This window comes from Ictalurus furcatus, chromosome 6 (genome assembly GCF_023375685.1).
Source record: "Ictalurus furcatus strain D&B chromosome 6, Billie_1.0, whole genome shotgun sequence".
Classification (NCBI taxonomy): domain Eukaryota; kingdom Metazoa; phylum Chordata; class Actinopteri; order Siluriformes; family Ictaluridae; genus Ictalurus; species Ictalurus furcatus.
The window spans coordinates 26,230,733-26,302,821 of record NC_071260.1 but is presented as its reverse complement, the minus strand read 5'-3'; the positions used below and the strand labels follow the sequence as shown (position 1 = coordinate 26,302,821).

At 38.1% G+C, this 72,089-nt stretch overlaps 4 protein-coding genes and 3 long non-coding RNA genes across 12 annotated transcripts in view; 4 read left to right on the top strand and 3 right to left on the bottom strand.

The window, feature by feature from the left end:
- The window catches only part of LOC128609046 (cartilage intermediate layer protein 1-like), an 11,185-nt gene extending 7,350 nt beyond the window's left edge, over nt 1-3,835 (bottom strand). The window contains exons 1-6 of one of the 2 annotated variants that reach the window (XM_053627365.1): nt 3,557-3,835; nt 3,428-3,467; nt 3,062-3,095; nt 2,940-2,963; nt 2,612-2,783; nt 911-1,945 (exon numbers count right to left, since the gene is read on the bottom strand). In XM_053627365.1, coding sequence (XP_053483340.1) covers nt 1,819-1,945; nt 2,612-2,783; nt 2,940-2,963; nt 3,062-3,095; nt 3,428-3,439 — 369 coding nt within the window. In that variant the 5' untranslated portion in view covers nt 3,440-3,467; nt 3,557-3,835 and the 3' untranslated portion in view covers nt 911-1,818. Of the gene's footprint in view, nt 1-910; nt 1,946-2,611; nt 2,784-2,939; nt 2,964-3,061; nt 3,096-3,427; nt 3,468-3,556 lie in introns of those variants that run through there. The other variant, XM_053627364.1, reaches the window with a different exon arrangement.
- A 13,326-nt stretch (nt 3,836-17,161) lies between these two features.
- On the top strand, nt 17,162-17,821 carry LOC128609050 (uncharacterized). Its single transcript, XR_008386157.1, has 2 exons — nt 17,162-17,317; nt 17,536-17,821. It is a non-coding gene; the product is annotated as an uncharacterized LOC128609050 (long non-coding RNA).
- A 4,074-nt stretch (nt 17,822-21,895) lies between these two features.
- LOC128608390 (uncharacterized) lies at nt 21,896-36,973 on the bottom strand. Its single transcript, XM_053626053.1, has 10 exons — nt 36,918-36,973; nt 36,789-36,828; nt 36,430-36,463; nt 36,287-36,322; nt 35,959-36,130; nt 34,926-35,048; nt 24,510-24,591; nt 24,381-24,420; nt 23,561-23,735; nt 21,896-22,685 (listed from the first exon to the last, which is right to left on the bottom strand). Exons 2-10 carry the CDS (start codon nt 36,798-36,800, stop codon nt 22,559-22,561), a joined length of 801 nt encoding a protein of 266 aa, XP_053482028.1. The 5' UTR covers nt 36,801-36,828; nt 36,918-36,973; the 3' UTR covers nt 21,896-22,558.
- LOC128609048 (uncharacterized) lies at nt 23,889-24,635 on the bottom strand. The gene is made up of 4 exons (XR_008386155.1): nt 24,510-24,635; nt 24,381-24,420; nt 24,023-24,056; nt 23,889-23,912 (listed from the first exon to the last, which is right to left on the bottom strand). It is a non-coding gene; the product is annotated as an uncharacterized LOC128609048 (long non-coding RNA).
- LOC128609049 (uncharacterized) lies at nt 29,584-30,227 on the top strand. The gene is made up of 2 exons (XR_008386156.1): nt 29,584-29,723; nt 29,942-30,227. It is a non-coding gene; the product is annotated as an uncharacterized LOC128609049 (long non-coding RNA).
- A 20,437-nt stretch (nt 36,974-57,410) lies between the features above and the next one.
- On the top strand, nt 57,411-66,265 carry gjc4b (gap junction protein gamma 4b). 4 transcript variants are annotated; one of them, XM_053627363.1, is made up of 4 exons: nt 57,411-57,758; nt 61,055-61,211; nt 61,587-62,781; nt 63,349-66,265. In XM_053627363.1, the coding sequence occupies exons 3-4, from the start codon at nt 61,620-61,622 to the stop codon at nt 63,360-63,362; spliced, it is 1,176 nt and encodes a 391-aa protein (XP_053483338.1). In that variant the 5' UTR covers nt 57,411-57,758; nt 61,055-61,211; nt 61,587-61,619; the 3' UTR covers nt 63,363-66,265. The 4 variants fall into 4 exon arrangements, with proteins under 4 accessions (XP_053483338.1, XP_053483336.1, XP_053483335.1 ...); XM_053627361.1 differs by lacking the exon at nt 61,055-61,211; XM_053627360.1 differs by lacking the exon at nt 61,055-61,211 and having other exon boundaries at nt 57,412-57,772.
- A 179-nt stretch (nt 66,266-66,444) lies between these two features.
- The window catches only part of LOC128609044 (lactase/phlorizin hydrolase), an 11,814-nt gene continuing 6,169 nt past the window's right edge, over nt 66,445-72,089 (top strand). The window contains exons 1-7 of one of the 2 annotated variants that reach the window (XM_053627359.1): nt 66,445-69,282; nt 69,823-69,890; nt 69,977-70,060; nt 70,420-70,513; nt 70,842-70,920; nt 71,053-71,743; nt 71,833-72,089. The exon at nt 71,833-72,089 is cut by the window's right edge and continues 389 nt beyond it. In XM_053627359.1, coding sequence (XP_053483334.1) covers nt 68,646-69,282; nt 69,823-69,890; nt 69,977-70,060; nt 70,420-70,513; nt 70,842-70,920; nt 71,053-71,743; nt 71,833-72,089 — 1,910 coding nt within the window. In that variant the 5' untranslated portion in view covers nt 66,445-68,645. Of the gene's footprint in view, nt 69,283-69,678; nt 69,891-69,976; nt 70,061-70,419; nt 70,514-70,841; nt 70,921-71,052; nt 71,744-71,832 lie in introns of those variants that run through there. The other variant, XM_053627358.1, reaches the window with a different exon arrangement.

Sequence of the window (72,089 nt, the reverse complement as noted above, 5' to 3'; positions counted from 1 at the left end):
AAGAACATTGTGGAAAAGTTCATTTTTTTCGGTAATTTAATTCAAAAAGTGGAACTTTCATGTTCTAGATTCATTACAGATAAAGATAAATATTTCAAGCCTTGTTTTTGTTTTAATCTTGATGATTATGGCTTACAGCTCATGGAAATCAAAAATTCAGTATCTCAAAATATTAGAGTAAAAAATGTGTCATGCAGAAATGTTGTCCTGAGAAGAGCTCTAAACAGCTAATTAACTCAAAACAGCTGCAAAGATTTCCTGAGCCTTTCAAGTCCAGTGTGAAGTTTCCACAGTCAGTGATGATTTGGGGCGCCATGTCATGTACTGGTGTTGTTCCACTGTGTTTTCTCAAGTCGAGAGTCAATGCAGCATCTACCAGGAGATTTTAGAGCACTTCATGCTTCCATCTGCTGACGAGCTTTATGGAGATGCTGATTTCCTTTTCCAGCAGGACAAAACTACTAGTGACTGGTTTACTGACCATGGTATTACTGTGCTTGATTGGACAGCCGACTCGCCTGACCTGAATCCCATAGAGAATCTATGAGAGACACCAGACCCAACAATACAGACGAGCTGAAGGCCGCTATCAAAGCAACCTGGTCTTCCCGAACACATCAGCAGTGCCACAGGCTGATTGCCTCCATGCCACGCCACACTGATGCAGAAATTCCTGCAAAAGGTTTAAAGCCCCGACAAAGTACTGAATCCATAAACCGGTCGACATTTCTGTATTATAAATTCTTTATTCTAATATTTTTAGATATTGGATTTTTGATTTCCATGTGCTGTAAGCCATAATCATTGCGATTAAAACAAAAAAGGCTTGAACTATTTCACTTTATGTGTAATGAATCTAGAATAGTGGTGCATGGCTAAAGAAAAATATTATCACTTTAACCATTTGCACATACAGTTGATGTAAACAGTCTAGAGACCAAAGAAACTACAAACTGCAGAATCACACTGACTATGACTATGACTACGGGGTTGTCCACTAATCGTAGGGTTGGCGGTTCGATTCCCGGCCCACATGACTCCACATAGTCCAAGTGACCTTGGGCAAGACACTGAACCCAAGTTGCTGCCGATGGCAAGTTAGCGCCTTGCATGGCAGCTCTGCTACCATTGGTGTGTGAGTGTGTGTGTGAATGGGTGAATGAGACACAGTGTAAAGCACTTTGGATAAAAGCGCTATATAAGTGCAGACCATTTACTATGATGCTGATACTGAACCTCCTTTCAACACACCTAGTACTGTTTGATTTTAAGGTATATAATGTGGACGAGTAACGATTTATAATCCCAATATCTGTTCACACAGAATAGGATGTGTTCCCTTTCAAAGTATGTTTCTCTCATTATTTTAACTTCTAGTTGTCTCAGGGAGTTGTCTTGCCACTGTTGAAGCAAGATATAATAACATATAAAAACATAATCTGCCCTGCCACTCACACACACACAATACTTATCAAAACCAGAATTTAAAAAAACAAACACTGACACTTCCATTAATAAAACTATAGTTTTGCAAAGTAACTGACTAGATAACGTATGATTTAAATCCCATATGTTTGCATTCTTTAATTCGTAATGAGAACAGCATACAAAGAACATGCTACAGTCAATAACCTAATCACCAAATGTCTAAGAATACAAGTGAAAAAGTTAATCATCTCAAAAACAAGATATACTCAGTGACATTTTAGACATTTTAAAAAGAAAAAAGAAAAACAGCCTTTTAAATTGTTTAATAAAATGGCTGAAGAAACAAGCATGCATGTGTGCAGTATCTAAGTAAAAGTTCTAGGCTGGGATCTACTCCACTTCAGGCTTGAATGGGGGCCAAGGGCATGGGCATCCAAAACGCACCTTATAGTCCAAACAGCATTCATCATTCTTTTGTTGAGAACTGACACAGGCAAATCCAGAAACTGTATCATACCTGATGGAGACAGAGAAAGATGGGGAAAGGCCAAACTAATGAATCAAATAAATCACTTTTCAAAATATTTTAATATGAAAATTTTATGATTTAGAAGGTGTTTAATTGGTTTTTTTGTTTGTTTTTTTTTATAACAGCAACTTTTATAATAGTTCCAGCTCCAAGGTCCTAATACATTATTATTTGTATGGTGTACGGACTTGTATGGACTTGTATGGTGGACGCTCTACATGAACAGATTTTTTTTTTTTAATTGTTGGTATGGAGAGATTTTCTGTGAGGGAGACTTTATATAGCAGAGTCTGCAGTGTCATCGTTTGTTACAGTCAGGGGTAAATCTCTAACTTTAGATTTTCTAACAGGAAAGTCTTCAATACAGAGGGCTTAACAGCTGTATCTCAATTATGTCACAAGAAGGGTTTTTTTTTGTTGTTGTCTTTTTTTGACATAAAGAGGCAGAAGAGACACTGACAGTTTATTGCTATTGTAAGTGACAGCAGGAATTAACTAATATATATATATATATATATATATATATATATATATATATATATATATATATATATATATATATATATAATCTAGTATCCAGCATGTCTGTTGTGTTTTATTTCTTAATTTATTCACATTGGTGAAGATCTACTGCACAATGCATTCTAGACTTACACTTGAAACACTTGTCCAATGCTTTCTGCAGGAACACCAGTGAGTGTTGCAGCCTGAATGGTCAGAGGTTTGGAACAGATCATTCTTGGATACTCTGCTCTCAAGTCTCGCAAGGTTTCATTATCGCCATTCCCACTGGGATTGTCCCGGTCAAACCACTGAGTGTAACAAACTGCAACAAGAGGAAGTCAATAAAAAGAAAGCCTTCAAGTCTTTTTCAGGTAATAGTCACATGCATCATATTCCATATATGCAGTATGTGAAAGCGCTTTACTCCCTGCATATATGTAACAGACATTGTGATGTCATGCCATCTTGTAAAACTTACGCTTTTTTTCCAGATCTTGGGCTCCTTGAGAAATAAAAATAGAAAAGTAGATAAAATAAAAAACTAAATATCATTTCAGGTTCAGTTGATGAGACTAATTACGTACTCTTCATCTTGCTTACCAGTATGTGTAGCAATCAAAATCACACCAAAGATCTATGACAAAATCCAATGACATTATTCAGTTAGTAAAGTGAGTAAACACACCATTAGAACATTACATTTTAGGACCAGTAATATACAGTACTGTGCAAAAGCACATGTAAAGAAATGCTGGAAAGATGTCGTCAAATATATTGAAATTAAACATTTCTACATAAAAAAAAATCTACTATAAAGAGCAGTGAACAGTAATAAACTAAATAAAGTGGATATTTGGTGTAACAGACCTTTGCTTTTTTTTTTTAATAAAAAAATGCATCAGTAGTCTCAGGTATATATAAAAGACAAACAATGTGTTAATGTGGAAGTGAAAAAAAGAGACTTACCAAAAGCTTCATGTTGCCTGTAAGTTAGAATCGAAAGCTCCTGGGAAAACACATACACAAACAAATGTACAGTGCAATTTAAGAGGGCTCGTTGGAGTCACTACATTAAAAAATGGTATTTGTGCTTACCAATGCTGTAAATACACTGGAAAGTTTGCAGTCTGTCTTATGTCTGTAGAATAACAAGTCTACTGAGGCTTCTCTTATATACCTGTGAAGGGACAAACGGCTCCACATTCACCACACCCACCACATTCACATGGAATATTTCAGTATGTCAGTAACAACACGAACCCTTTTTACTTGGTCTAAATTAGTACAAACAGTACCATTAAAGGTACCATTAATTTAGGAATAAGACTTATAACCCATTCATCTGTTCCTTTTTCACTCCCAGAAATGTTCACAAAATAAATAAACAATTAAATGAAATACTGGTGACATTTATTGAATTCATAAAAACATTTAACAGATATAAGAATTGGAGTTGATTTATCTTCTTACCAATCTCCCAGCCATCTGGAAAGACAAGAGTCCCACTCCCTTCCATTTGAAAAGCAAAAAGAGTGTTGGTTAGTTATTAAAATTGGTTAGCTACAAAATATGGAAAAGTGTCTTCAACTGTGGAAATGTGTTACAAAATCCCAAATTGTGTAATTTTGGAAAAGAGACCTCCACTGACCTAAAGAATGAAATGGTGCTGTAGCATCACCAGGAAAATCTAGCTAACTTGCGAACATTTATTCCCACAACCTAATTAAGTCAACCAACATTACAGAGATAGTGGAAAGCATTACAACCTAAACCTCAACCTCTCTTTTTGTCACATTAACCTTGTGAAGAACTTTTGACCTCAACATTACTGAGCTAGCTAAGTTCTGTTAGCTACTGACTATCTGCACCTGTTAACCAGCACTAACATTCACCCAATACATGAAGAAACACGGCTCTAAGCGATCCTCCTAATGCTAATTACTACAGCTTGCCTTGTCCAAAACGCTTGCTAAATGTAGGTAATGTTAACCCACTCTAACCCACCAGTGTAAAGCACTTTGGAACCACTAAGGTTAAAAAAGCGTTATATAAGTGCAGACCATAAGACCACTATCTAACATTACCGCGAGCTGTATGCTAAAGTAATGTTATCAGCTCAGGTGAGTATCTATGTTAGCATCACTCATCCCTACTGTGATTGGTGACAGCATCCAGCTAGCTAACCCTAGCTCGGAGCCTCAGATAAGATGCAGACCCAGAGAATTATACAGTAATAGTCCATATTTCACAGCCAACCTAAACACATGACACTAGTAGCGTAACTCCAACACGGAGGAAGCAGTATATGATATTCACTATTGAAGCCATCATGATGGGTAAAGTTAATTATCACTCGCTGAGTTACTGTTTTACAGTGAATACATTTTCGAGAGCTCCCTGCCTAAATATCACAAACTCGGCCAGGCACTTTCAGCAGCGTTAACGCTAAATATTGATGAATGCCAACTTACAATAAGTACTGAACTCGTCAACATTTTTTTCCATTAAATATATTTCCAATGAGGCTATGTACATGAAATTTTCACCAGACATCTGTATTAGCTCAAGAAATCCACACATATAAAGAAATCCAAACATTAAAGTCCATAAATGAAGTTATGTGCAATAAAGAGGAATGACACAGGAAAAAAGTATTGAACTGAAATTTATTTAATACTTAATGAGAAGCCTTTGTTTGTAATGACAGCTTCAAGAGTCTTCCTGTATGAAGAAATTAATGGGCTGCAGTATTCAGGTGTGATTTTGGCCGTTCTTCTACACATATTGTCTTTGAATCTTGTTCAAATTGATTCAAGTCATGTGATTGACTGGGCCATTCCAGTGCCTTGATTGTTTTTCTCTGAAACCAATTGAGAGTTTCCTTTGCTGTATGCTTTGGATCGTTGTCCTGCTGGAAGGTCCCTCCACGTCTCATCTTCATCATCCTGATGGATGGCAGCAGATTCTTCTTATGAATCTCCCAGTAAAGGGCTCCATTCATTGTTACTTCAATTATATGAAGTCTGCCAGGACCATGCACTGAAAAACAGCCACACACCATGATGCTTCCACCTCCAAACTTCACTGTTGGCATAATGTTTTTAGGGTGATGTGCAGTGCCATTTCTTCTCCAAACATGGTGTGTAGTATGACAGCCAAAAAGTTCAATTTTGCTCTAGTCTGACCAGACTACACTCCCAGTATTTCATAGGCTTGCCAAACGAGTTGTAGCAAACTTTAAACAAGCTTCAACATGCCTTTTCTTTAGTAATGGAGTCTTAAGGGGTGAGCATGAGTAGTGGAGTGCATTGCCTATTGTTTTCTCTGTGACGATGGCACCTGCCACCTTCAAGTGTTTCTGGAGCTCTTTCTGAGTGTTCCTTGGCTCTTGGGCTACTCTTCTGACTATTCTTCTGACTCCCTGGTCAGAAATCTTGCGAGGAGCTCCTGTGCGTGGCCGATTGATGATGGAGTGATGTTGCTTCCACTTGCGGATAATGGCCCCAATGGTGCTTACTGTAAGATTCAGAAGTTTTGAAATATGTCTGTATCCGATTCCATCAATATGTTTCACAACAATTAGGTTGTGAAGGTCTTGGGAGAGCTTTTTGCATTTTACCCATCATGAGATGTTTCATGTGTGACATCTTGGTAATGAAAAGCCTTTTTATAGACCATCAATTTACTAACCCAGCTGATATTAATTTGCACAGATGGGGGTATAATTACTTATGGACCACTCATACGTCTATTTCCCAAAGACAACCTCTGGATATGATGCTGAGCACGTGCACTCAACTTCTTTGGTCGACCATGGTGAGGCCTGTTCTGAGTGGAACCTGCCCTGTTAAACCGCTGTATGGTCTTGGCCACCGTGCTGCAGGTCAGTGTCAGGGTCTTTTCAATCTTCTTATAGCCTAGGCCATCTTTATGTAGAGCAACACTTCTTTTTTTCAGATCCTCAGAGAGTTCTTTGCCATGAGGTGCCATGTTGAACTTCCAGTGACCAGTATGACACCGGGGAGGGAAAATGGCTAATTGGGCCCAATTTGGACATTTTCACTCAGGGGTGTACTCACTTTTGTTGCCAGTGGTTTAGACATTAATGGCTGTGTGTTGAGTTAGCAAATTTACACTATTACACAAGCTGTACACTCACTACTTTACATTGTAGCAAAGTGTCATTTCTTCAGTTTTGTCACATGAAAAGATATAATCAAATATTTACAAAAATGTGAGGGGTATACTCACTTTTGTGAGATATTGTATATGAAACGCAGAGCATGACATAATTCTGTGTACCGATAAGAAGCAATCTGAGGCAGTTCAAACAGGCTTTGTTTTAGGATCTTGGAAGATGTTTAGACGAACCTTGAACAGAAGAAGATGTTTGTGTCTCTCTAAGCAGATAAACATTCTGTACTGATCTCAGTGACATGACATGGCCTTCTTAGTGTTATCCTCACATGAGAATGAAACAGAACAAGAACAAACTTATTAAAAAGTAAAAATGAGTACTTTCCCTCACATTTCCCCCATTTTATAATTACAAAATATGATAACTAAAATTAACAGAGAAATTACAATGCTGTGAATACATCAGAACTTCAGAATCCTTTCACGGTTCAACTGAATTCAACATGATACGTACATAATGAAGGTGCTAAGGCTGTTTTTGCAGATATAAAGTATCCTGTAGTCAAGCAAGTTTATTTAGGGTGAAATGAGAATCGTCATGGTCAAAGGAATATTTACAATAGGTGTGAAATGGATGTCAATGGGTCGTCATCGTCAGTGTCGCTGTGAGAATCTGATACCCAGTCAGGTTTAGGATACAAGTCAGGTTGGTCATCATAGGCATAGTAATCAGTCTTCGTCAACTTCAGCGTTTGGTCATTAGTAATTTCACCAAGCGTGAGAGACTGCTCCGAACGAGAGAAACAATACAAGGCAAAATGAGCAAGACAAGAAGAATTACTGCATAATTACAAATTATAAATTTTAATTAATAGAATAGGGCGCACGTTCGCCTCACACCTCCAGAGTCCGGGGTTCGAGTCCCACTGGGGCCATGTGTGTGCGGAGTTTGCATGTTCTCCCCGTGCTGCGGGGGTTTCCTCCGGGTACTCCGGTTTCCTCACCCAGTCCAAAGACATGCATGGTAGGCTGATTGGCGTGTCCAAAGTGTCCGTAGTGTATGAATGGGTGTGTGAGTGTGTATGTGATTGTGCCCTGCGATGGACTGGCACCCTGTCCAGGGTGTAACCCGCCTTGTGCCCGATGCTGCCTGGGATAGGCTCCAGGTTCCCCGTGACCCTGAAAAGGAATAAGCGGTAGAAGATGGATGGATGGATGGATGGATTAATAGAATAATCATTATGTGTCTGCGTGACGAGGGGAAGTGTGACGTTGTGTGGGTAGCCCTGTTGGCAATGATTCTTATGACAAAAGGCGATACAGAACGTTTTACAGAGGCGGCCAATATCTTGGCATACGGGCTTTTAAATACTAATTGTCGTCCAATCTGCAGCAATAGTCTACTAGAGAACTTTGCGGGCTTATGTGGGGCCTATAGAAATCACGTCGCTTTAGGCACTTAGTCCCGTCACCACGATCAGCTAAATACCAAGTTTGTGTAAAAGTGTGTGCGTCATGCACTCTTTCTGCTTTCTGCTGCATCTTGTTTTAGGCTTTGTTTTAGGATCTTGGAAGATGTTTAGACGGACCTTGAACAGAAGAACATGTTTGTGTCTCTGTAAGCAGATAAACATTCTGTACTGATCTCAGTGACATGACATGGCCTTCTTAGGCGTTATCTTCACATGAGAATGAAACAGAACAAGAACAAACTTATTACCAAGTAAAAATGAGTAATTTCCCTCACAACTACTAATGTGAGAGGTGAGTTTACTGATTTAAAGTTATGTTTCTTTCTCTTTTTAGGTATCATGAAAAAATGAAGGCGATTTTCAGGTTGTCTTACTTTTCATAAATTACAGTAGGTTATTAAACTCCTAGTCTATGATTTTTTTTTCTAATTAGATATTTTTGTATTATTAAGTATTGAAATGCAAAAATCCTCCAGCTGTTCTTGTATTTGGTCTGTTTTAGGTGAGGCTTTGAGGTGTTATGGATGTGTTGGAAAAGGCTGTTCAGGTAGACAAGAGAAATGTGGCTCTCTTTTGCAATGAACCCATCCTAGGATGCATGGGCACTCTGCTAATTCAGTTGTGGGAATAAAAACACCACTTTTTTATTTATAACAATTTTATTTGTCTTCACATGCACAGCTGTTCAACGAAACCTCAGTACCTCAGCCCAGGATGGTCCTATCTCCTTGAAACAAAAACTGATCTCTAGAGCACATTAGAAGGTACATGGACGTATACAAACATTTTGCACATTCTTGTTCCTTAGACTTAGAACGTAAGTCCAAATCTAATGTTCAAGATTGCTCACAGTTCCACATTTAGGGTCAATTTATACTGGGAAGGGTTCGAGTCTCATGCTTAATTTTTTTAGGAGGTACCTAGGTTAAGTATAGTGTGTATGCAGAACATTTCATGTTTGAGACTTCTCTTATTTATTTTTTTATGTGGGTGAAAAAGTGCAATTTTAAAAAAAATCCCTGATTTTCGGGTTAAATATCTCTGGTGGGGGATCAGATACACACCTGAAATTTTCACAGAAATAAGTACTCTTTAGTAGCATTCTGCTCTAAAAATTGTGAGTTTGAGATTGGAGGTAAACTCTGCAGGACCAGCCTGATCTACCATTTTGGTACAGGTGTACAGTTGGTATACATGAATGTATTTTATCCAAATATGTAATTACAGTGTTCAGTTGGGTGTTTTACAAATGAACAGATGATGATTTTACATGATTTTACAAATGAACTGTGATGATGTTTCTCCTCTGATAAAAGCGGTAAGTGACTAAAGCCTAGAAGATACGTACTGCTTTTAACACAGGAGAAACAACAACACAGCTCTGTTTATGACAATGTTCATTTGTAAAAGAAGAAGAGGAGGAGGAGAAGTCTCAAACCTGAAATGTTCTGCATGCACACAATACTTACCTAGGTACCCCCTTGTATATAAATTAGGACTGAAACTGAGACTCTGAGACTGAGACTCCCATTATAAATTGACCCTAAAAGTGTAACTGTGAGCAACACATGTGCCTTGTAATGTGCTCTTGAGGTCATTTTTTATTCCAAGGAGGTTCCAGTGGGTAATAACCCATTGTTTCATAAACCTGTCTAAAGGTGCAATTTTTATTTGTCTTCCAACAGTGAGATTTTCTATGCATGAGTGAGTACATCTGTAGGGAGCAACAGCAGGCTCCTTCTTTGAAAGTTTCAGTCCAGACTAAATTTGTGAAATATATCTCCTACAGAGAAAACTTGGTTGGCGATTTCATTACCAAATTTAGGTATTTGGTATTTTTGTTCTGCCTGAAGGTCCAAAATATGTTGCAGACACAATTCCCACATAAGAGAGGCTCAGACAATCATTAGCTTTTGGGAACTGTGTCCATCTGCCACTTTAAAATGGGTTTAGGGGGTTTGCTTGAGAGCCGCTCCTATTTGAGACAATGAATTCAAAAGAAAGGAACGACCTTTGAAGAATGCTGTAACCCTTTCATAGGCATTGCCCTTCACACTTTGTTATTTGACACAGACAACAGTTGTGTCCATTGCCAGGACAATGTCTTCAACAAATAAGTAAAGGCTATAAACAGAGACGCATGCTTTTAATACCATGAAAAAAAACCTTCTGTCTGCATTGTGGGACTGAGCCTGCTGAAATCTACAGGTACATCTCAAAAATAAGAACATCGTGGAAAAGTTTTTTTTTTTTTGGTAATTTAATTCAAAAAGTGGAACTTTCATGTTCTAGATTCATTACACATAAAGATAAATATTTCAAGCCTTGTTTTTGTTTTAATCTCGATGATTATGGCTTACAGCTCATGGAAATCAAAAATCCAGTATCTCAAAATATTAGAGTAAAAAATGTATCATGCAGAAATGTTGTCCTGAGAAGAGCTCTAAACAGCTAATTAACTCAAAACACCTGCAAAGATTTCCTGAGCCTTTCAAGTTGCTTGAAGTCCAGTGTGAAGTTTCCACAGTCAGTGATGATTTGGGGCGCCATGTCATCTACTGGTGTTGTTCCACTGTATTTTCTCAAGTTGAGAGTCAATGCAGCATCTACCAGGAGATTTTAGAGCACTTCATGCTTCCATCTGCTGACGAGCTTTATGGAGATGCTGATTTCCTTTTCCAGCAGGACAAAACTACTAGTAACTGGTTTACTGACCATGGTATTACTGTGCATGATTGGACAGCCGACTCGCCTGACCTGAATCCCATAGAGAATCTATGAGAGACACCAGACCCAACAATACAGACGAGCTGAAGGCCGCTATCAAAGCAACCTGGTCTTCCCGAACACATTGGCAGTGCCACAGGCTGATTGCCTCCATGCCACGCCACACTGATTCAGAAATTCCTGCAAAAGGTTTAAAGCCCCAACCAAGTACTGAATCCATAAAATAACATACTTTTCAGAAGGTAGACATTTCTGTATTATAAATTCTTTATTCTAATATTTTGAGATATTGGATTTTTGATTTCCATGTGCTGTAAGCCATAATCATTGCGATTAAAACAAAAAAGGCTTGAACTATTTCACTTTATGTGTAATGAATCGAGAATATATAAAAGTTCCACTTTTTGAATTAAATTATGGGGGAAAAAATTAACTTTTCCATGAAAACTTTTCCAATTTTTTTAGATGCACCTGTATGTTTCAAGATATATGCATGGTCAAATATATGCATTTTTCCCATGTGATATTTGTTGTCCTAGTGAATTTTCAGCATTCTTTTTATAAGATTATCAGATGTCCCTGTTGTTTAAACCAAGTCTCTTCACCAGCCCACACAAAAACACACCCACCAGATGGAAGTCATCATAACTGTTGAGTTTACATAGTCATATTATTTGCCATGAACACATTCTATATAATTCTTTCTGTATATTAATAGCCTACTCCTGACTATAAATACTAGGAGTCATTACTTTAAATGTCTTCAAAAACTTTTTGGGTGTTTTTCTTTTCTTGTCTCAGTCTCAAGTTGAGTTTACCTATAAATCTTGTTGCTACCATATGCTTGTGGGATACCATCTCATGCTGTGCTGAGGTCCTGAACCTGACACCAACTTTCAGTCATGAATAAGGTAGTCTGTGTGTCTAGTGCAGTGCTTCTCAACCCGGGGGGGGGGAAGGATGCACAAATTGTTTTCAAGAAAAAAAAACACAGACAGGGCATTATTTGGAGACTTGGTGTATTTTATTGCTTTTCAAATAGAATGTGCATAAATGAAAAGACCCTGCGTTCCCTCTCCCTTTGTATTTTCTTTTTCCTGGGAAGAGGCAGAGCTTAGCTTGCCTTTTATCTAGCTGTCAGTTCAGACCGGTGTTGCCAGCTTAGTGACTTTTCAGACCCCTTCATCGACTTTTTTGCAAAAAAAAAAAAAAAGCCGCTTAGCGACAAATCTAGCGACTTTTTGGACAAACCTTAGCAACTTTCCAAATATCTCCAGTACTGTCCTGCAAGCATGAGGTCTTGCTTTCCTGCTGCACTCTCACCTCTCTCTGCGTCTGCGTAGAATGTAAGATGAATGGAATAAGAATAATGGTAATGATGATGAGTCTTTATTGGTCACATATACATTACAGCACAGTGAAATTCTTTTCTTTGCATACCCCAGCATGTTAGGAAGTTGGGGTCATGTAAAATAGTACACGTTATTACAGCCTAGATCTCTTGTTCAAAGTAGTTATAGTATTCAGAAACATTTTTGATGATTCATGTTCCATACCAGTCCATTATATAGTTTTAAAAGTTATTTAAAAATGAATAAAAGTTATGAAAAGTAATTTTAAAAAGTACAAAAACACAAAGTAAAAAAAAATCTATCTATCTATCTATCTACCTCGTCTTCAACCAGCCCAAGAGAACCCATGTCACACTCCTCTTCATCTCCCTCCACTGGCTTCCTGTAGCCGCCTGCATCAAATTCAAGGCCTTGTTGCTCACGTACAAGACCTTGTCTGGAACAGCACCCTCCTACCTCAACTCTCTCCTGAAGGCTTAGGTTCCCTCACGCAATCTGCGATCGATCAATGGCCGACGCTTAGTAGTGCCTACTCAGTGTGGCTCAAGGTCCCTTTCCAGAACATTCAAACTAACTGTTCCTCAGTGGTGGAATGAACTTCCAACCTCAATCCGGACCGCAGAATCTGTCACTATCTTCAAAAAAACAGCTAAAGACCCACCTCTTCCGTGAACATCTTAACAACCTCTAAAAAAAAAAAAAAAAAAAAACCTACTCTGGCACTTACACCTCTACTCTGTGCACTTTGCTTCTTCTAGAACTCAATTAATAGATCTTGTATGGTAGCACTACTTGTATTGTTCTCTGCTTGATATATCACTTTGCTGTATTTTCTCATTTGAAAGTCGCTTTGGATAAAAGCATCTGCTAAATGAATAAATGTATGTGTGTATAAATCTATCTATCTATCAAAAACATATTATAGATCAGGTTATAGATTGTATATAGAATAAAGATCATCATTATACCTGCTCTCCTCCAATTTGGGGGGGCAGGGGCATGCCACATGATAGGGGAGGCTTGGGGGGTGCTGTAGTTACAAAAGGTTGAGAAGCACTGGTCTAGAGGATACAAAATGTGGTGCATTGCTAAAGAAAAATATTATCACTTTAACCATTTGCACATACAGTTGATGTAAACAGTCTAGAGACCAAAGAAACTACAAACTGCAGAATCACACTGACTATGACTATGACTACGGGGTTGTCCACTAATCGTAGGGTTGCCAGTTCGATTCCCGGCCCACATGACTCCACATAGTCCAAGTGACCTTGGGCAAGACACTGAACCCAAGTTGCTCCCGATGGCAAGTTAGCACTTTGCATGGCAGCTCTGCTACCATTGGTGTGTGAGTGTGTGTGTGAATGGGTGAATGAGACACAGTGTAAAGCACTTTGGATAAAAGCGTTATATAAGTGCAGACCATTTACTATAATGCTGATACTGAACATCCTTTCAACACACCTAGTACTGTTTGATTTTAAGGTATATAATGTGGACGAGTAACGATTTATAATCCCAATATCTGTTCACACAGAATAGGATGTGTTCCCTTTCAAAGTTGGTTTCTCTCATTATTTTAACTTCTAGTTGTCTTGCCACTGTTGTAGCAAGATATAAAAACATATAAAAACATAATCTGCCCTGCCACACACACACACACTACTTATCAAAACCAGAAAAAAAAAATTATAAAGCACTCACACTTCTATTAATTAAACTATAGTTTTGAAAAGTAACTGGCTAGATAAAGTATGATTTAAATCCCATATGTTTGCATTCTTTAATTCGTAATGAGAAAAGCATACAAAGAACATGCTACAGTCAATAACCTAATCACCAAGTGTCTAAGAAAACAAGTGAAAAAGTTAATCATCTCAAAAACAAGATATACTCAGTGACATTTTAGACATTTTAAAAAGAAAAACAGCCTTTTAAATTGTTTAATAAAATGGCTGAAGAAACAAGCATGCATGTGTGCAGTATCTAAGTAAACGTTCTAGGCTGGGATCTACTCCACTTCAGGCTTGATTGGGGGCCAAGGGCATGGGCATCCAAAGCGCACCTTATAGTCCAAACAGCATTCTTCATTCTTTTGTTCAGAATTGACACAGGAAAATCCAAAAACTGTGTCATACCTGATGGAGACAGAGAAAGATGGGGAAAGGCCAAACTAATGAATCAAATAAATCACTTTTCAAAATATTTTAATATGAAAATTTTATGATTTAGAAGGTGTTTAATTGTTTGGGGTTTTTTTAACAGATATATATATATATATATATATATATATACACACACACTATCCAGCATTTCTCGTGTTTTATTTCTTAATTTATTCACATTGGTGAAGATCTACTGCACAATGCATTCTAGACTTACACTTCAAACACTTGTCCAATGCTTTCTGCAGGAACACCAGTGAGTGTTGCAGCCTGAATGGTCAGAGGTTTGGAACAGATCTTTTTTGGATACTCTGCTCTCAATTCATTCATGGTTTCATAATCTCCATTCCCATTGGGATTGTCCCGGTCAAACCACTGAGTGTAACAAACTGCAACAAGAGGAAGTCAATAAAAAGAAAGCCTTCAAGTCTTTTTCAGGTAATAGTCGCATGCATCATATTCCATATATGCAGTATGTGAAAGCGCTTTACTCCCTGCATATATGTAACAGACATTGTGATGTCATGCCATCTTGTAAAACTTACGCCTTTTTTCCAGATCTTGGGCTCCTTGAGAATAAAAATAGAAAAGTAGATAAAAGTATAAAAAACTAAATATCATTTCAGGTTCAGTTGATGAGACTAATTACGTACTCTTCATCTTGCTTACCAGTATGTGTAGCAATCAAAATCACACCAAAGATCTATGACAAAATCCAATGACATTATTCAGTTAGTAAAGTGAGTAAACACACCATTAAAACATTACATTATAGGACCAGTAATATACAGTACTGTGCAAAAGCACATGTAAAGAAATGCTGGAAAGATGTCGTCAAATATATTGAAATTAAACATTTCTACATAAAAAAATCTACTATAAAGAGCAGTGAACAGTAATACACTAAACAAAGTGGATATTTGGTGTAACAGACCTTTGCTTTTAAAAAAAAATGCATCAGTAGTCTCAGGTATATATAAAAGACAAACAATGTGTTAATGTGGAAGTGAAAAAATGAGACTTACCAAAAGCTTCATGTTGCCTGTAAGTTAGAATCGAAAGCTCCTGGGAAAACACATACACAAACAAATGTACAGTGCAATTTAAGAGGGCTCGTTGGAGTCACTACATTAAAAAATGGTATTTGTGCTTACCAATGCTGTAAATACACTGGAAAGTTTGCAGTCTGTCTTATGTCTGTAGAATAACAAGTCTACTGAGGCTTCTCTTATATACCTGTGAAGGGACAAACGGCTCCACATTCACCACACCCACCACATTCACATGGAATATTTCAGTACGTTATCCTTAACCTGCAAAAAGGTCATGGGAATATCTTCTATCATTGGTGTGTGAGTGTGTGTGTGTGAATGGGTGAATGAGAACCAGTGTAAAGCACTTTGGATCAACTAAGGTTAAAAAAGCGTTATATAAGTACAGAACATAAGACCAATATCTAGTATTACAGCGAGCCATATGCTAAAGTAATGTTATCAGCTCAGGTGAGTGTCTATGTTAGCATCACGCATCCCTACTGTGATTGGTGACAGTGTCCAGCTAGCTAACCCTAGCTCGGAGCCTCAGATAAGATGCATACCTAGAGAATTATAGAATAATAGTCCATATTTCACAGCCAACATAAACACATGACACTAGTAGCGTAACGCCAACACTGAGGACAACACATGATATGCAGACCAATTTGATGCAGTGTGCGGCGTATGGTCTGAGCACTGACAGGCTGACCCCCCACCCCTTCAACATCTGCAGCAATGCTGGAAGCACTCATACGTCTATTTCCCAAAGACAACCTCTGGATATGACGCTGAGCACGTGCATTCAACTTCTTTGGTCAACCATGGCAAGGCCTTTTCTGAGTGGAACCTGTCCAGTTAAACCGCTGTATGGTCTTGGCCACCGTGCTGCAGCTCAGTGTCAGGGTCTTGGCAATCTTCTTATAGCCTAGGCCATCTTTATGTAGAGCAACAATTCTTTTTTTCAGATCCTCAGAGAGTTCTTTGCCATGAGGTGCCATGTTGAACTTCCAGTGACCAGTATGAGGGAGTGTGAGAGCGATGACAGCAAATTTAACACACCTGCTCCCCATTCACACCTGAGACCTTGTAACACTAACAAGTCACATGACACCAGGGAGGGAAAAAGGCTAATTGGGCCCAATTTGGACGTTTTCACTTAAGGGTGTACTCACTTTTGTTGCCAGCGGTTTAGACATTAATGGCTGTGTGTTGAGTTATTTTGAGGGGACAGCAAATTTACACTGTTATACAAGCTGTACACTCACTACTTTACATTGTAGCAAAGTGTCATTTCTTCAGTGTTGTCACATGAAAATATATAATCAAATATTTACAAAAATGTGAGGGGTGTACTCACTTTTGTGAGATACTGTATATGAAACGCAGAGCATGACATAATTCTGTGTACCGATAAGAAGCAGTTTGAGGCAGTTCAAATAGCCTTTGTTTTAGGACGATGTTTAGACGGACCTTGAACAGAAGAACATGTTTGTGTCTCTCTAAGCAGATAAACATTCTGTACTGATCTCAGTGACATGACATGGCCTTCTTAGGCGCTATCCTCACATGAGAATGAAACAGAACAAGAACAAACTTATCACCAAGTAAAAATGAGTAATTTCCCTCACAACTACTAATGTGAGAGGTGAGTTTACTGATTTAAAGTTATGTTTCTTTCTCTTTTCAGGTATCATAAAAAAATGAAGGTGATTTTCAGTTGTCTGGTTGTCTTACTCTTCATAAATAAGACAGTAGGTTATTAAACACATAGTTTATGAAATTTTTTTCTAATTAGATATTTTTGTATTAAGTACTGAAATGCAAAAATCCTCCAGCTGCTCTTGTATTTGGTCTGTTTTAGGTGAGGCTTTGAGGTGTTATGGATGTGTTGGAAAAGGCTGTTCAGGTAGACAAGAGAAATGTGGCTCTCTTTTGCAAAATCCTGTCTGTGCCATCATAGATGCCCGTAAGAACTTTTAGTATAATATTCTCAATCGAAGAAAAATATGACTTATAAAATTTGAACCTGCAAATATATATCTCAATGTTTTAAACACCCAGGTCTTTTTAATAACCCACTGATTCATGAACCCATCCTAGGATGCATGGGCACTCTGCTAATTCAGTTGTGGGAATAAAAACACCACATTTTTATTTATAACAATTTTATTTGTCTTCCAACAGCAAGATTTTCTATGAAAGGATGCATGAGTGAGTACATCTGTAGGGAGCAACAGCAGGCTCCCGGTACCACTGCTACCTGCTGCAGTACCAACTTCTGCAACCGCTAAGAAGGACATCACCCATGGTCCCTTTATGACCATCACTAGCCAAGAAGTTAAATTCCATTAATCATTCATATTTCATCTGTATAAAATATAATGTGTACATTTCAGACATCTGCATTAATTGATTTGTTTTGTTAAATAATGGGAATTTTTATTTCCATTAAATAAAAGAATTAACTGCAGCCTTTAGAAATTCCAGTTTGTTTCATCTAGCACTGTTATAAAAGAAATTCAATAAGAATAAATTCATAAATGAATTTAATAAGACATCACCGATATAAGATATGTCTTTATTTAAATATGTTCATTAGTGATTATTTTATTTGTGGTAATGATTTTCACAGAAAAAGCAGATTAAAGGTAGATTTCTTTTTTCTTTTTTAATTAAAAATGTAATGAAAACCTATCTTTTTTCATAGTGCAGTTTTACTTGCACCAATGAAAAATCTTTCAAATTGATTTATCTGCAGAAATCAGGTCCAATATTAAATTACTGACAGACGTGTTTGTTTCCTGAAAAGGTTAATACAAGGGATTTCTAAGAACACAGCTTACTCACCTGTCATTAAATTTCAACATTCCCATATCAGTATAATGCAGTAGTGGTGTAGTTTGTGAAAAATTGCTTACATTGTGGAACTCAAAACAGGGTTATTTAACTTCACAAAACCTTTATTTTTGTCATGTGGATAGAATCCTTAACAACCAAACAGTATTTGATGTTGTAGAATAATTCAGTTCTATCTGTGTTGTGTTTAACAAAGAGTTTTGCTAGCTGGATTATTAAAACATTGACGTTCCCTATCTCAAAATGGCTCTTCACCCAGATAGAAACGTATAATACGGAGCTCACAATTTTTCAACTATTTCACCAGAACCACGATGAATGTGAAAGTATTCAGTATTGTATAGTACTTGGTCCAAGTCTCCAGATTAACATCCCAAACCCAAAACATGGTTTAAAGAGGGAAAAATAGATTTAAAAATAATTTATAGTTTTCATGTCCAAGAAATTGTTTATATGTAGTCTAAAGATACAATGCAATAAGAAGAAACTTTCCTTTGTTGCCAAACAGCTACCAGATTCCAGTGCCAGCTACTTTTTCCCCCTAGCAAACATACAAATATACAGATCATTGGCTGGGGCATATCAGTAACCTTGGATAAAGGTCAAATTATAGGAATAAATTCAAGGGAACACTGGATTAAGCAAAATGTGGAACAGTAATTGTCAAAACATGTTGATAAATCTGTTAAGATGACAGTTCCTTTTTAAACAACTCCAATAATAATAATAATGCATGTTAATGATGCACGTATGGAAAATGATTTGATTTCATACCTGTACTAATGAGTTAATCATTTAATCTATTATTTATTTCTTTATTACCATTAGTTAATCCCTCATTACTCCATAGTCCCACATTTATGTGGGTAAACAGAATTCTACTGCATTTGCTTCTTGCTGTTTAGGCTTGTTGTGTGAGAAAGCATAAGGGAGGCATAGAGGTAGGCCTACTCCATCGGGACTGATTTAAGACACCTGTAGGATGTGAAATTACAGTCATGTCTTGGTATGTATGGTTAATGTAATAGGCTTGTGACCCGAAGTTGAAATGAGGTTGAAATTAAGTAGTTCTCACAGTCCTAGTAGTACATTAGATTTTCACCATATATGTATTTCCTTTCCTGTTAATCATGTGATCATTTATGATAATTCATGTTAATTTTATCTTTATTTGACCAATAATCATGAACATTTCAGGCTACTGTAAGGTATGTGGGGCATATTATGTTTAGATTTAATCTTAAAACACTTTGATTTGTCCTTATATTAAAATTGACATAGAAATCAGAATTTTTTAAACCTAAGACTGATGTAAAAAAATATATATTTTTTCTTTGAGCTTATGCGGTACACTATTACATGTTCGTGTCTCCTGGTAGTGACTATTCATGTCTGTGTTGCATAATTGAGAGTGACTGAACTGATAGATTCCACAGACAGAGCTAGAAATCTAGGAATAGTAAAATGTCATTGTTATACTAGCTTGTTTAGAGGACCTCACTTGCAAATTGTTGTTGTTGTGGTTGCACTTCACTGGCAATTTTTTCAATGTGTTGAATATCTCAGGTGGGGGATCAGATACAAACCTGAAATTTTCACGGAAATAAGTACTCTTTAGTAGCATTCTGCTCTAAAAATTGTGAGTTTGAGATTGGAGGTAAACTCTGCAGGACAGTGGACCATGAAGGCCAGATTTGAGGAACCAGCCTGATCTACCATTTTGGTACAGGTGTACAGTTGGTATGCATGAATGTATTTTATCCAAATGTGTAATTACAGTGTTCAGTTGGGTGTTTTACAAATGAACAGATGATGATTTTACAAATGAACTGTGATGTTGTTTCTCCTGTGATAAAAGCAGTAAGTGACTAAAGCGCAAAAGATACGTACTGCTTTTAACACAGGAGAAACAACACCACAGCTCTGTTTATGACAATGTTCATTTGTAAAATAAGAAGAAGAAGAAGAGGTGAAGTATCAAGCCTGAAATGTTCTGCATGCACAAAATACTTACCTAGGTACCCCCTTGTAAATAAATTAAGACTAAGACTCTGAGACTGAGACTCCCATTATAAATTGACCCTAAAAGTGGAACTGTGTGCAACACATGTGCCTTGTAATGTGCTCTAGAGATCAGGTTTTGCTCCAAGCAGGTTCCAATGGCTAATAACCCATTATTTCATATACCTGTCCAAAGGTGCAGTTTTTATTTGTCTTCCAACTGTGAGATTTTCTATGAAAGGATGCATGAGTGAGTACATCTGTAGGGAGCAACAGCAGGCTCCCGGTACCACTGCTACCTGCTGCAGTACCGACTTCTGCAACCGGTAAGAAGGACATCACCCATGGACATCAGCCTTTATGACCATCATTAGCCAAGAAGTTAAAATCCAGTACTCATTTATATTTCATCTGTATAAAATATAATCTGTACATTTCAGGCATGTGCATTTCAGGCATGTGCATTAACTGATTTGTTAAATAATGGGAATTTTTATTCAATTAATAAAAGAATAAACTGCAGCTTTTAAAAATTCCAGTATGTTTATTTCTAGCCCTAGTATAAAAGAAATTTAATAAGACATAAAATAATTGAATAAGACATCACCAATAGTTTAGTTTAACTTTATTGTCCCTCTGTTTGTCACAGAGTGGAAATTTGTCTTTGACACTGGCATCATACATATATATACATACATATATACATAAATACAAATATAAATATAAATACATAAATACATAGACATAGATGCTTACACATTGACACAAACAAAGACATGAATAAAATTACACTAACTGCATAATTCTTAAACACATTTCCAAACCTCCCACAATACCAACCATGCAAATAATATATATATATATATATATATATATATATATATCTCCATCCATCTTCTATACCGCTTATCCTTTTCAGGGTCACGGGGAATCTGGAGCCTATCCCAGGGAGCATCAGGCACAAGGTGGGGTACACTCTGGACAGGGTGCCAATCCATCACAGGGCACACAAACACACACACACTCACATACCCATTCATACTCTACAGACACTTTACACATGCCAATCAATCTACCATGCATGTCTTTGGACTGGGGGAGGAAACCAGAGTACCCGGAGGAAACCCCCGCAGCACGGGAAGAACATGCAAACTCCGCACACACAGGGCCACGGTGGGAATCGAACCCCGACCCTGGAGGTGTGAGGCGAACAGGCTACCTTTAAATCTTGTTGCTACCATATGCCTGTGGGACACCATCTCATTCTGTGCTGAGGTCCTGAACCTGACACCAACTTTCAGTCATGAATAAGGTAGTCTGTGTGTCTAGTGCAGTGCTTCTCAACCTGGGGGGCATGGAGAGATCGGAAGGGGGTGCGAATTGTTTTCAAGAAAAAAAACACAGACAGGGCATTATTTTGGAGACTTGGTGTATTTTATTGCTTTTCAAATAGAATGTGCATAAATGAAAAAACCCCGCATTCCCTCTCCCTTTGTATATTCTTCTCTGACTACGACTACGGGGTTGTCCACTAATCGTAGGGTTGGTGGTTCGATTCCCGGCCCACATGACTCCACATAGTCCAAGTGACCTTGGGCAAGACACTGAACCCAAGTTGCTCCCAATGGCAAGTTAGCGCTTTGCATGGCAGCTCTGCTACCATTGGTGTGTGAGTGTGTGTGTGAATGGGTGAATGAGACACAGTGTAAAGCACTTTGGATAAAAGCGTTATATAAGTGCAGACCATTTACTATGATGCTGATACTGAACCTCCTTTCAACACACCTAGTACTGTTTGATTTTAAGGTATATAATGTGGACGAGTAACAATTTATAATCCCAATATCTGTTCACACAGAATAGGATGTGTTCCCTTTCAAAGTTGGTTCCTCTCATTATTTTAACTTCTAGTTGTCTCAGGGAGTTGTCTTGCCACTGTTGTAGCAAGATATAAAACATATAAAAACATAATCTGCCCTGCCACTCACACACACACAATACTTATCAAAACCAGAAAAACAAAAAAAAGAATTAAAACACTGACACTTCTATTAATTAAACTATAGTTTTGCAAAGTAACTGGCTAGATAAAGTTGATTTAAATCCCATATGTTTGCATTCTTTAATTCATAATGAGAAAAGCATACAAAGAACATGCTACAGTCAATAACCTAATCACCAAATGTCTAAGAAAACAAGTGAAAAAGTTAATCATCTCAAAAACAAGATATACTCAGTGACATTTTAGACATTTTATGAAGAAAAACAGCCTTTTAAATTGTTTAATAAAATGGCTGAAGAAACAAGCATGCATGTGTGCAGTATCTAAGTAAATGTTCTAGGCTGGGATCTACTCCACTTCAGGCTTGATTGGGGGCCAAGGGCATGGGCATCCAAAACGCACCTTATAGTCCAAGCAGCATTCTCCATTCTTTTGTTGAGAATTGACACAGGCAAATCCAAAGACTGTGTCATACCTGATGGAGACAGAGAAAGATGGGGAAAGGCCAAACTAATGAATCAAATAAATCACTTTTCAAAATATTTTAATATGTAAATTTTATGATTTAGAAGGTGTTTAATTGTTTGTTTTTTTATATAACAGCAACGTTTATAATAGTTCCAGCTCCAAGGTCCTAATACATTATTATTTCTATAGTAACAACTTACACAGGGACTTGTATGGTGGACTCCCTACATAAACAGATTTTTTTTAATTGTTGGTATGGAGAGTTTTTCTGTGAGGAGACTTTATATAGCAGAGTCTGCAGTGTCATCATTTGTTACAGTCAGGGGTAAATCTCTAACTTTAGATTTTCTAACAGGAAAGTCTTCAATACAGAGGGCTTAACAGCTGTATCTCAATTATGTCACAAGAAGCGTTTTAGTTGTTGTTGTTGTCTTTTTTTTGACAAAAAGAGAGGCAGAAGAGACACTGACAGTTTATTGCTATTGTAAGTGACAGCAGGAATTAACTAACTAACTAAAAACTCAATAATAAATATATATATATATATATATATATATATATATATATATATATATATATATATATATATATATATAGTTAAATTTATGTGCATTAGAGGACCAAAACACTTTGGGACATGCTGTTATTGGAAAAGAATTAGCTTTGGGTGGTAACAGTAACTCCACTTCACATTTAACTGCATCAAATGACCTTGTTGTATACTGTGTGTGTGTGTGTATATATATATATATATATATATATATATATATATATATGTGTGTGTGTGTATATATTATCTAGTATCCAGCATGTCTGTTGTGTTTTATTTCTTAATTTATTCACATTGGTGAAGATCTACTGCACAATGCATTCTAGACTTACACTTGAAACACTTGTCCAATGCTTTCTGCAGGAACACCAGTGAGTGTTGCAGCCTGAATGGTCAGAGGTTTGGAGCAGATCTTTTTTGGATACTCTGCTCTCAAGTCTTTCAAGATTTCATAATCTCCATTCCCAGTGGGATTGTCCCGGTCAAACCACTGAGTGTAACAAACTGCTACAAGAGGAAGTCAATGAAAAGAAAGCCTTCAAGTCTTTTTCAGGTAATAGTCGCATGCATCATATTCCATATATGCAGTATGTGAAAGCGCTTTACTCCCTGCATATATGTAACAGACATTGTGATGTCATGCCATCTTGTAAAACTTACGCTTTTTTTCCAGATCTTGGGCTCCTTGAGAAATAAAAGTAAAAATAGAAAATTAGATAAAAGTATAAAAAAAAACTAAATATCATTTCAGGTTCAGTTGATGAGACTAATTACGTACTCTTCATCTTGCTTACCAGTATGTGTAGCAATCAAAATCACACCAAAGATCTATGACAAAATCCAATGACATTATTCAGTTAGTAAAGTGAGTAAACACACCATTAAAACATTACATTTTAGGACCAGTAATATACAGTATTGTGCAAAAGCACATGTAAAGAAATGCTGGAAAGATGTCGTCAAATATATTGAAATTAAACATTTCTACATAAAAAAAATCTACTATAAACAGCAGTGAACAGTAATAAACTAAATAAAGTGGATATTTGGTGTAACAGACCTTTGCTTTTTTTAAAAAAATGCGTCAGTAGTATCAGGTATATATAAAAGACAAACAATGTGTTAATGTGGAAGTGAAAAAATGAGACTTACCAAAAGCTTCATGTTGCCTGTAAGTTAGAATCGAAAGCTCCTGGGAAAACACATACACAAACAAATGTACAGTGCAATTTAAGAGCACTTGTTGGAGTCACTACATTAAAAAATGGTATTTGTGCTTACCAATGCTGTAAATACACTGGAAAGTTTGCAGTCTGTCTTATGTCTGTAGAATAACAAGTCTACTGAGGCTTCTCTTATATACCTGTGAAAGGACAAAAGGCTCCACATTCACCACACCCACCACATTCACATGGAATATTTCAGTATGTCAGTAACAACACAAACCCTTTTTACTGGGTCTAAATTAATACAAACAGTATCATTAAAGGTACCATTAATTTAGGAATAAGACTTATAACCCATTCATCTGTTCCTTTTTCAGTCCCAGAAATGCTCACAAAATAAACAAACAGTTAAATGAAATACTGGTGACATTTATTGAATTCATAAAAACATTTAACAGATATAAGAATTGGAGTTGATTTATCTTCTTACCAGTCTCCCTGCCATCTGGAAAGACAAGAGTCCCACTCCCTTCCATTTGAAAAGCAAAAAGAGTGTTGGTTAGTTATTAAAATTGGTTAGCTACAAAATATGGAAAATTGTCTTCAACTGTGGAAATGTGTTACAGAATCCCAAATTGTGTAATTTTGGAAAAGAGACCTCCACTGACCTAATGAACGAAATGGTGCTGTAGCCTCACCAGGAAAATCTAGCTAACTTGCGAACATTTATTCACACAACCTAATTAAGTCAACCAACATAACAGAGATCGTGGAAAGGATTACAACCTAAACCTCAACCTCTCTTTTTGTCACATGAACCTTGTGAAGAACTTTTGACCTCAACAGATACTAACATATATGCACCTGTTAACCAGCACTAACATTCACCCAATACATGAAGAAACACGGCTCTAACCGATCCTCTTAATGCTAATTACTACAGCTTGCCTTCTCCAAAACGCTTGCTAAATGTAGTTAACGTTAACCCACTCTCTGTATTACATCATGGTGAATAGCTGTAATGCTACGTTATTGTTAACCTGCAAAAAGGTCATGGGAATATCTGCTACCACTGGTGTGTGAGTGTGTGTGTGTGTGTGAATGGGTGAATGAGAACCAGTGTAAAGCACTTTGGAACCACTAAGGTTAAAAAAGCGTTATATAAGTGCAGACCATAAGACCAATATCTAACATTACCGCGAGCTGTATGCTAAAGTAATGTTATCAGCTCAGGTGAGTATCTATGTTAGCATCACTCATCCCTACTGTGATTGGTGACAGCATCCAGCTAGCTAACCCTAGCTCGGAGCCTCAGATAAGATGCAGACCCAGAGAATTATACAATAATAGTCCCTATTTCACAGCCAACATTAACACATGACACTAGTAGCGTAACTCCAACACGGAGGAAGCAGTACATGATATACCCTATTGAAGCCATCGTGATGGGTAAAGTTAATTATCACTCGCTGAGTTACTGTTTTACAGTGAATACATTTTCGAGAGATCCCTGCCTAAATATCACAAACTCGGCCAGGCATTTTCAGCAGCATTAACGCTAAATATTGATGAATGCCAACTTACAATAAGTACTGAACTCGTCAACATTTTTTTCCAGTAAATATATTTCCAATGAGGCTATTTACATGAAATTTTCACCAGACATCTGTATTAGCTCAAGAAATCCACACATATAAAGAAATCCAAACATTAAAGTCCATAAATGAAGTTATGTGCAATAAAGAGGAATGACACAGGAAAAAAGTATTGAAATGAAATTTATTTAATACTTAATGAGAAGCCTTTATTTGTAATGACAGCTTCAAGATGCTTCCTGTATGAAGAAATTAATGGGCCGCAGTATTCAGGTGTGATTTTGGCCCATTCTTCTACACATATTGTCTTTGAATCTTGTTCAATTTGATTCAAGTCATGTGATTGACTGGGCCATTCCAATGTTTTTCTCTGAAACCAATTGAGAGTTTCCTTTGCTGTATGCTTTGGATCGTTGTCCTGCTGGAAGGTCCCTCCACGTCTCATCTTCATCATCCTGGTGGATGGCAGCAGATTCTTCTTATGAATCTCCCAGTAAAGGGCTCCATTCATTGTTACTTCAATTATATGAAGTCTGCCAGGACCATGCACTGAAAAACAGCCACACACCATGATGCTTCCACCTCCTAACTTCACAGCTGGTATAATTTTTTTAGGGTGATGTGCAGTGCCATTTCTTCTCCAAACATGGCGTGTAGTATGACAGCCAAAAAGTTCAATTTTGCTCTCGTCTGACCAGACTACACTCCCAGTATTTCATAGGCTTGTCCAAACGAGTTGTAGCAAACTTTAAACGAGCTTCAACATGCCTTTTCTTTAGTAATGGAGTCTTGCGGGGTGAGCGTGAGTAGTGGAGTGCATTGCCTATTGTTTTCTCTGTGACGATGGCACCTGCCGCCTTCAAGTGTTTCTGGAGCTCTTTCTGAGTGTTCCTTGGCTCTTGGGCTACTCTTCTGACTATTCTTCTGATTCCCTGGTCAGAAATCTTGCGAGGAGCTCCTGTGCGTGGCCGATTGATGATGGAGATATGTTGCTTCCACTTGCGGATAATGGCCCCAATGGTGCTTACTGTAAGATTCAGAAGTTTTGAAATACGTCTGTATCCGATTCCATCAATATGTTTCACAACAATTAGGTTGTGAAGGTCTTGGGAGAGCTTTTTGCATTTTACCCATCATGAGATGTTTCATATGTGACATCTTGGTAATGAAAAGCCTTTTTATAGACCATCAGTTTACTAACCCAGCTGATATTAATTTGCACAGATGGGGGTATAATTACTTATGGACCACTCATACGTCTATTTCCCAAAGACAACCTCTGGATATGATGCTGAGCAGGTACACTCAACTTCTTTGGTCGACCATGGTAAGGCCTGTTCTGAGTGGAACCTGTCCTGTTAAACCGCTGTATGGTCTTGGCCACCGTGCTGCAGGTCAGTGTCAGGGTCTTTTCAATCTTCTTATAGCCTAGGCCATCTTTATGTAGAGCAACACTTCTTTTTTTCAGATCCTCAGAGAGTTCTTTGCCATGAGGTGCCATGTTGAACTTCCAGTGACCAGTATGACACCGGGGAGGGAAAATGGCTAATTAGGCCCAATTTGGACATTTTCACTTAGGGGTGTACTCACTTTTGTTGCCAGTGGTTTAGACATTAATGGCTGTGTGTTGAGTTAGCAAATTTACACTATTACACAAGCTGTACACTCACTACTTTACATTGTAGCAAAGTGTCATTTCTTCAGTTTTGTCACATGAAAAGATATAATCAAATATTTACAAAAATGTGAGGGGTGTACTCACTTTTGTGAGATATTGTATATGAAACGCAGAGCATGACATAATTCTGTGTACCGATAAGAAGCAATTTGAGGCAGTTCAAACAGGCTTTGTTTTAGGATCTTGGAAGATGTTTAGACGAACCTTGAACAGAAGAAGATGTTTGTGTCTCTCTAAGCAGATAAACATTCTGTACTGATCTCAGTGACATGACATGGCCTTCTTAGTGTTATCCTCACATGAGAATGAAACAGAACAAGAACAAACTTATTACAAAGTAAAAATGAGTACTTTCCCTCACATTTCCCCCATTTTATAATTACAAAATATGATAACTAAAATTAACAGAGAAATTACAATGCTGTGAATACATCAGAACTTCAGAATCCTTTCACGGTTCAACTGAATTCAACATGATACGTACATAATGAAGGTGCTAAGGCTGTTTTTGCAGATATAAAGTATCCTGTAGTCAAGCAAGTTTAATTAGGGTGAAATGAGAATCGTCATGGTCAAAGGAATATTTACAATAGGTGTGAAATGGATGTCAATGGGTCGTCATCGTCAGTGTCGCTGTGAGAATCTGATACCCAGTCAGGTTTAGGATACAAGTCAGGTTGGTCATCATAGGCATAGTAATCAGTCTTCGTCAACTTCAGCGTTTGGTCATTAGTAATTTCACCAAGCGTGAGAGACTGCTCCGAACGAGAGAAACAATACAAGGCAAAATGAGCAAGACAAGAAGAATTACTGCATAATTACAAATTATAAATTTTAATTAATAGAATAGGGCGCACGTTCGCCTCACACCTCCAGGGTCCGGGGTTCGAGTCCAACTGGGGCCATGTGTGTGCAGAGTTTGCATGTTCTCCCCGTGCTGCGGGGGTTTCCTCCGGGTACTCCGGTTTCCTCACCCAGTCCAAAGACATGCATGGTAGGTTGATTGGCGTGTCCAAAGTGTCCGTAGTGTATGAATGGGTGTGTGAGTGTGTATGTGATTGTGCCCTGCGATGGACTGGCACCCTGTCCAGGGTGTAACCCGCCTTGTGCCCGATGCTGCCTGGGATAGGCTCCAGGTTCCCCGTGACCCTGAAAAGGAATAAGCGGTAGAAGATGGATGGATGGATGGATGGATTAATAGAATAATCATTATGTGTCTGCGTGACGAGGGGAAGTATGACGTTGTGTGGGTAGCCCTGTTGGCAATGATTCTTATGACAAAAGGCGATACAGAACGTTTTACAGAGGCGGCCAATATCTTGGCATACGGGCTTTTAAATACTAATTGTCGTCCAATCTGCAGCAATAGTCTACTAGAGAACTTTGCGGGCTTATGTGGGGCCTATAGAAATCACGTCGCTTTAGGCACTTAGTCCCGTCACCATGATCAGCTAAATACCAAGTTTGTGTAAAAGTGTGTGCGTCATGCACTCTTTCTGCTTTCTGCTGCATCTTGTTTTAGGCTTTGTTTTAGGATCTTGGAAGATGTTTAGATGGACCTTGAACAGAAGAACATGTTTGTGTCTCTGTAAGCAGATAAACATTCTGTACTGATCTCAGTGACATGACATGGCCTTCTTAGGCGCTATCCTCACATGAGAATGAAACAGAACAAGAACAAACTTATTACCAAGTAAAAATGAGTAATTTCCCTCACAACTACTAATGTGAGAGGTGAGTTTACTGATTTAAAGTTATGTTTCTTTCTCTTTTCAGGTATCATAAAAAAATGAAGGTGATTTTCAGTTGTCTGGTTGTCTTACTCTTCATAAATAAGACAGTAGGTTATTAAACACATAGTTTATGAAATTTTTTTTCTAATTAGATATTTTTGTATTAAGTACTGAAATGCAAAAATCCTCCAGCTGCTCTTGTATTTGGTCTGTTTTAGGTGAGGCTTTGAGGTGTTATGGATGTGTTGGAAAAGGCTGTTCAGGTAGACAAGAGAAATGTGGCTCTCTTTTGCAAAATCCTGTCTGTGCCATCATAGATGCCCGTAAGAACTTTTAGTATAATATTCTCAATCGAAGAAAAATATGACTTATAAAATTTGAACCTGCAAATATATATCTCAATGTTTTAAACACCCAGGTCTTTTTAATAACCCACTGATTCATGAACCCATCCTAGGATGCATGGGAACTCTGCTAATTCAGTTGTGGGAATAAAAACACCACTTTTTTATTTATAACAATTTTATTTGTCTTCCAACAGCAAGATTTTCTATGAAAGGATGCATGAGTGAGTACATCTGTAGGGAGCAACAGCAGGCTCCCGGTACCACTGCTACCTGCTGCAGTACCAACTTCTGCAACCGCTAAGAAGGACATCACCCATGGTCCCTTTATGACCATCACTAGCCAAGAAGTTAAATTCCATTAATCATTCATATTTCATCTGTATAAAATATAATGTGTACATTTCAGACATCTGCATTAATTGATTTGTTTTGTTAAATAATGGGAATTTTTATTTCCATTAAATAAAAGAATTAACTGCAGCCTTTAGAAATTCCAGTTTGTTTTATCTAGCACTGTTATAAAAGAAATTCAATAAGACATAAATGAATTTAATAAGACATCACCAATATAAGATATGTCTTTATTTAAATATGTTCATTAGTGATTATTTTATTTGTGGTAATGATTTTCACAGAAAAAGCAGATTAAAGGTAGATTTCTTTTTTCTTTTTTAATTAAAAATGTAATGAAAACCTATCTTTTTTCATAGGGCAGTTTTACTTGCACCAATGAAAAATCTTTCAAATTGATTTATCTGCAGAAATCAGGTCCAATATTAAATTACTGACAGACGTGTTTGTTTCCTGAAAAGGTTAATACAAGGGATTTCTAAGAACACAGCTTACTCACCTGTCATTAAATTTCAACATTCCCATATCAGTATAATGCAGTAGTGGTGTAGTTTGTGAAAAATTGCTTACATTGTGGAACTCAAAACAGGGTTATTTAACTTCACAAAACCTTTATTTTTGTCATGTGGATAGAACCCTTAACAACCAAATAGTATTTGATGTTGTAGAATAATTCAGTTCTATCTGTGTTGTGTTTAACAAAGAGTTTTGCTAGCTGGATTATTAAAACATTGACGTTCCCTATCTCAAAATGGCTCTTCACCCAGATAGAAACGTATAATACGGAGCTCACAATTTTTCAACTATTTCACCAGAACCACGATGAATGTGAAAGTATTCAGTATTGTGTAGTACTTGGTCCAAGTCTCCAGATTAACATCCCAAACCCAAAACATGGTTTAAAGAGGGAAAAATAGATTTAAAAATAATTTATAGTTTTCATGTCCAAGAAATTGTTTATATGTAGTCTAAAGATACAATGCAATAAGAAGAAACTTTCCTTTGTTGCCAAACAGCTACCAGATTCCAGTGCCAGCTACTTTTTCCCCCTAGCAAACATACAAATATACAGATCATTGGCTGGGGCATATCAGTAACCTTGGATAAAGGTCAAATTATAGGTATAAATTCAAGGGAACACTGGATTAAGCAAAATGTGGAACAGTAAGTGTCAAAACATGTTGATAAATCTGTTAAGATGACAGTTCCTTTTTAAACAACTCCAATAATAATAATAATGCATGTTAATGATGCACGTATGGAAAATGATTTGATTTCATACCTGTACTAATGAGTTAATCATTTAATCTATTATTTATTTCTTTATTACCATTAGTTAATACCTCATTACTCCATAGTCCCACATTTATGTGGGTAAACAGAATTCTACTGCATTTGCTTCTTGCTGTTTAGGCTTGTTGTGTGAGAAAGCATAAGGGAGGCATAGAGGTAGGCCTACTCCATCGGGACTGATTTAAGACACCTGTAGGATGTGAAATTACAGTCATGTCTTGGTATGTATGGTTAATGTAATAGGCTTGTGACCCGAAGTTGAAATGAGGTTGAAATTAAGTAGTTCTCACAGTCCTAGTAGTACATTAGATTTTCACCATATATGTATTTCCTTTCCTGTTAATCATGTGATCATTTATGATAATTCATGTTAATTTTATCTTTATTTGACCAATAATCATGAACATTTCAGGCTACTGTAAGGTATGTGGGGCATATTATGTTTAGATTTAATCTTAAAACACTTTGATTTGTCCTTATATTAAAATTGACATAGAAATCAGAATTTTTTAAACCTAAGACTGATGTAAAAAAATATATATGTATTTTTTCTTTGAGCTTATGCGGTACACTATTACATGTTCGCGTCTCCTGGTAGTGACTATTCATGTCTGTGTTGCATAATTGAGAGTGACTGAACTGATAGATTCCACAGACAGAGCTAGAAATCTAGGAATAGTAAAATGTCATTGTTATACTAGCTTGTTTAGAGGACCTCACTTGCAAATTGTTGTTGTTGTGGTTGCACTTCACTGGCAATTTTTTCAATGTGTTGAATATCTCAGGTGGGGGATCAGATACAAACCTGAAATTTTCACGGAAATAAGTACTCTTTAGTAGCATTCTGCTCTAAAAATTGTGAGTTTGAGATTGGAGGTAAACTCTGCAGGACAGTGGACCATGAAGGCCAGATTTGAGGAACCAGCCTGATCTACCATTTTGGTACAGGTGTACAGTTGGTATGCATGAATGTATTTTATCCAAATGTGTAATTACAGTGTTCAGTTGGGTGTTTTACAAATGAACAGATGATGATTTTACAAATGAACTGTGATGTTGTTTCTCCTGTGATAAAAGCAGTAAGTGACTAAAGCGCAAAAGATACGTACTGCTTTTAACACAGGAGAAACAACACCACAGCTCTGTTTATGACAATGTTCATTTGTAAAATAAGAAGAAGAAGAAGAGGTGAAGTATCAAGCCTGAAATGTTCTGCATGCACAAAATACTTACCTAGGTACCCCCTTGTAAATAAATTAAGACTAAGACTCTGAGACTGAGACTCCCATTATAAATTGACCCTAAAAGTGGAACTGTGTGCAACACATGTGCCTTGTAATGTGCTCTAGAGATCAGGTTTTGCTCCAAGCAGGTTCCAATGGCTAATAACCCATTATTTCATATACCTGTCCAAAGGTGCAGTTTTTATTTGTCTTCCAACTGTGAGATTTTCTATGAAAGGATGCATGAGTGAGTACATCTGTAGGGAGCAACAGCAGGCTCCCGGTACCACTGCTACCTGCTGCAGTACCGACTTCTGCAACCGGTAAGAAGGACATCACCCATGGACATCAGCCTTTATGACCATCATTAGCCAAGAAGTTAAAATCCAGTACTCATTTATATTTCATCTGTATAAAATATAATCTGTACATTTCAGGCATGTGCATTTCAGGCATGTGCATTAACTGATTTGTTAAATAATGGGAATTTTTATTCAATTAATAAAAGAATAAACTGCAGCTTTTAAAAATTCCAGTATGTTTATTTCTAGCCCTAGTATAAAAGAAATTTAATAAGACATAAAATAATTGAATAAGACATCACCAATAGTTTAGTTTAACTTTATTGTCCCTCTGTTTGTCACAGAGTGGAAATTTGTCTTTGACATTGGCATCATACATATATATACATACATATATACATAAATACAAATAAAATATAAATACATAAATACATACACATAGATGCTTACACATTGACACAAAGACTTGAATAAAATTACACTAACTGCATAATTCTTAAACACATTTCCAAACCTTCCACAAAATAAAAATCAATTAAAATAGTGCCACAATACCAACCATGCAAATAATATATACATATATATATATATATATATCTCCATCCATCTTCTATACCACTTATCCTTTCAGGGTCACGGGGAATCTGGAGCCTATCCCAGGGAGCATCGGGCACAAGGCGGGGTACACTCTGGACTGGGTGCCAATCCATTGCATCCAGGGCACACAAACACACACACACTCACACACCCATTCATACTCTACAGACACTTTACACATGCCAATCAACCTACCATGCATGTCTTTGGACTGGGGGAGGAAACCGGAGTACCCGGAGGAAACCCCCGCAGCACAGGAAGAACATGCAAACTCCGCACACACAGGGCCACGGTGGGAATCGAACCCCGACCCTGGAGGTGTGAGGCGAACAGGCTACCTTTAAATCTTGTTGCTACCATATGCCTGTGGGATACCATCTCATTCTGTGCTGAGGTCCTGAACCTGACACCAACTTTCAGTCATGAATAAGGTAGTCTGTGTGTCTAGTGCAGTGCTTCTCAACCTGGGGAACGTGAAGAGATCGGAAGGGGGCGCGAATTGTTTTCAAGAAAAAAAACACAGACAGGGCATTATTTGGAGACTTGGTGTATTTTATTGCTTTTCAAATAGAATGTGCATAAATGAAAAAACCCCGCGTTCCCTCTCCCTTTGTATATTCTTCTCTGACTACGATTACAGGGTTGTCCACTAATCGTAGGGTTGGTGGTTTGATTCCCGGCCCACATGACTCCACAAAGTCCAAGTGACCTTGGGCAAGACACTGAACCCAAGTTCACAACTGTGTGTGTGAACGGGTGAATGAGACACAGTGTAAAGCACTTTGGATAAAAGCGCTATATAAGTGCAGACCATTTACTATGATGCTGATACTGAACATCCTTTCAACACACCTAGTACTGTTTGATTTTAAGGTATATAATGTGGACGAGTAACGATTTATAATCCCAATATCTGTTCACACAGAATAGGATGTGTTCCCTTTCAAAGTTGGTTCCTCTCATTATTTTAATTTCTAGTTGTCTCAGGGAGTTGTCTTGCCACTGTTGTAGCAAGATATAAAAACATATAAAAACATAATCTGCCCTGCCACTCACACAATACTTATCAAAACCAGAAAAAAAAAAGAATTAAAACACTGACACTTCTATTAATTAAACTATAGTTTTGCAAAGTAACTGGCTAGATAAAGTTGATTTAAATCCCATATGTTTGCATTCTTTAATTCGTAATGAGAAAAGCATACAAAGAACATGCTACAGTCAATAACCTAATCACCAAATGTCTAAGAAAACAAGTGAAAAAGTTAATCATCTCAAAAACAAGATATACTCAGTGACATTTTAGACATTTTAAATAGAAAAACAGCCTTTTAAATTGTTTAATAAAATGGCTGAAGAAACAAGCATGCATGTGTGCAGTATCTAAGTAAATGTTCTAGGCTGGGATCTACTCCACTTCAGGCTTGACTGGGGGCCAAAGGCATGGGCATCCAAAACGCACCTTATAGTCCAAGCAGCATTCTCCATTCTTTTGTTGAGAATTGACACAGGCAAATCCAAAGACTGTGTCATACCTGATTGAGACAGAGAAAGATGGGGAAAGGCCAAACTAATGAATCAAATAAATCACTTTTCAAAATATTTTAATATGTAAATTTTATGATTTAGAATGTGTTTAATTGTTTGGTTTTTTATATAACAGCAATGTTTATAATAGTTCCAGCTCCAAGGTCCTAATACATTATTATTTCTATAGTAACAACTTACACAGGGACTTGTATGGTGGACTCCCTACATAAACAGATTTTTTTAAATTGTTGGTATGGAGAGATTTTCTGTGAGGAGACTTTATATAGCACAGTCTGCAGTGTCATCATTTGTTACAGTCAGGCGTAAATCTCTAACTTTATATTTTCTAACAGGAAAGTTTTCAATACAGAGGGCTTAACAGCTGTATCTCAATTATGTCACAAGAAGGGTTTTTTTGTTGTTGTTGTCTTTTTTTGACAAAAAGAGAGGCAGAAGAGACACTGACAGTTTATTGCTATTGTAAGTGACAGCAGGAATTAACTAACTAACTAAAAACTCAATAATAAATATATATATATATATATATATATATATATATATATATATATATATATATATATATATATATATATATATATAGTTAAATTTATGTGCATTAGAGGACCAAAACACTTTGGGACATGCTGTTATTGGAAAAGAATTAGCTTTGGGTGGTAACAGTAACTCCACTTTACATTTAACTGCATCAAATGACCTTGTTGTATACTGTGTGTGTGTATATATTTTATATATGTATATATATATATATATATATATATATATATATATATATATATATATATATATATATATATATATATATATAAAATCTAGTATCCAGCATGTCTGTTGTGTTTTATTTCTTAATTTATTCACATTGGTGAAGATCTACTGCACAATGCATTCTAGACTTACACTTGAAACACTTGTCCAATGCTTTCTGCAGGAACACCAGTGAGTGTTGCAGCCTGAATGGTCAGAGGTTTGGAGCAGATCTTTTTTGGATACTCTGCTCTCAAGTCTTTCAAGATTTCATAATCTCCATTCCCAGTGGGATTGTCCCGGTCAAACCACTGAGTGTAACAAACTGCAACAAGAGGAAGTCAATAAAAAGAAAGCCTTCAAGTCTTTTTCAGGTAATAGTCGCATGCATCATATCCCATATATGCAGTATGTGAAAGCGCTTTACTCCCTGCATATTTGTAACAGACATTGTGATGTCATGCCATCTTGTAAAACTTACTCCTTTTTCCCGGATCTTGGGCCAGATCTTGGGCTCCTTGAGAAATAAAAGTAAAAATAGAAAATTAGATAAAAGTAGAAAAAACTAAATATCATTTCAGGTTCAGCTGATGAGACCAATTACGTACTCTTCATCTTGCTTACCAGTATGTGTAGCAATCAAAATCACACCAAAGATCTATGACAAAATCCAATGACATTATTCAGTTAGTAAAGTCAGTAAACACACCATTAAAACATTACATTTTAGGACCAGTAATATACAGTACTGTGCAAAAGCACATGTAAAGAAATGCTGGAAAGATGTCGTCAAATATATTGAAATTAAACATTTCTACATAAAAAAAAAATCTACTATAAACAGCAGTGAACAGTAATAAACTAAATAAAGTGGATATTTGGTGTAACAGACCTTTGCTTTTTTTAAAAAATGCGTCAGTAGTATCAGGTATATATAAAAGACAAACAATGTGTTAATGTGGAAGTGAAAAAATGAGACTTACCAAAAGCTTCATGTTGCCTGTAAGTTAGAATCGAAAGCTCCTGGGAAAACACATACACAAACAAATGTACAGTGCAATTTAAGAGGGCTCGTTGGAGTCACTACATTAAAAAATGGTATTTGTGCTTACCAATGCTGTAAATACACTGGAAAGTTTGCAGTCTGTCCTATTTCTGTAGAATAACAAGTCTACTGAGGCTTCTCTTATATACCTGTGAAAGGACAAAAGGCTCCACATTCATCACACCCACCACATTCACATGGAATATTTCAGTATGTCAGTAACAACACGAACCCTTTTTACTGGGTCTAAATTAGTACAAACAGTACCATTAAAGGTACCATTAATTTAGGAATAAGACTTATAACACATTCATCTGTTCCTTTTTCACTCCCAGAAATGCTCACAAAATAAACAAACAAATGAAATACAGGTGACATTTATTGAATTCACAAAAACATTTAACAGATATAAGAATTGGAGTTGATTCATCTTCTTACCAATCTCCCTGCCATCTGGGAAGACAAGAGTCCCACTCCCTTCCATTTGAAAAGCAAAAAGAGTGTTGGTTAGTTATTAAAATTGGTTAGCTACAAAATATGGAAAAGTGTCTTCAACTGTGGAAATGTGTTACAGAATCCCAAATTGTGTAATTTTGGAAAAGAGACCTCCACTGACCTAATGAACGAAAAGGTGCTGTAGCCTCACCAGGAAAATCTAGCTCTATCCGATCCTCTTAATGCTAATTACTACAGCTTGCCTTCTCCAAAACGCTTGCTAAATGTAGTTAACGTTAACCCACTTTCTGTATTACATCATGGTGAATAGCTGTAAAGCTACGTTATTGTTAACCTGCAAAAAGGTCATGGGAATATCTGCTACCACTGGTGTGTGTGTGTGTGTGTGTGAATGGGTGAATGAGAACCAGTGTAAAGCACTTTGGAACCACTAAGGTTAAAAAAGCGTTATATAAGTGCAGACCATAAGACCAATATCTAACATTACCGCGAGCTGTGTGCTAAAGTAATGTTATCAGCTCAGGTGAGTATCTATGTTAGCATCACTCATCCCTACTGTGATTGGTGACAGCATCCAGCTAGCTAACCCTAGCTCGGAGCCTCAGATAAGATGCAGACCCAGAGAATTATACAATAATAGTCCATATTTCACTGCCAACATAAACATGACACTAGTAGCGTAACTCCAACACGGAGGAAGCAGTACATGATATACCCTATTGAAGCCGTCGTGATGGGTAAAGTTAATTATCACTCGCTGTTTTACTGTTTTACAGTGAATACATTTTCGAGAGATCCCTGCCTAAATATCACAAACTCGGCCAGGCATTTTCAGCAGCATTAACGCTAAATATTGATGAATGCCAACTTACAATAAGTACTGAACTTGTCAACATTTTTTTCCAGTAAATATATTTCCAATGAGGCTATTTACATGAAATTTTCAACAGACATCAATATTACCTCAAGAAATCCACACATATAAAGAAATCCAAACATTAAAGTCCATAAATGAAGTTATGTGCAATAAAGAGGAATGACACAGGAAAAAAGTATTGAACTGAAATTTATTTAATACTTAATGAGAAGCCTTTGTTTGTAATGACAGCTTCAAGAGTCTTCCTGTATGAAGAAATTAATGGGCCGCAGTATTCAGGTGTGATTTTGGCCCATTCTTCTACACATATTGTCTTTGAATCTTGTTCAATTTGATTCAAGTCATGTGATTGACTGGGCCATTCCAATGCCTTGATTGTTTTTCTCTGAAACCAATTGAGAGTTTCCTTTGCTGTATGCTTTGGATCGTTGTCCTGCTGGAAGGTCCCTCCACGTCTCATCTTCATCATCCTGGTGGATGGCAGCAGATTCTTCTTATGAATCTCCCAGTAAAGGGCTCCATTCATTGTTACTTCAATTATATGAAGTCTGCCAGGACCATGCACTGAAAAACAGCCACACACCATGATGCTTCCACCTCCTAACTTCACAGCTGGTATAATTTTTTTAGGGTGATGTGCAGAGCCATTTCTTCTCCAAACATGGTGTGTAGTATGACAGCCAAAAAGTTCAATTTTGCTCTCGTCTGACCAGACTACACTCCCAGTATTTCATAGGCTTGTCCAAATGAGTTGTAGCAAACTTTAAACAAGCTTCAACATGCCTTTTCTTTAGTAATGGAGTCTTGCGGGGTGAGCGTAAGTAGTGGAGTGCATTGCCTATTGTTTTCTCTGTGACGATGGCACCTGCTGCCTTCAAGTGTTTCTGGAGCTCTTTCTGAGTAGTCCTTGGCTCTTGGGCTACTCTTCTGACTATTCTTTTGACTCCCTGGTCAGAAATCTTGCGAGGAGCTCCTGTGCATGGCCGATTGATGATGGAGTGATGTTGCTTCCACTTGCGGATAATGGCCCCAATGGTGCTTACTGTAAGATTCAGAAGTTTTGAAATACGTCTGTATCTGATTCCATCAATATGTTTCACAACAATTAGGTTGTGAAACATCATGAGATGTTTCATGTGTGACATCTTGGTAATGAAAAGCCTTTTTATAGACCATCAATTTACTAACCCAGCTGATATTAACAGCAGGCTCCCGGTACCACTGCTACCTGCTGCAGTACCGACTTCTGCAACCGCTAAGGACACCACCCATGGTCCATTTATGACCATCACTAGCCAAGAAGTTAAAATCCATTAAGCATTCATATTTCATCTGTATAAAATGTGTACATTTCAGGCATCTGCATGAATTGATTTGTTTTGTTAAATAATGGGAATTTTTATTTCAATTAAATAAAAGAATTAACTGCAGCCTTTAGAAATTCCAGTTTGTTTTATCTAGCCCCATTATAAAAGAAATTCAGTAAGTGTTACGGAACGAGACTTGGACAGGAAGTAAGCGCAGGAGGGAAGTCTTTATTTGATACTTAAGCAGAGGACATGGAACGGAAACACTAATTGAACTAAGGCCTGAACACTCCTTAAACTAAAACATGAACATTCTTTAATCCAAGACATGAACCCTCCTTAAACTAAGACATGAACATTCCTTAAATTAAGACATGAACATTCCTTAAACTATGGTAGGAAACTCCTCTAACTTAGGCATGGCTTGAACACTCCTGACTAAGGCATGGCATGAACACTCAACTTGCTTGGCTTGGTGTTGCCTTGCTGCAACTCTTTAGCTTTGTCTCTCTTAGTTCAGTCCCGAGTCGTGTGGGTAGATTCAGTTTAGTCCAGGTTAATGCCGCGCGACGTGTGCAGCAACACGAGGGGTTTAAATAATTAGTCACCACTCTCTTAATTGCTGACAGCCGGCAACACTTGACACAGTGGTAGTGTCCATGCACATCTCAAGCACGTGCACGCCCTGAAGCCACTCGTGCACGTTGTCGCCTCAGCGCCCTCTGCTGGCGCTATCGTGACAGAACCCCCTCCAAGGGAGGTCTTGGGCCCCTGTGTAATCGGTCTCTTGATGCCTCGGAAAACAGGGCAGCCTCCGCCAAGAAGCAGGCAGGCGGAGCAAAACCCCAGTGGGACTGAAGCTCAGGGCGGCACCCCCAGCGGGACTGGAAGGCTGGTTGACTTCCTCTGTGAAGCAGGAAAGCAGAGAGACGTCCTCCTCAGCGCAAGTAAACAGAGCACTGTACTCTGTGGGGCAGGCGAACGGAATACCGTCCTCCGCGGAGTAGTCAAACAGAATGGCATACTCAGCGGTGCAGGAAGGCAGAGGGACGTCCTCTGCGGGGCTGGACAGTGGGACAGCGGGACAGCCTCCTCGGCTGGGCAGGGCAGCGGGACAGCCTCCTCGGCTGGGCTGGACAGCGGGACAGCCTCCTCGGCTGATATTAATTTGCACAGATGGGGGTATAATTACTTATGGACCACTCATATGTCTATTTCCCAAAGACAACCTCTGGATATGATGCTGAGCACATGCACTCAACTCCTTTGGTCGACCATGGCGAGGCCTGTTCTGAGTGGAACCTGTCCCGTTAAACCGCTGTATGGTCTTGGCCACCGTGCTGCAGCTCAGTGTCAGGGTCTTGGCAATCTTCTTATAGCCTAGGCCATCTTTATGTACAGCAACTATTCTTTTTTTCAGATCCTCAGAGAGTTCTTTGCCATGAGGGGCCATGTTGAACTTCCAGTGAGCAGTATGACACCGGGGAGGGAAAATCGCTAATTGGGCTCAATTTGGACATTTTCACTTGGGGGTGTCCTCACTTTACATTCTAGCAAAGTGTCATATCTTCAGTTTTGTCACATGAAAAGATATAATCAAATATTTACAAAAATGTGAGGGGTGTACTCACTTTTGTGAGATACTGTATATAAAACGCAGAGCATGACATAATTCTGTGTACTGATAAGAAGCAGTTTGAGGCGGTTCAAACAGGCTTTGTTTTAGGATCTTGGAAGATGTTTAGACGAACCTTGAACAGAAAAACATGTTTGTGTCTCTGTAAGTAGATAAACATTCTGTACTGATCTCAGTGACATGACATGGCCTTCTTAGGTGTTATCCTCACATGAGAATGAAACAGAACAAACTTACTGCAAAGTAAAAATGAGTAATTTCCCTCACATTTCCCCCATTTTATAATTATAAAATATGATAACTAAAATTAACAGAGAAATTACAATGCTGTGAATACATCAGAACTTCAGAATCCTTTCACGGTTCAACAGAATTCAACATGATACGGACATAATGAAGGTGCTAAGGCTGTTTTTGCAGATATAAAGTATCCTGTATTCAAGCAAGATCATTTAGGGTGAAATGAGAATCGTCATGGTCAAAGGAATATTTACAATAGGTGTGAAATGGATGTCAATGGGTCGTCATCGTCAGTGTCGCTGTGAGAATCTGATACCCAGTCAGGTTTAGGATACGAGTCAGGTTGGTCATCATAGGCATAGTAATCAGTCTTTGTCAACATCAGCGTTTGATGATTAGTGATTTCCACGAGTGTGAGAGACTGCTCCAAATGAGAGAAACAATACAAGGCAAAATGGGCAAGACAAGAAGAATTACTGCATAATTACAAATTATAAATTTTAATTAATAGAATAATCATTATGTGTCTGCGTGACGAGGGGACGTGTGACGTTGTGCGGGTAGCACTGTTGGCAACGATTCTTATGACAAAAGGCGATACAGAACGGTTTACAGAGGCGGCCAATATCTTGGCATACGGGCTTTTAAATACTAATTGTCGTCCAATCTGCAGCAATAGTCTACTAAAGAACTTTGCGGGCTTATGTGGGACCTATAGAAATCATGTCGCTTTAGGCACTTAGTCCCGTCACCACAATCAGCTAAATACCAAGTTTGTGTAAAAGTGTGTGCGTCATGTACTCTTTCTGCTTTCTGCTGCATCTTGGAAGATGTTTAGACGGACCTTGAACAGAAGAACATGTTTGTGTCTCTGTAAGCAGATAAACATTCTGTACTGATCTCCGTGACATGACATGGCCTTCTTAGGCGCTATCCTCACATGAGAATGAAACAGAACAAGAACAAACTTATTACAATGTAAAAATGAGTAATTTCCCTCACAACTACTAATGTGAGAGGTGAGTTTACTGATTTAAAGTTATGTTTCTTTCTCTTTTTAGGTACCATGAAAAAATGAAGGCGATTTTCAGGTTGTCTTACTTTTCATAAATTACAGTAGGTTATTAAACTCCTAGTCTATGAATTTTTCTAATTAGATATTTTTGTATTAAGTACTGAAATGCAAAAATCCTCCAGCTGCTCTTGTATTTGGTCTGTTCTAGGTGAGGCTTTGAGGTGTTATGGATGTGTTGGAAAAGGCTGTTCAGGTAGACAAGAGAAATGTGGCTCTCTTTTGCAAAATCCTGTCTGTGCCATCATAGATGCCCGTAAGAACTTTTAGTATAATATTCTCAATCGAAGAAAAATATGACTTAAAATATGAACCTGCAAATATACATCTCAATGTTTCAAACACCCAGGTCTTTTGAATAATCCACTGATTCATGAACCCATCCTAGGATGCATGGGCACTCTGCTAATTCAGTTGTGGGAATAAAACCACCACATTTTTATTTATAACAATTTTATTTGTCTTCCAACAGCAAGATTTTCTATGAAAGGATGCATGAGTGAGTACATCTGTAGGGAGCAACAGCAGGCTTCCGGTACCACTGCTACCTGCTGCAGTACCGACTTCTGCAACCGCTAAGGACACCACCCATGGTCCATTTATGACCATCACTAGCCAAGAAGTTAAAAATCCATTAAGCATTCATATTTCATCTGTATAAAATGTGTACATTTCAGGCATCTGCATGAATTGATTTGTTTTGTTAAATAATGGGAATTTTTATTTCAATTAAATAAAAGAATTAACTGCAGCCTTTAGAAATTCCAGTTTGTTTTATCTAGCCCCATTATAAAAGAAATTCAGTAAGTGTTACGGAACGAGACTTGGACAGGAAGTAAGCGCAGGAGGGAAGTCTTTATTTGATACTTAAGCAGAGGACATGGAACGGAAACACTAATTGAACTAAGGCCTGAACACTCCTTAAACTAAAACATGAACATTCTTTAATCCAAGACATGAACGTTCCTTAAATTAAGACATGAACATTCCTTAAACTATGGTAGGAAACTCCTGACTAAGGCATGGCATGAACACTCAACTTGCTTGGCTTGGTGTTGCCTTGCTGCAACTCTTTAGCTTTGTCTCTCTTAGTCCAGTCCCGAGTCGTGTGGGTAGATTCAGTTTAGTCCAGGTTAATGCCGCACGATGTGCGCAGCAACAAGAGGGGTTTAAATAATTAGTCACTACTCTCTTAATTGCTGACAGCCGGCAACACTTGACACAGTGGTAGTGTCCATGCACATCAAGCACGTGCACACCCTGAAGCCACTCGTGCACATTGTCGCCTCAGCGCCCTCTGCTGGCGCTATCGTGACAGAACCCCCTCCAAGGGTGGTCTTGGGCCCCTGTGTAATCGGTCTCTTGATGCCTCGGAAAACAGGGCAGCTTCCGCCAAGCAGCAGACAGGCGGAGCAAAACCCCCAGTGGGACTGAAGCTCGGGGCAGCGCCCCCAGCAGGACTGGAAGGCTGGGCGGCATCCCCAGCGGGACTGGAAGGCTGGTTGACTTCCTCTGCTAAGCAGGAAAGCAGAGAGACATCCTCCTCAGCACAAGTAAACAGAGCACTGTACTCTGTGGGGCAGACGAACGGAATACAGTCCTCCGCGGAGTAGTCAAACAGAGTGGCGTACTCAGCGGTGCAGGAAGGCAGAGGGATGTCCTCTGCGGGGCGGGACAGCGGGACAGCCTCCTCGGCTGGGCAGGGCAGCGGGACAGCCTCCTCAGCTGGGCAGGGCAGCGGGACAGCCTCCTCGGCAGATGAGACCTCCACATAGGTCTCTGGCCGGAGCACCGAGGTCGCCACGTTAACCTCGGGCTGGAGCTCCACAGCTGAGACCTCCCCGTAGGCCTCAAGCTGGACCGCTGAGGCCGCCATGTTGACCTCAGACGGGAGCCCAGAGGTTGCCATGTTAACCTCGGGCTGGAGCTCCACCACGTCGACCGGAACCTGAAGTGAAGCTGCTGCTTCTATCCGGTCCAGCCATGCATAATAGAGGTGGAATGGCCAGTCCTCCTTGTCCATTACTTCAATTCCCCTCTACAGTATATCCAGGCAGTTTGATTGCCCCAGCTGCTAGAACTCCTTCAGAAAAAGTTCTGAGAACTGGGTGACATCACAGAGGGCACTGGACCCTGAACGGGCCAGCTGCTCTGCCCAATCCCGGGCCGGGCCATAAAACCGGGATACTAGGAAGCCCAGCCACTGTTTCTTGGTAGGCTTGGGGGCCACCAGGCTTGCAAAGTACACCTGGCTGTGAAACAGGAACAGCAGCGGGTGGGATCCCCACCCATACATTTCCAGCGGGAGTTCAGCAGCCATCCTCTGTGGAAACTGCACAGACTTGTAATGCGGCCAGTAGTCCGAGCGCCTCCCGACCAGGTGCTCTCCTGCTACTTCCCTGCTTGGGCGCAGCATTCTGTTACCGAACAAGACTTGGACAGGAAGTAAGCGCAGGAGGGAAGTCTTTATTTGATACTTAAGCAGAGGACATGGAACGGAAACACTAATTGAACTAAGGCCTGAACACTCCTTAAACTAAAACACAAACATTCTTTAAACTAAGACATGAACATTCCTTAAACTAAGACATGAACATTCCTTAAACTAAGACATGAACATTCCTTAAACTAAGTCATAAACACTCCTTAAACTATGGTAGGAAACACTCATCTAACTTAGGCATGGCATGAACACACCTGACGAAGGCATGGCATGAACACTCCTGACGAAGGCATGGCATGAACACTCCTGACGAAGGCATGGCATGAACACTCCTGACGAAGGCATGGCATGAACACTCCTGACGAAGGCATGGCATGAACACTCCTGACGAAGGCATGGCATGAACACTCCTGACGAAGGCATGGCATGAACACTCCTGACGAAGGCATGGCATGAACACTCCTGACGAAGGCATGGCATGAACACTCCTGACGAAGGCATGGCATGAACACTCCTGACGAAGGCATGGCATGAACACTCAACTATGGCATGGCATGAACACTCAACTATGGCATGGCATGAACACACAACTTGCCTGGCTTGGTGTTGGTTTGCTGCAACTCTTTAGCTTTGTCTCTCTTACTCCAGTCCCGATTCGTGTGGTTAGATTCAGTTTAGCCCAGGTTAATGCCGCGCGACGTGCGCAGCAACACGAGGGGTTTAAATAATTAGTCACCACTCTCTTAATTGGTGACAGCCGGCAACACTCGACACAGTGGTAGTGTCCATGCGCATCTCAAGCACGTGCACGTGCGCGCCCTGAAGCCGCTCGTGCACGTTGTCGCCTCAGCGCCCTCTGCTGGCGCTATCGTGACAATAAGACATATATGAATTTAATAAGACATCACCAATATAAGATGTCTTTATCTAAATATGTTCATTAGTGATTATTTTATTTGTGGTAATGATTTTCACAAAAAAAGCAGATTAAAGGTTGCTTTTTTTTCTTTTTTAATTAAAAATGTAATGAAAACCTGTCTTTTTTTCATAGGGCAGTTTTACATGCACCAATGAAAACGCTTTCAAATTGAGTTATCGGCAGAAATCAGGTCCAATAGTAAACTACTGACAGACGTGTTTGTTTCCTGAAAAGGTTAATATAAGGGATTTCTAAGAACACAGCATACTCACGATCGATCAATGACCGACGCTTAGTAGTGCCTACTCAGTGTGGCTCAAGGTCCCTTTCCAGAACCTTCACACTAACTGTTCCTCAGTGGTGGAATGAACTTCCAACCTCAATCCGGACCACAGAATCTGTCACTATCGTCAAAAAAACAGCTAAAGACCCACCTCTTCCGTGAACATCTTACCAACCCATAAAATTTTATTTAAAAAAACCTACTCTGGCACTTACACCTCTACTCTGCGCACTTTGCTTCTTCTAGAACTCAATTAATAGATCTTGTATAGTAGCACTACTTGTATTGTTCTCCGCTTGATATATCACTTTGCTTGTATTTTCTCATTTGTAAGTCGCTTTGGATAAAAGCATCTGCTTAATGAATAAATGTATGTATGTATAAATGTATCTATCTATCTATCAAAAACATATTATAGATCAGGTTATATATAGAGAGATTGTATATAAAATAAAGATCATCATTATACCTGGTCTCCTCCAATATGGGGGGGGGGGGGTATGCGACATGATAGGGGAGGCTTGGGGGGGAGGAGGTTGCTGTAGTTACAACACGTTGAGAAGCACTGGTCTAGAGGATACAAAATGTGGTGCATTGCTAAAGAAAAATATTAGCACTTTAACCATTTGCACATACAGTTGATGTAAACAGTCTAGAGACCAAAGAAACTAGAAACTGCAGAATCACACTGACTATGACATTGACTACGGGGTGGTCGACTAATCGTAGGGTTGGCGGTTCGATTCCCGGCCCACATGACTCCACATAGTCCAAGTGACCTTGGGCAAGACACTGAACCCCTGAAATTTTACATAGACCAATGAACAGTCTTAAAACTAGAGTTATCAGCAGAAACCAGGTCCCATAATGTCCAGTAAGGGATGTGGGGTTTATTATAATTACATTTGATCTTATAACCCAGTGATTTTTTTTAAGTGATATACAAATCAGATTTTTTAAACCTGAAACTTATATAAAAGTATTCTTTTCTTTGTGCTCATGCAGTAAACTAGGGCAAGCTCGCTTCTCCTGGCAGTAAATCTTAGTTATGTCGGTGTTGCGTAATTGAGAGTGACTGAACAAATGAACTCAATTCTACAGACAGAGCCAGAAATCTGGGAATAGTAAAATGTCATGGCTACACTAGCTTGTTTAAAGGACTTCATCAATGGAGGATTAACCAACTTTCACTTGCAGAATTTTGTTATTTTTTCATTCTTTAGTTTATAATGCTTATGTCCCACCACATAAGGATGTTCACTAAGGGGTGTTCACTGGGGATATATACTCATTCGCATGCAGGTGATTTTTAGATTTGCATTTACTAAACTTTCTCTCCTCTGAGGCCCCATTTTGGAAAGAACAACAAAAAAAATCTATCGAAGACTAATCTATTAATCATGAGTAAAAAATTGTTGATAAAATCCTTACCCAAAACTATGCCAAGAAACTTTATCCAGACCTGTCTGATAGTCCATAATAGGAGGGTGAAAGATTGTTTTCCCCTTTGTTGGAACAGAATAATAAACTTGAATGGATGTTTTAAACACAAGTATAATAGTGTAACAGATAGTACAGGCCAAACAATACTGCACTGAGCAAAAGGAGACACCTAGTCCCCAAAGCTTTCAAAATACTCATGCGTGTATCTGTTTCATCTTAATGTGAAAATGTTCTATATTAATAAATGATTGTGGATCATGTGTACCCTTAAAACTTCTGGATTAGCAAATGTTGTGAATAGAGGGATGTTTTTCTTCTCGGTATATCCAGGATGTGTCACATAAGTGTCTCCCATTTTTGCGTGTGATGTATAGGAATCTTTTACTGATGGTTTTGTTTCCCAGTCACCTAACCAGGGCTGTTTTTAAACCTTTGGCGATCCTATGGAAGGGCCCTATGGTCCTATTTATCAAAAGGCATTATTACAAAAAATATATATAATCTGTTTAAAATCGTGCATTCATACAGAGCCCCCTTGTGGCCCTATGTGACTGCATTTACCACTTACACCTAGAAACTAGGAAGGGCCCTACACCAAAATTATTATTTCATGTCTGAAAATATTCTTGACCAAATTTCAGGTTCTTTTGGTAGTTTCATATTCCTGCAGAATAGTCTATTTTCTTCAAAAACCTTGAATACAGACTAAAATCTGGTATAGATTAAGGGACAGAGTAACGGTCTATACAGAATAGAAGCAACCATCAGTCATACATAACCAAAAGTGGCGCTGCAAACAGGTCAATCTTTGAAAATGCATTAATACATTTGTTAAAATATTTGATAAAGTAATGATGCATTGTCGCTTCTCTATCATCCTTTTTATTAGAAATGTGTCAATTTGAAAATGTTAAGATTTGAACATTTGGAGGACCATTGGAGGAGAAAAAAGTCAGTATTTTAGAGGTTTGTATACATTCTGTTTGCAAATTATAAGAATATAATATCTCATTTGTCAATGTCATTTGTTAGTGGTTAGCACGTTTGCCTCTCAGCTCCAGGTTTGGGACTTTGATTCCCACCTCCGTAGCATGTGAATGTGAAGAATATGGCTCTTTATACTGCAAAATCCTGTCTGTGCCATCATAAATACCTGTAAGAATTAAAAAATTTTGATCAATGAAAAATGACTTATGATACCATATGATACGATACCATATATAGATATCTGAATAGTTTAGCTTTTCTCACCATGTTCAGCACAAATGGCTTAGCACTGACAGGCTGCAGTGAATTATGTGTCTGTGTCAATATGTTTAACCAGAAATGTCAATATTTACTACAAATTACATTCAAATTTAAATTTAAATAGAAGCTGCCACGTCATGCCATGTTGACCCACAGGGAGTCAATATCTAATATAAGTAGAAGGTTACTGAATTTGTCAAAATATATTTACATTTTTACCTGATGTCTCCTGGTTCACAGTGACGTGTACTTCCTCTAGTCACTTTAGCTCACCTAACTGTAAGATCACAGAGTCCCGATGCAGAGTTTTTCTTCGGAACTTTGAAGTCGAATGCATGTAAATTATAATTCAGGGGTAGCTGCTATAAATGAACTAACACAGCTAAGCCTTTCCTGTCTTAAAGACATAAATATAAGTATTCTCCATCTGTATTCTATGCTGTTAACAAATGTCTTAAGGCTGGATTTTGGATTGTGTAGAACCAAGTTCAATAAGAAAAATACATAAAATAGTATGAAGAAGCAAGCCTGGGGCTGATTTGTTTCTGGCCTATCAGTGACAGTCATGGCCCTTTTAGAATTGATCTCATTTATACATTGCCCTATTGATGGTATTCATAAGAAATTATGGACCCATAAAAAAAAGTATGGACCCAATACAACCTTATGAACTTATGGAACTGTCTATCTGTTATTAAGTGTATAATACTTTACAAACATCATTCTTATTATGGTATTGAGATCTCAAGATATAATGCTATAATGCATTGCTCAACCCTAACCAATTTCATTGTCGGGTTATTGATGGATATTTGATTTGTGCGGTCCCATCTAATATCATGATCAGCCCTCACTGTTTAAAACGAAACCATTTCTGCCTAAATGAGAAGAAACTTTTTGTCAGCATATGTCAAAAGCTTTCTGGTATGAAGTAGAATAAGTAATTCAGTGATAGATAGATAGATAGATAGACACTGCTGATTAACTTATCAGCTCATAATGTAATAGTCTGTCCACTAAACTGCTCGATTAGGACTATTATAGTGCTGAACTGTACAGGTACACAACTGGATTCTGCAAACATCATTAAACATTTCAACAAGACATGTAGACATATCTTTATTAAGATCTGTATGCACTGGTATTCAGATTCGAGAAGTCATTTGTTATACAGAATTGTAGGGAAGAGACTTGATTACATCAGTAAGTGCAAAACACATTAACAAACCAAAAACACAACATCAAATTCAGAAGCATAGCAGCTAATTTAAAAAAAACACAACAGAAAATCAGAAAGTGCAACAGCAAAACTAAAAACACAGCAAGCAAATTCAAGCAATAGCAAAATATAAAAGACAACAACAAATTCAAAAGCACATCGATATCATGATCTCAAATGTGATTTTCACAGAAACACTTCTACTCAGACCAATGAGCAATCCAGAAATATTAGATAAATCCAAAAACTGTAGTAAGAAACTTGGATTGACAAACAAGGCATTTTCTGAAAAGGCTATTGCATGGCCGTGAATTTGTAGCAGGCCCTGGTGGCAGGAATTGGGAAAAGGTGTGCTCATAATGTGAAGCTGAACATAGGTGTACCTGGAGCCAGTATAATTGTGTCTGACATTACAGTGGGCACGATAACGTTCATTGGTCATTTGAAGATGCCAACATTCTTTCTTGCACTAATATTATTCATTCATTTTAGTCATTCATTTTCAGTAAGTTCTTTCTCCTGTTCAGTGTTACAGTGGATCTGGAGCCAGGTGTGAGACAGGAATGCACACTGGATGGGACACCCGTCCATCTCTGGGCACCATGCACACTTACGTATGCACACACTCATTCACACCTAGGGGTAATTTAGAATAGCCATTCCACTAACCAACATGTTTTAGGGAGATTGGAGTATGTAAGTAGGCACATGGTAAAACCACCCATTAAATTGAACTACTTTATTTTTTCAATGTCCCTTCAGGGAAAAAAATATATATTGCTGATATTATTGAACAGTTTCAGAAAGTATTGTCACCAATCTTATTGTGTCAAATCTGTAGAAAATCTTTTGTAAAAGTCACACCAGGTAATTTTACCCAAAACCTGCCTAATATCCCAGGCTATTGGAAATGAATTTCATTTACTTTCTACAGGCAAATGTTAAGAAGGTAAGCAGTAGTAACACCCATCAGAGCTCAAAAGAATAAGTCAACTGGACTGCAGCAATAGTTAAAAATACTCAGTGTTATACTGGACACACAATCATGTCAAGTTTAAATTTTAGTTTTGCTCTTCTGGTGCACAATTTCAAGGCACTTACTTAGGGGTTTTAACAGTGCATTGTTGTTGACACAATTAATATGGTCATGTTATTTTGGGAAAACTGTTTCGTCAGTCATGTTCATGTATTCATTTTCAGTAACCGATTTATTCTGGTCAAGGTTGTGCTGGATCTGGAGTCTATCCCGGATGGGATGCCAGTCCATCACAGGGCGCCACATACCACATATTCACACTTATTCAGTTCTACGGGCACTTTAGCATAGCCAATCCACCCCAATCCACCTACCTGTATGTTTTAGGACAGCGGGAGGAAACCAGAGCTCAGGACTGAAACAGGGACCCTGGAATTGTGAGGCGATAATGCTGCCACTGTACCATTGTGCCACCCATTAATCATGTTAATTTGGTGAAATGTATGAGAATGTAACATAACATTAAATAATTTTGAACGTTCCTTAAGGCAGTAAAGTTAATTGATGTTCTAGACTTATCACTCACCTGCAAAACAAATAAAAATACACTTCAGTAATGCCACCACAGAGTTGAGTAAGAACATCTCCACATTCACGAAAAAGAGGAATAATATGATTATAAAACTTTAACATGTAAGTATATACAGTACAGTATATCTAAATCATGTTAAACTTAGAGCTGTAAATTGCCAACAATCTTATATCTATTTTCAAAGGGATATACACCCACAGATATATAATGTATTTTTCTGTGTAAATATGAACACTAGTAATTGGAATGCATTTCAATTCATTTCAAGTCACTCACACACTCATAGGTTGCCTGATTAATTCTACAGTATGTGTAACAAACAGTAAAATGTTGTTAGTGTGACATGGTAGCGCGAGGGTTAAGTTTTGTGATAGAAACTAGAAGATTATTGAATATCGTTTCTAGCTATAAGCAGGTCAAGTAATGAACGCATAATACAGTTGTGGCTTTCACATGGGGCCCCCTTGTGGTCTACAAAATGAAATATATGATTGAGGTGGTTTGGGTGGGTTGGGGGCTTTAGAAACAGCACCCACAGAGTTATGAGTTCAGTTTCCATGACTGCAAGAGAGCCTGCAAGCTCCATGTATAGATTGTATTCTGCCTCACATGTAAATCACGTTTGTATTTAAGTGACTTCTACAACTAATAACATTTGATCAGCACATATTTTTTGCTGGCAGCCTGTGCTCTTACTGTTGTTCAACAACACTAACATTGAACCTTTTATATAAATATATGCTTTCATAATTCTGCACACTAACTAGTTTAATCCCAGTAGAGCTTTGTTTATAAAAAAAAAAAAATCTCAAGAAAAATCTGAGATTTTTTATTTATTAAAATTGGTAATGAATTTGTATTCTTTCTTGACAGTAATGAATAAAGGGAAAAATCCTTGACACAGAAAAGCACATACTACAAGGGATTATTTATATCATTACACTTTTTTTGGTGTGCAGAATGGATGAATATTCAAGATTCAAGCTTAATTTCATATGCACAGTAAAACAGGCAGTTAACCTGTACAATGAAATTCTTACTCTGCACTCCTTCTGATAAACCACTAATACTGTACAGATAGAGTTATTAAATGGTTGGAACTTACACTGTGGGTTGGAGTGTACAGGTAGAGTGTGATATATATTACAAGTATGAAATGAAAGGGTGAGGAAGGTAGGCTGTAGTGCAATAATAAGACAATGGCAGTAGACTCAGTAAAGTACAATGAAAAAGACATTAGGTGTCATGTTGTATAAATATCGTAGAAGATAATCCAAATCAGAAAGGCTAATTGTGAGTTCTTATGAGCTTTGATGATTTCCAGAAGTTTATGTCCACTGTAAGTTATTACTGTGTGCACGAATAAAGCACAACTGTGATGGCTAATATAGATAATAAATTACAACTGTTACAGGAGGAGCATGCTAAGATGTCTGCCGTGGTGGGTGCCAAAGTATTTTCATAAATATTACTTCTTTCTTCAGTAGTTTAGAAAGTTGTACTTGGTTAATTGCCTTGTGTTAAAATGATCCTTTAGTGGCTCGGCTCTGTGCTTTAATGTTAATTCTTCTGTACATAAAAGACTTTTGTAATTTTGTAGTGCAAACTGCAAACTGGTGGTGGTTCAATGACTTCCAAACACATGTTCTCACAGTAAGTGAGCAAGCTTTTAGTGCCATATTAATGGTGGCCACATGCAACTAGTGAATCATGTAAGGGCTAAATGTAAACAAATGTATCTCATTAGCAGCAGGGATGTAGAATACATTTGTTTTGATCTCGGTGACTGTCATGAAGGAATGAAAATAATCATAATAAGTAGAAATGCTATTTTAAAGAAGAAATACTTCAAAAAATGATTTGCCAAAAGTCCAAGTGAAATAAAAATGCTTTAGGCAAAGTATACCCAAGACTTTATGCAATTTTTGTTTTTCTCACACTAGATTATTTTGAATTATGATAATTGCAGGTGTTTTTGCTGCATTTCATATATTATATAAGTATTTATATTTTTTAAAAAGCTGCAGACACTAAACTTGTCCCTCACGCTAATCGTATCTATACATAATTTTACATTACATGTTGGCTAGTGTAAAATGATATGACTTGGCAACCAAGAAACCCTGCTGAAGACTCGTAGAGAGATAGTCATAATTGGGGAGTTGATGGTGCAATACAACTCCTGAAGCACCCTTCCTCCAACCATCTGCTCTCCTGCTGGGAGGCAGTTGAAGGCTTGCCACTCTGTCTCCATGGCAACACCCGTGTTCCCCAGTTCCTTAATAATCTGAAGTGTGCTACCATGTCTTACACAGTTTTGCGCCTGTAGATCCGCTATAGCTAGTGGTGCAGAGGGAAGAGTGGGGCAGTGAGGCCTACTTGATGGAATAAGAGACTCATGGCTGACTTGTTTGCTCCACCTACTACTGAGGATAGAGTCAAGTCGAAGAGCTAAACTCTGCCCAACCCCCACTGCTTTGTACCCCTGCCCCCCAAACACTCCCTCTTACACACTAAACAAAGCAAAGGTGGGAGACGTCCCCTTTGTTTGTTGGTCCATAGGTATGGCAGGTTTATATATATATATAGCACATTTCAGTTACTTGTGCTTGTGCTTTACACAGACATTTCTAAAGACATACAGGATATTGAACATACTGTTAATTTGTATGCAATTTACCTCACATCTCCTGTAGTGTATTTTGTATGGGATATCTTAATTTGTCTAAACCCTTCTAAACCAAATTTTCCTAAGCCAATGGTAGGAAGGGAGTGAAATTGAAAAATATAGTCTTTATAGAACAGGAAGTATTGCTACAGTGATATACAGTGAGTTTTAAGAAAGCATGAAGCACCTGTCCTTTGTTTCACAATGTGGTTTGTGACAGTAGTTAATTACTGTAGCATGTACACTGGCAAAGTGACACAGGCCAGCAGCTGTTTTTTGTTCATATGTAATCAACAAACTACCTGACGTCCACAAAATCACATTGGAGGTTTGTCTGTGGTGTCTGCAAACAGCAGATGTTTTGAGTATGGAAGTCTGTTTTCTTGTGAAACCAGCATGAGTAGCAATAAAAATACCACAACGCAGACCACACTATTTGCTTTTTAAGATGCATTTGTCTGTCTCAGCCTTCTTGTATAAATTTGCACAAAAATGTGTTAGCAAGAGACAAGCACTCTTTCAAGGAGCCTCGTATTTTCCCTTAAATTATCGGCGGTATGTACTCAATAACCATTGGAACTTCATGCATGAAATATTAACACAAAGACTTATTGTAAAAGGGTTGGCAATGAGATTGACTCAAGGAGTGCTGGCTCAAGAATTTGCCAACACTATTGTAGCTGCTCCGGAAAATCTCCTCCCCTGTAGTTCTAGATATTTGTCTTGACATGCACATTTTCCTCATGTCTTATAATTATAATTATAATCATAAACTATCGGAGGAAAATAAGAAAATATTACTCAGTTAAAGTCATAGACTTCAATATCACAAAACCCTCATTCATATCACTAGATCATATCACTAAAATCTGTGATATATCATCAGAATATATTCATGTTCAGTCATGTCAAGTTCAGCAGCTGGATTATTCAAAAGCTGGCTTATTTCTTTGTTGGAGCTTGTGATTTCATTAAGCTCCTACCAAATCTAAAATACTTTCACAGTAATAAAAAAACAAGAAGCAACAGATAAACAGCTTCAGCACTCACTTTAAAATCTATCTAGCCAGCCAGGCAGACCTAGCTAGCTCTCTATTCATAAAGACAATACTCAGGTTTATGATTACTGTTAATGATGTGCTCTGAATTTCCCCAAACTGCCCCACCTAATAGATTACACCAATTTAACCTAGTTTTACCAATAATCAGGATTTATATGGTATGAGAGAATGGTATCCTGTATAGTACAAAGACAAGCCTGACTTAGTGGTATGGTAATATCTGTATAAATTGTGTAATTAGTGCACCATTTATCATCCTCTTCTCCTAAAATACCAACACATGGAAATTTCTCACGTTTTCTTTTTATGTGTAAATTACCATCAGTTGTTTTAGTAAACTGTAAGTGATCTGCTAAAAGCCCATCAAATAAACATCATATACGCAAATTAAGTCATTGACTTTTTTCTTTTTTTCATTGACTTTTTTTTCCATTTTGGCATGATCCAGATCTTGGAGAAGGTCTACACAATGTACAGTACAACAAATTATTGATAAATTTCATGATGCAATGCCCTGGTGTAGTTGCTGAAAACCAACTCTGGAATGTGAAAATAACTACCAGGAGCAGAGAAGGAAAACCCTCCCCCAAGTCACTTCATTATTTGAAAAAGTGCTGCTGAGGAAGGATCTCAAATATCAATGACTTCCGAACATGTTTTTCTACAGGAAGAAAAGGAAGTTGTTAGAAACATTTCAAATGGTGAGCACGTGCAACCGGTGCTTATTGTCCGGCAGTGCAGCCGAATTTTAACAAAGCCTACACTCTGGGGCAAACAAATGGATAAAGGTATTGCATATCATTGAAAGTTAGGACCCACTTCATCTCATAAACACATCTTCTCCACAGTCTGTTTATCAATGGTGGGAAGCCATTAAAATTTAATAGAACACATCTGACACATCTGTGTGTAAAAGGCTGTCTGAAGGTTTATACCAAACTTCATTATTTGAAAACGTATAATATTCAATATTAACTTATGCTGCATGTTGCTTCAGTCTGTCCTAGTTTGTTTACTTTATTCATTGCTAGATTAAAAATATGAAATTTCAATGGAGGGGCATGGGCGACCACTACTAACTAGATATTTGTACAATGGGCCACACAACACTGATACAAGGTCATTTGTGTGGTGCTGGAATGAGTGTATCAGGTGACACAGTGCTGCTGGGACGTTAAGGCTCATGGCTTGGTTGAGAACAAGTCTGCCCACCAAAAATGTTCAACCAACAATGATTCTGTTGTCAATAAAGGATAATTGGTGTGTTAAAAATTCCAGTAATGCTGCCATGTGTTTCAGACACTTTATCAGAGGCACTCACACTGATAAAGTCAGTGTCAGACAAAATAATATCTAGTTAGTGTTGGTCGTATAATGGTTCCTTTCCCATTATTAATGGAGTAGAGGAAGGGGCTGTAGCACAAAAAAAACTATGGTCAGTAATTGTATACCTGCGATGTGTACTTATATGTGGCTGTAACTGAAATAGATGCAAGGTAAGTGTGCTTCCTTTTTGGGTCACCTTTACATTTATAAGTTGTTTAAACGATTATATTTATTGATTCTGTATTTTCCTGATTTTACACTTTCAGAAAAAGGCTACCCTGCTGGGGGAAAAAAAAACAGTAGAAACCATCACAGAAATAATATGGTTATTATAATGGATTCCACCACAAATACCAGTACAAACCATCAGATAACCATTACCATTGCCATTATTGGTCCATAATGGTATCCACTAGACATGACATGCCACCAATAGAAGGAAAAAAATTACCAGTAGAGACCCACGGGCACCATTACAGTTTCCATTAAAACCAATACAACTCCCATTATAATCAGTAAAACCATTACAAATTCTATGAAGGGGTTTTTTTTTTCAGCAGGGTACTAAATAGGATCTTTCTTTGTTCCTGTGGTTTGTACCTCCAATATGTAGCCTATCTTTCACTTGGAATTGTGGATGTAGTGTACCTTTATAAAATAAATAAATAAATAAATAAATTAAATAAATAAAAAAAAGGAAGAAGATTGAAAGTACATAATTGAACGTTTAGAGTAAAACTTTAAAGATAAAGGCTACTGTGCACCTTTCTAGGTAAAACATGCATCAAAGATGCATCACTCCACAGACTAGGAAAGGTACAGAATACAAATAAAATGTGAAAATTGAAGGAGAACAGGTGGGTTTCAGACTTTAGGGACACTGGAGGAGAAAAGAGAGGAGGAAGTGATTGGGGAAGATAGAAAGAGGAGGGAGGGAGGAAGAAGAAGAAGGAGGAGGAAAAGCAATTTGGGGCTTCTCTTTTGTCCGCGCTTATTTAGAGCCCTGGAACGGGGAAGAAACAGCACATGGACCTAATCTGAACGGTTTAACGAGGACTGAACATTTGGTTGGAAGTTGAAGGGGAAATGTGGTAATCCTTTACACACTAGGCGAGCAAAAACCAAAGGACAAACGAGTGGAGGTCGGTCTTTAACGGTACAGTGTCTTTAAAACCATATTGATTTGAGTCGTTGTGTGCTAGCTTAGCTTTGAATTGTAGTGGCGTTCAAGAAGTAAATAAATAAATAAATGAAAAAAACTACCCAGATGCTTAAAATGGCAGTGTTTCTTTTGTCGGTCTAGTAGATTAAATTGGTGAAAAATAGCAGATGTAATGAGAAATGTTGGTGGTTTTGAGGTGAAATTCCGTGAACGAGCAAGACGCGCGTTCATTCCTAAGGAGAGAACAATAGTAAACTCGGCGTTCAATACCGTTTAGACTTGAGCGATTCTTTTCTTAAACATTTCAACGCTTTATCACTGTTTATAGTGAAAGAACTTGATTTATCTGAACCGAATATGTTGAGTGGGGTTCTTTTTGTGGGAAAAGTTTAGTGTTAAATGTTGGGCATTGAGGTAAGAGGATGAGTGTGAAGTGTGTAAGCGGCGCGAGACATGGAGAGAAGAGGCGACACGTTGCACGCCACATTTTCCCTCTAATGGAAGAAACATCTCTGAGAAGCCAGAGTTTTGAGGGTTGAATTTTATTTCTGTGGTAATTGTATCTCCAGCCTTTCAAAATATAATGCTTGAAGCCTCGGGAAAAGCTTCTTTAAAAAAACAACAAAAAAAAAAACAGTTGGGCAAACGGCGTCCATATATAGATATTTAAGGACCAACGTGAAGTAAGTGCATCTTTAGGGTGCTTCATCGTGTTTACGTCTTCATCTCTCCAGTGAGATGTATCGGATATAAATATTCATATATTCAGAATATATACCTGGTGTTTTTGTTCAGTCTCATATCGTCTTGATCCAAACAAGAATCTTGTGTTAATGTACCCACCTAGAAGGTTTAACCTTCACGTTTTCTATCGTTTAGCATTTTCTAGGCTTCTGTGAGAGTTCTTATTGACTTTACTGTTTACTGATGGAAGGTTCGCGAATCGTTCTGAGCGAGTCGACTCTCAAGAATCAGGAGTCAGAAGTGCGTCTTTTATTATTTTTGTTTATAAAGATTATTATTATTTTATTTTATTTACACTGTCATGCTTTGCTTGTAGAACGGCGAGTATCAAAGTGAATGTGGTTATACGGTAGCAGTTAAACCGGATTGTGGTATGTGTGGTTTTTCCTAGATCAATTAGGTCATGTAAATGATTCTGTTCTTGGTAAGTTTTTATAGGATCGTGAAAGAAATGACTGTAAATTCTTGACTATGTGTTACATCAGGGGTCAAATCTGTTCCTTACATTGTATTTTTAGATGCTGATGTTTGGTGAAACGGAGAAATCAAAATTGTTTAACCTGCTCATTCGAAAGAGTCAAATCTGAGTGAGTCATGTTGGACACCAATTCCTTGGGCTTAACCTTAATGTATGGTGATTATTCAGATCATGTTTCAGTATGCAACATTTTCTAGGTTACAGCGAGGGGCAGTGGTCAGCAGTTATAGCTTGTATATTTCTAGATGCTTCTCTTTAATGAATCACACAAATTATAACGTTGTCCTGGTAGAACGAATCAAGTCAGAGAGTCATTTTGGACAGGAGTACTTTAGGCTCAAGAGTTAACTACTCTCCCAGATGTGTTTCACAATGGCTTCCTGCTCTTGTGGTGCTCACTCACTGTAATAGCTGTCCTACTTGGGTTTTGAAGGACTCCTGTGTGGAATGTTGGAATCATGGATATTTCATTCCCTTGAGGAATTTGGATACATGGAAAAGGCATTGAATTCAGCCTCAGACATATCAGTTGCATGATTGAAGATGACGTTAAAATCTTTTTAGCTTATGTTTTGAATGATGAGTTATGAGCTTTGCTCCTAAACTACATATTTTAGGCCTCTGGTCATCTCCTGATGTAGCAGGGGACTCTTCTGACCATCATAACTCTGTTGTTTCTGCCTTTCTGGGGGGGAAAAGGGGGTCAGTGTAATCAGGAATGTGTTTTTTGGGGTTTTTTTATGCTTGCTGCTCCATGCCTGGAACTTTTGGGTCATGTCACTGCCCTCCCATACCTGATTCTCTTGATTCTTCTTCAAGAGGTGCCAGTTGTGTGGCAGGGTGTAACGCTGGAAGAGTTGTAGAAACAAGTCCTGGCCCACAAAAATGTTGAATTACAGGGCACCAGCTGTGAGTGTCAGCATGTCACAACTGGCCTCAACTTTGTGTTGTTGGTGCCAAATGGATGTGCTCTTCTAGTTCTACCTTGCTGTAATTTGGTGCCCGTGTATAGTGTAGGAGAATAACTGTGTGTGTGTGAGGACACTAGGGGTGGCTACCACTCGTATAACCTTCCACCATGCATGCTGTGCAAGTTGGAGTTTTACCATTGCCAGTACACTACCTGCAGCTATTTACATTGCTTTTAGGTATTTAAAACAAACAGCTTAAGTTCAACATATACACATGGACTCACACCTTTACTTTTTATTTGACTGTGTACTAAACAGCCTTCATGTCACTTTTTTTTTTTTTTTTGGCACCAAAGTAATCAGCCTGCATTGTAGTAAGCTAAGCCTTACAGTCTGTCATCCAGCCATGCATTTATTCTGACATGCAGTTACATGCCTTGGGAGGTGAAGGCATTCCTGTTTCTGTAGTATTGTACAGCCTGGCACGAGTTTAAAAGCTGACAAGTGAAGGAACACAGCTGAAGTGTATTTGTTGAGAAAAGGCTTAAGAATAGCTGTGTTTGTGGTGGGTGGAGAGGGTGGACATGATGTATGGTGTTTGTTACACAAGCAGTTCAAATAAGCCCAGCCAGTGTTTGCTAAGGTTTTCAGTTGACTAGGTCATTCTGAATGTCGTGCAAATCTAAGCCACTGACCCGTGTTATGTTCTTAAAACGTCTCACTTGGACTTTATGTGCAGCTTGGTTGAGCTGGGGAATTTGCAGTTCACATGGACCCGTGTTTTCCTGTTCCTTTCTTTCAGTTTGTCAGCACACTCTTTCAAATGAGCTGGCTATTTTCAACTTATTTTAGTAGATAGGTGCTAAGCCACATTGTTCAGAAGGTACTTTAAAAAAAAAAAAAAAAAAAAACCCAGCAAATGGCAGAGTCAAAGGGCCATTATACACCATGCTTTTACTACCTCTCAAGGAGTTTCTTCACACGTTTTATAGCTGGCTAGGCTGGAGAATAGAGGGTCAAAAAAGCTTTTGTTCAGAAATTAACCCCCAATCATCTAATTTCATGAAGCCTAAAAAGAAAATTATTTTGTACAAATTAAACCAGTCTCCAAAGTCTAGTGCCTTCGTATTGCCTCCCATGTAGGCAAGGCCACAGGAAAAGCCAAAGCCTATTTAATATACATGCCAAGACACATTCAAGGAGGAAACTTTTCAAGATACTCCACTTGGGCATTGTGTGAATGCAGTGCCATTCAACCTTCTCACAGTATGGTGGTGGCTCCATCTAGTGTCCTGCATTTGTATGTATTTATTTATTTATTTATGTATTTATTTATTTATTTATTTTAATTTAAATTATGTCTTGGCTCTGAAATATTAAAGCCTCAGGAATACTGACTCGGCCCATTTCTATTTGCTTTGGCTTGACTACCCTACTACTCAACCATCATTAAGGTCAAAATTCTTGTTGTTTAAAACAAGGTGTCACCACAGTAGCAAACAAACTAACGTGTCGCATTACAACCGGAATAATATTGATGTTACTGTGAATGCTTTTTCATTTGTAACTAATATTAGTTTAGTTAAAATAGTTTATGTATGTCAGGAACGTTTGCATGTCTGCTGCTATGAATGAGTCCTAATTATTTAATTTATTCATTTTTAAATATAAACAGTACTGACGACCAGAGTGCTGTAGCAGAGGCATCATGAGTTGGAGTTTCCTGACGCGTCTTCTGGAGGAGATCTCCAACCACTCGACGTTTGTGGGCAAGCTATGGCTTACGCTGCTTATTGTGTTTCGGCTCGTACTGACTGTGGTGGGTGGCGAGTCAATATACTATGATGAACAGAGCAAGTTTGTATGCAATACGCATCAACCTGGTTGTGAAAATGTGTGCTACGATGCGTTCGCACCACTCTCGCACGTAAGGTTCTGGGTTTTCCAAATCATCATGATCACCACACCCACCATTATGTACCTTGGCTTTGCCATGCACAAAATTGCACGCATGGAGGATAACGATTACGAGTCATGTAGTGGGCGTAAACGCATGCCTCTGGTGAACCGGAGCGCCAACCGTGACTACGAGGAGGCTGAGGACAATGGCGAGGAGGACCCCATGATCTCTGAGGAGATTGAGCCAGAAAAGGAAAAAGAAAAAGAAAAGGAGAAAGAAACGAGGAAGAAACATGACGGACGGAGACGGATCAAGCGTGACGGTCTGATGAAGGTGTATGTGATGCAGCTTCTCTCACGTGTGGTTTTCGAGGTGGCCTTCCTGTTCGGCCAGTATTTTCTGTACGGCGTTGAGGTGGCGCCATCATACGTGTGCACGCGCAGCCCATGCCCACACACTGTGGATTGCTTCGTGTCGCGCCCCACCGAGAAGACCATTTTCCTGCTCATCATGTATGCTGTGAGCGCCCTCTGCCTGCTGCTCACCGTGCTTGAGATCTTGCACCTTGGTTTCAGTGGCATCCGTGATGCATTCCACAGCCGTGCACGGCGCCAACATCATCAACTAGCTTTGACCAACCAGAGGTCCTTGGTCTGCCAAAGTCACATGCCCTCAGCGCCCCCTGGCTACCACACAGCTCTGAAGAAGGATTCTGGCAAGGCGGGCGCAAGACGTGAATACAACCTTGGTGACTTAGGCCATGAGTCTCTGGGCAATGAGGTGTCCTCACGGGAGCTGGACCGCCTGCGGCGGCACCTGAAGCTAGCACAGCAGCACCTGGACCTGGCATACCAGACTGAGGAGGGTAGCCTGGTGCGAAGCAGCAGCCCCGAGTCCAACAGCACAGCCGCCGAGCAGAACCGCCTCAACTTTGAGAAACAGGAGAAGCAAGCCAGTTCCTGTGAGAAAGGTAAACCTATCTAGAAAATATTTTAACAAGTGAAGTGAAAATTTAGGCTACCGTGTAGATAAATAATTAAACAGCATTAAAGAAACCATCCTATATTTTAGATTTACTAAGAGTTACTTGGGTTTCACATCATTTCTTCTTTCAGGCCACATGGAAATGTGTAATTTGTGAGGAAACACTTGTATCATAATGTGAAATGCCAGATGTTGAACGTTTGGTCCATAATGCAACAGTTTTGCCTAGCTGTTGGTAGTAATAAAAACTAATGGTGTATGTGATGTATATCTACTGGTAAACTAGCTGATCTGACTGTTGCCACAAACCTCATGACAAAATTATTTGGAAACATATTTTCTTTATTCTGAAATGCAACTTGCATGGATTAAAAATATAGAGTGCACTCGTTAAATGTAGTGTCTGAGTGAACTACTGTGCAACAAAAAATGTGAAAAGCAACAAAAATTATTTGTAAGATAATCATGTAAAGTTCTCATACACACACCACCCCAAAAACTTGCATTGTCGGTGTACACTTATTTATTTTATTTTATTTCTTCTGTCTTCTAGGGATCAGAGCTTGAGTCCTAGGCCAACAATCTGCTTTTTTTTTCTTACCGAAACAACATGGAGGAAGGAACACTATGAAGATGGACATCTTGAGATTTTGTGTGTGTGTGTGTGTGTGTGTGTGTGTGTGTGTGTGTGTGTGTGTGTGTGTGTGTTGAATTTTTCGTAAGGCAATATGACACTGAGCACGCCGGTGAACAGTAAGAGCACCCTGTGCAGTATTATGGCAGGATGGGGTGTCGGCTCCTGAACACATCTCAGCAGCCTGTGATACTTGAGGAGCGGTCTGCCTGACATTCCAAAGTACCCAAGGGCAAATAAAACCATTTCTTTCTGTAGCTGAGCAGATTTTGTTTGTGTCTCTGTCATAGGAAAAGATCTTCTGTATGTTTAACGTGCTTCTTAAGAAGTGTCAAGGGTTGCATCTCAAAAATGCCTTAAGTTTTTAAACTGGAGTTTACATATTTCGTTGTCATTCCAAAAAGCAAAGGATGAGCCAGTGTTAAGTCACACTATAATTTTTTGGATAGTTTAGGTACATGTGTAGAATAAAAATAGGTTTTGTGTTTAAGTAGTGATCTGTAATTTAGTAATTGCATGTATATGTGAATTGGTGTCAAAGGGCTTGTTACTGTCAAAGCTAGACTTTTTGTTACTCTTAATTTTGTTCGTTTAGATTTGTAGTTATGGTGGGGAAGGTTGATTCTTCCTCTAGGACATACTGTAGGATATACCCAAGGACCTGTGCATAAAGTTCCCAAAAACGCTGTTCTGGTCTTGGATCAGGTTTATAGACTCAACTTGATTTTATCATTAAGGAAAATTCTAGTTAGGCATATATAGTACCTGTCAAAGGTTTTGACCCACCCAGTCCAGAAAGCATTTTTTTTATTATTATTATTTATTTTTTTTGAATAGTGAATACACCAAAACTGCTGGCTACCTCATATGGGTGGGGGGAAAAGCAATGAACAAACCTTGTATAGAACTTTTGATATTTATTCAAAGTAGTCTTGATAACAGCTTTGCTTAGCAGCTTCATTATATAGCCACCTGTGCTGCTTTCCCAACTTAACCATATGATGAGCACATGCTTTCTGCCTTTTCTAAGCATTAAATAAAACAAAATGTAGAAGGGGGGAAAAAAAAAACTTGCAGGAGCCAATTAAAATTCATTTAAAGATTCATGCATGGGCAGCAACATAATTACTTATATTTTCTTAAAAGTACGTTTAAACCAGAAGCTTTATTAGCATGAGAAATGGGTGTGTCCAAGCTTTTGACCAGTAATAAGGTGCATCTGGGAGAAATTTAGACTCCGTTAACCTGCAGAATCCAAGCGGTCTTAATCAGTAGGTAATAACACTGATGTAAGACAAGCACTCTTTGCCATGTTTTGTGTTAGGCATCCAAGTGGCCTCAGTTTCCACTGCTTTAAATTTGTACATCTGTTTTAGTTGTATTTTATAAACGTGATGTTGCACAACAAACCCAGTCACAAACTTGTTTGATGGTTTGTGTATACTGGGCTCCACATTCCAAATTAACTTGATCTGTAGCCTGTACTTTGACAGTAATTCATCTTGGGACACAGTGCCATCAGCGATGTGGGTTTGTACATTTGAGTAAATGCAGCTCTGTTGCTTGTAATAAACTGGAAACTAGTGATCGCCATGCTGAAGTTCAGTCTCGGCGTTAGTTTCAGCTTTTGCTGTTCTGGAACATTTAAAGCCACTTTTTAGTGCCTTTTGTCTGAATAATCAAAACAATGAAAACCTGGAAAATGCTTGAATACTTGAACCATATTTGTTGACCTGCAAGGAAGCTTTTGATAGTTTGGTTTTCCACCTCGTGTGTGTGATGTGTATATGAGGATTTTGTTGAATGCCTCTTTCTGTGGATGAAGTTGGCAAGGCTTCTCCATGCCATACAAAAAGTTCCGTTGTGTATTTTTGTATGGTGTTTTATGTTTTTTTGTTTGTCTTTTTTAAATAATGAATCTTTCGCTTATTTCTCTTCACAATGTCTTTTTTGGACCTGGTATGGATCTGTTTGAGTCTTGTGTGTTTGGTTTAAAAGTGTTTAGTACATCATAGTGTTTGGGGTTTTTTTTTCTTTTTCGTTAAATCCGTCATTTCATGTGTTTTTAAACAATCATTGATGTTGCTTTATTATTTAAATTGAGTCAAACTGTTCCAAATGCATTTACATGTTTATATGCCTGGTTTTCTTAAAGCACAAAGGTTAATGTCCTTGTGCAAAACTAAGAGTTAAGCTTGGGAAACGATCCAGTCCTTGGTAAATGTGCCCTATTGACTGGTGTTAATCTATTCTAGTCTGAAAGAGATTGGCTTTGGGGAGTATACTCTAATCTAAGTATATTTCCATGTTTACAAATGTCACTTAGAGGGGATGTCCTGATTTATTTTTGTTTTAAACAACAAGCCGCTTGTTTTATCTGCGCATTAGTGTTGAGTTTTTGCCGTCATCTCAAGTGTCTGTTTTGGTGGCTTTTTTTTTTTGTTGTTTTTGTTTTTATAAACTTTGTACTATCTTTTTATACCTTTTTTGTACCAATAGTATTTTTGTGCAAGTTAAATACTGAATAAAGCTTTGGAAATAAAATGCACCGTGTGTGTGTTGATTCATCATTGTTATTCAATTTTCTACCCCACAACAAGGATTGTAGATAACTTACTAATGGCAGGGGGAAAAAGGTTGATTCAGTATTTTGCATGGCTTGAAGGGCTCTTGGCTTTCTATGTTCTCTATCTGAACTCTTCTCTAATAGGAAAACACTTGAGGCTTTCTCCACAGTGACAAACCATAGAAATGGATTACCACTAAGCAGTAGTGGCCAGTTTCATTTAGATGTAGTTGAGTTTACTGTTCCAGACAGGATGTGCCGAACACAGTTTCAGCTGTCACTGAATTATGTTCTCAGACCAGCTGCATTCTCTCAGCAGCTCTGCAGCCATCGTGTACACAAGTTTTTAGTGTTGCTATTCTGTGCAAGATGTTTTTCAATTCAAAATCTACACAATTATATTTCTTAATAAATTTGTGATCATTTTTGATATTTGTTTTTTTGTCAACAATCCACAATCCTGTAATAGCCCTCTGAATTTAATTAAAAATGGTTCATATGATTTGTTGCACTTCTGTACAATATTCTGTGACTGAAGCACACTGTCCTGGTTTCGGTTAAATTGGCCATTGACACAGAGTGTGTGTTGGAAGGCATCTGGACACCGCATGGTGAATTTTATTTAATGTTTATAGGCAGGGGTGGTACTACTGTAAGCTTGTTAAGTTGTTTGTGAGAATATGTCTATAAACAATTACTCTATAAACTGATACACTATATAGCCTATATGATATATGGACACCTGACCATCACACCCACATGTGCTTGTTGAGCATACCATTCCAAAACTATGCTCATTTGTATGGAGTTGGTCCATCCTTTGCAGCTTCAGGGAAGACTTTCCACTATATTTTTGAAGGTGGCCATGTGGCTATATCCATTCAGCTACAAGAGCATTAGTGAGATCAGTCACTGATGTCGGGTGAGGAGGCCTGGGGTGCAGTCAGAGTTCCAGTTCATCTGAAAGGTGTTCAGTAAGGTTGAAGTCAGGTCTCTGAGCAGGCCACTAGAATTCTTCCACTCCAACTTTGGTAAATGACATCTTTATGGACCTCACTTAATGCACACGGCCATTAATATGCGGGAACAGGTTCAGGCTTCTTACTTCCAGTGAAGGGAAATCGTAATTCTACAATATACAAAGACATTCTAGACAATTGTGTGTAATCCAATTTTGTGGCAACAGTTTGGGTGTGATGGTCAGGTGTACACACTTTTGGCCATATTTAAAAGCATATTTCTTTTGTGATTTTGGGCTATTTTGTATTGAAATAGTATGGTGGAAATATGGTTTGGTAGAAACATGTATTTGCACTTTGTTTATGATTGCATGCTTACTGATCAATTTCCACTTATCACTTTTGTTTCTTATCAAATGATTTGTTATGTAACTAGTGTGAACAAAGTCTCGGTGCTCCTCCAAAGCGGTTGGTCATGGCATGGCAGCACTTAAGTCAGCATATCAGCTGGACCCATGAACAAAGCCCTTAACACTAATCCTAAATTTTCTGTTCATACAACAAATTTACCCACTTCCCAATTTATGCACTTCACAATTTGGCAGGTTATTGGGAAGTACAGATGTAAGTATTGAATGTAAAACAGGAGGCAATTTGAGCTAGGCTTTAAAGCTGTAGCTCAGGTTTTTACTTTTTAAGTGTTTCTCAGTACTATAAAGTATGAAATAGGTTTTGTTAATGTCAATCTGATTTCTTTGAGTTGATGTGTTCTGCATTACAATTAAGAAATACAAATATTTCTGTTGTAAAAACTGCAGAAAGTATATTAAAAAGGAAAGACCAACTCTTTCTACAGCAATGCAAGCTAAGTGCACCTGAAATTGACATTACCTTCTAGAACTTAAAAAAAGTACCTTATTGACTAGATTTATATTTATTTTCCTGTGGTTCTTTACTTTAAAGCAGGGTTTCCCAAACATTTTCATAACCCTTTAACCTAAATTATTTGCCTTTAGTACACCTTGAGTATTTAAGTAGGCTTGTTTGTGAAAGTTTGTAATCAATGCCAAAAATGTTAAGTAGTGCATGCTACTTTTCATAATATGTTTGCAGGTTTTTATTATTACAATAAAAAAAGTAATGATTATTTTTTAAATTTAATATAATGTAGCATTGACAGTTCTATCACATTATTATGAACCTCATACAATGCCACCATAACCCCCGAATTGGGAAACCCTGTTTTAAATTAAAACTGATTTTAAAATCTTTTATCCCTCCATTTGCAATGCCTAACGTCCAACTATTTCGATCATACTGTGTTAAGCTGCTTAACTAATAATGGATCTCCATCATCTGTAACTAATAGCACAACTGGAAATGGATTTCAGTGAAAAATATCAAAGTATTGAGAGAATGAACATTTTTTTTGGTGATACTTTGTAACATATATTTTTTTTATACCTTTATATAACTTACTAAGCCCAGATACATGAGCGTTATCATTCAAATTGCCTAATTAAAATTGGGACGTAATAAAATGTGATTTATCTAAGTTCATAGTCTACCTGCTGTTATCAATGCAGTAAACCACACAGATAACCTACCCCCAAGATTGTTAAGTGTGTATAAAGATCTTTGACAGGATTTATTTTTTAAACCATTCTCTGGTGAAGAAGAAGGACTTCACCATGAAAATAACCATGAAGGGGAGTTTTCTCTTTCTTTTTCTGTTGACTTTCTATTGGACTTGTAGTCATGGAGAACAGTTGCAAGAATTCATGATTTTAGCAGGCCCTTTAACCAACCATTTTATAAAGGAATTGGAAAGAAACCCTTTGGCCAGCCAGATTTTGTCATCAGGAGCTTCAGGTCCAGATGATATCTTTGACTGCAGAGATCATCTCCCAACACAGTCCGGAGACTACTTTCAGTACCTGCAGGACAGAGGGGTGACACATTATAAAGTTCCCCTGTCCTGGTTAAACATCCTCCCTACAGGTGATCCCAGCCAACCCCATGAAGACACAGTGACCTGCTACAGGACCTTTCTTAAGCTACTGACTCAGTCAGGCATCCAACCTGTGATTGAGATCCACCGTTCTGCACTCCCTGAAGGCCTTAAGATCGGATATGGAGGCTGGGAGAACCCAGATGTAGGGCGACTCTTTAAGAGCTATGCAGATTTTGTTTTTACTAAGTTTGCAGATCTGACTGAGTCTTACATAACGTTTAGTCATGTACATGAGCTCAAAGACATAGTGCAAATTCAACATGCTCTCCATGTTCATTCAGATGTGTATACACTGTACCATAATATATTTAAAGGTAAGTTAGAATAATTATAATATGCATCTTTTTCTGATTTCATTATTGTTTATCTGAAATTCAAACAATGGTTGCATTTTAACAGAATTAGTGGAAAAAATTAAACATTAGAACAAACATTTCTTGGGGAAAGACATACATGGTCCAGCATAATGAAACATATTGGTGAACAAATATTTGACTTTATTAAATTAATTAAAAACTTTAATTAAAATGATAAATTTTTGATTTACAATTCATTTTTCATTAGTAATCACTTGATGACCACTAGTGAATGCCTTAATTAGCATTGTTTGCATCATACTAACATTATGTGTAATTCATTATTATTATTATTATTATTATTATTATTATTATATTATATTTCTCACAATATACATCTTCAAAGGACGACTTGTCATCTTTATGCTCAAATGTAATCGTTTATCTTAAAGTGAATTTTATCCTAATGTTATCACTATAATTCTATACTGTGTTATATCTGATGTGTGTAATAATCCACAACAAGCCTAAGAGATAAATTGAGTTGCCTTTTTTCAGGATATGTCTCCCTTGGAATGAGAGAGAGTGATGTCAGCAGTCTTTACCAAATAGCTCCTATGGACATGGTAAGATTTTGAAATGTAATTTGTCAACAGTCAATATGCTCAGTGGATAAATGTTCATCATAACTGCTTTGTTATTTCCTGCTTAGAAAAATATAGACTTCTTGTCTGTGCACATGGAATATAACTGCAAAACCACAGCAAGTCTGAGAGAACCCATAAAGCGTATGCAGGTAATTTATCCACTGTGTGCCAAAAGTATGAACGCAAGTAATGGATTTCAATATTGTAAAAATAAAAAGAAAAAATACTTTGAATTGAATTTGCTAATGAACAACATACAGTGCCCTCCACTAATATTGGCACCCTTGGTAAATATGAGCAGAGAAGGCTGTGAAAAAATTGTCTTTATTGTTTAGCCTTTTGATCTTTAGCTTAAAAAAAATTCTCAAAAATACTCTGCTCTCATGGATATCAAACAATTGCAAACAAAACACAGGTTTTGATAAATCGTTGCATCTCTAGTATATATCAATGCTCAATTATTGTACTGTTTTTTCTGTTGTTAAATAAATTAATTGTGTAATTTCAGGAAACCATTGGTCAACAGAACATTCTCATGTATCAGATGAACATAAAGAAATGTCCTGACAGCATTCTTCAACCTCTCAGTAGTGTTATTGAAGGTAAAAGTTCCTGTCTGTTTTATTTAATCAACTTTCAAATATCAGTCGCTAGATAATGTCCCAATAACAAATCATTTATGTCTTCTAAATGATGAGGGTTCAGATTATTATCTAGCAGGTCTTCCAAAGGTCTTAGGCTTTATAACATTTATCACCTGGCATGAGGCCACAATGGGTGATTTATATTAATCCAGATGATTTGCCAGTATGTTTACAGAATGTCAGCATGTTTATAACATTTAATAATTGTTCTTTTTGACAAAATTTATAACATGATTTTTGAAGATGTATGTGAGAGAGACCTTAAAAATAAAGTTCAATTTTTCAGTTTTAAAACACCCAGAGTTTCACATTGTCGGGTGCGATATTACTGACCTGTTTGGAGAGCACGATGGGAGACATGCAAGGTAAACATTTGAAAAACTGTCAAATTTGAGACCAAACATTATTGATTAATGTGTATAAGACACAAGTATATGTTCGCAACATATTCCATCTTGCTTATATGTATTGCTTGTATGTCCATTTTTATTGCACAGTTTGCAAAGTGATGACCAAAAGGCTGACAGCAAGGAGAGAAGTAAATCTGCATTTTCTTACCAAAAGGTGTGGGAGAAATTCAAAACTCAGAGTACATCTGAGAGGGATCTTTTCCTGAATGAATCATTCCCAAATGGATTTCAATGGGCAATCTCCACTGAGTCATTCAAGGTAGAAGGTGGCTGGTCTGAAGATGGAAAAGGGGAGACTGTCTGGGACCGTTTTGGACATGATGGTCACGTCTTTGATAACCAGACTGCTGATCTTGCATGTGACAGCTATCACAAGGTGGACTACGATGTGTACCTGCTTAGGGGCATGCTCTCTTCTAATTATCAGTTCTCTATTTCTTGGGCCCGAATTTTCCCCACAGGTCAAAAAGAAAGCTTGCTTGAAAAAGGAGCTTTGTACTATGACAAGTTGATTGACACACTGCTTCATTCAGGTATAGAGCCTACAGTCACCTTACATCACTGGGACCTGCCGCAAGCCCTGCAGGACCATGGAGGCTGGACCAATGAGTCAATTGTGGTGGCATTCAAAGACTTTGCTGATTTCTGCTTCTCCAGATATGGGGACAGAGTGAAGACCTGGAACACCTTCAGCAGTCCCTGGATAGTTAGCAACTCTGGGTATGGCACAGGTGAACATCCTCCATCTATCAAAGACCCAACTGTCGCTTCTTACCAGGTAGCTTTGACAATCTGTCAGAACAAAAACTGTCGTTGTAAACATTTTAAAAGGAGGGCATATCAAGACCTGTTTGTTCTTCTTTTCAGGTGACACACAACATGATCAAATCTCATGCAGAGGCCTGGCATGTCTACAATGATAAATATCGGATGAAGCAAGGTGGAAAAGTGGGCATTGCTCTCAACTCAGACTGGGCCGAACCAAAAAATTCTGCCAGTGTTCAGGATGTAGAGGCTGCAGAGCGCTACCTGAACTTCATGCTGGGATGGTTTGCTCACCCCATCTTTGTAGACGGAGACTATCCAGCCTTGCTGAGGAATCAGATTGATAAGAAGAAAGCTGA

Coding starts and splice junctions, on each gene's coding strand:
- LOC128608390 (XM_053626053.1), bottom strand. Junction 36,323..36,429: donor TTTGATTGCTACACATACTG/GTAAGCAAGATG, acceptor TTATTTCTCAAG/GAGCCCAAGATCTGGCCCAA. Junction 36,131..36,286: donor CCAAGATCCGGGAAAAAGGA/GTAAGTTTTACA, acceptor CTCTTGTTGCAG/TTTGTTACACTCAGTGGTTT.
- gjc4b (XM_053627361.1), top strand. CDS start 61,620: ATGAGTTGGAGTTTCCTGACGCGTCTTCTGGAGGAGATCTCCAACCAC.